Here is a 70,667-nt window from a genome sequence, read left to right as displayed (position 1 = left end):
TTAACTCTGGTATACAGGAGGTCGTGGGTTCCATCCCGACCCTGACGCCTGCTGCTGTATATGTGGAGTTTGCGGTGTCTCTCTATCATCATCATCACGGTGGCTACTAGATGTTAACTACCTCGCCTGATATGCAGGAGGCTGTGGGTTCGATCCCGACCCTAACGCCTGCTGCTGTGTATGTGGAGTTTGCGGTGCCTCTCATCATCATCATCACGGTGGCTAGGAGATGTTAACTTTCTCGCCTGGTATACAAGAGGTCGTGGGTTCGATCCCGACCCTGACGCCTGCTGCTGTGTATGTGGAGTTTGCGTTCCTCTCACCATCATCATCACGGTGGCTAGGAGATGTTAACTCTCTCGCCTGGTATACAGGAGGTCGTGGGTTCAACCCTGACGCCTGCTGCTGTATATGTGGAGTTTGCGGTGTCTCTCTCTCATCATCATCACGGTGGCTAGGAGATGTTAACTCCCTCGCCTGGTATACAGGATGTCGTGGGATCGATCCCGACCCTGACGCCTGCTGTATATGTGGAGTTTGCGGTCTCTCTGCCCGTGGTCCCGTGGATTTTTATCCGAGTTGTCCGTTTTTTTCCCTCTACATTTATAAATACGCTAGGTCTAGGTCTCTAGAACACAATGGTGATGGCAGCAGGTGCAGCAAACGAAGAATTCGCAACGAACACTGGAGTCACTCCTAAATATTCCATTTGAAAGGATTTGATGAGCCGTGTTAGCTGATATTTAATTGTTCTTTAGGATTTTGGTAGTGTCACAGGGTTTGTGTAGTATGGACTTGAGGGTCATGGGGACAGCATTCAAGTGCTTTATTGTTTTGTTTCATATTGTTTATAAATGCCTATCGTTGGTAAATAAGACAGTTATATCACTTTCAAGGTAAGACCAATAACATAACGAGGTTTTTATTAATTAGAACACCATATTTGTAGAGGTCACTCAACAGCCACACCTAGTGTAAATATCACGAGCCGCCACTGATTTTGGTTGCTTTAAATTTTCACTTAAGCCACTCTGTTGAGCTATCATTTGTGGCCGGGTTGCTTCTGAAATGGGGCCATATAGCTCAATGGGCCTTACCTGGTGAAATAAAAAATGGTTTAGTTTAAACTGCTTGTTAACGTTCCCCATCGTCCCGTGTCTCAGGAGTTCTCTGAAGAAGAGGGAAGGGTACCTGGAGTGGCCTGAGTACTTCATGGCAGTTGCCTTCCTGTCAGCACAACGCAGCAAGGACCCCCACTCCCAGGCAAGATCGGTTAGCAAACAGTGGAATACTTATAGAGCGATAATATACACACTAATTTGCTTACTTTTGTCATTCCAAGGTCTCCCAGCACCAAGTCGGTTGCAGGCATTATTTTACCATACTATTTTAACACGTTGGTCATTGCGGCTTGGTGACGTGGCAGCCCAAGGACTTGTTCAGATATCACTGGGAATTGAACTCGGGTTAACAGGTTTGTAACACAGTGCGCTTACCCACTGCACCATCGCTGTGCCGCTAGTACTTGTAATTTGACAGAAATGCTCGCACGTCTTCAGCAACCCACACTGACCAGCACGGTCAAGTATGGTAAAATAATCTATGGTAACTGACACTGCATGGGGAGGCCCTCATCTATCCGTGAATTAACAATAGGGCTGTACATGTGCATTTGTAACTTCATTGTGTGTGCGCGCATGTGCAAGTTTTCACATAAACATATATGACCGTGAATGAAATCTCACTGGAGCCAGGCTGCATTACATGTCCGTGCGTTTGCACATGTGCAGGTGGGGGCGTGCATCGTAAGTCCAGAAAACAAGATTGTTGGCATCGGCTATAACGGGATGCCCAATGGCTGTAGCGACGACTGCCTGCCCTGGGTTCGCACTGCACCTGACTGGATCGACACCAAGTACCCATACGGTGTGTGACTGCCTGCCAAGCCACGCACGAAGACATACACCCAGTCACTCAGGGAAGACCCATGTAGTTGCTGTCCAGGCTTCCACAGTGACAAAGTAGATACATACCCAACCTTTCAACAGACACCAACTCAGTTACTCCCAAGACTCTGTCACTCGGACATCCACCCATAAACTAAGTCCCTTTTCAGACGCCTGCCCACTCGCTAATCACATGCTCAGCCAGACACTTTGTGGTTTGTGCTGTGGTAATCCTCCACTAAAAACAAAACTGAAATCTACGTTGTTCACTAGCGATACAAAACCGTGTCGCCAATCTCAGTCCCTTTGGTTGCCAGTATACTGTGTCCCATACGTGTATATCCCACATGTGTGGCCTCTGCCATCCTGTGTTCACATGTGCCGTGCTTGTCGTGTTCCGTGTGCGTCTGTGCTCATGTATGCGTGTCCCGTCCGCGTCTCTTGCATACCATCGCACGCGTGTGTGGGAGCAGTCTGCCACGCGGAGCTCAACGCCATCTTGAACAAGAACAGTTCAGACGTGCGAGGCTGCATTATATACGTGGCGCTCTTCCCCTGCAACGAGTGCGCCAAGCTCATCATCCAGAGTGGTCAGGCACACACGCCCACGCGTATGCATGTGTGGACACTTACTACGCATGCACGTACGTACATGAACACATATACCCATATGAAGACACACCCGCACAGATGTATGTGCAGACACGCATAAGGCAAATATCTCCCTTATAGTGTAAATAGACTGTTAGGGCAAGTTCTGTTACCGAACACCTATTAAGGCCGGCATTGTACATGAGGGGGGGTGTGGCCAGGACCATGCCCGACCACCTTTGTCTCCCCAGTGGAGATGTTTACACACCGCACCAGGTACTAATTTAAGGCCAAGTCGATCAAGGGGAGGCTCACTCTCAACTGTGATATAGCTGTGACCGAGAATAGAATTTGGGTAGCCTGAGTTCGATTGAGGGGAGGTCTAGGACTGATTTAAATTATCGTCACTGGTGTTGGACTTGAGTAAGAATCGAACTAAGGTCGCCGGGTTTGTAGCACAGCGCACCAACCACTCCCCACATGTATCAGCAGAAACACATAATACATGCGTGCACTGGCACACATACATACATACATTTCTTTTTGTATCTTTCAGACCTTTTGTGGTGAGTTTTGTTGATCCGCAACACAGAAAGATGATTGTGGTGATTAAAGGCATGTTGGGAGGACCCAATCCAATGGGCTAAATCGTGCGTTTTGCTGTGTAATAGGCACTTTTTATGACTTTCATTTGTTCAAAGGCTATATCCAACTTTGTGTGAGTTTTTCCATAATGTACAGATAATTTAAGAATTGGTTACTGAATATCCCCTGAAAAGGCAGATGTTCACACTGTTTGGGAAAGTGCTGTTGAGTATCTGTTAAGGCCAGCAAGGCACATGATGTAGTGGTGTGGCCAACCTTTGTTTCCCCAGTGCTGATGTTTACACATGGCACCTGGCACTCATTTAAAGCCGAGGCGACCTAGGGGAGTCCCAGGACCAGTTCAGATATCGCTCATAACTGGTTTGAGCTTGAGCTGAGAATTAAGCTTGGCTCGCCAGGTTAGTTGGTAGCACAAGGTGCTAACATCAATGCAAGCCATCATCATCCTCATCCCTCTGTTTTTGGCACATGGAGCATTGTTATAAAATGGTGCACATTGAATAATCACAATTTTATTTGTGAAACATTTTTTTGCGTCCTTTCTACATTTGTGTTTGCTCCATTTTATGTATTTGCATAAATCACGTAATCTGTTCTCATGGGACGATTTATTTAACGTATCTTGAGTGTAAGAATCAATAACCGATGCATTACGACATCTGTTTACTTGGGTTATTGTGTGACTGTGCAGGTATCCGTGAGGTCGTGTACCTATCGGACAAGTACCACGACCGTCCAGAGATGAAGGCATCGCGAACGCTGCTCAGCATGGCTGGGGTTAATTACAAGTGAGGACCTCTCTTCACGTTTATCCCCACTGTTCACCTCCAACGTTTTCGAAACTAAACTAAATTTTATTTTACCAGGTAATGCCCACTGAGCTATATAGTTCTTCAAAAGCGACCTGTCCACAAATTATAGCTCAACGAAGTGGCTTAGATCGCGTAAATATATAAATGTGTCGTTAAAACTTGCCACCACCCGACACAGCCAACTAGTAAGGGTTGTCACGTAAACAGAACATGCCAATTCGTCACTAGTACAGCACACCGGTATCAATGATTTAATGCCCTGTTGATTTGTGCATCAATAATGCACTTAAATATTTTATTTCTGGGACACTATTTTTTCCAGGGGTGTACTTAACTCTGTAACTGGGGTATCAAACAATCCTAAATCAGTGCTACTCCGTGATGTTGAAATGCAGCAAGGACGATTGTGCTGAAACCCTGAACGCTCGTACGCACCGTAGTGGTGCATCGTGTACAGCTCGTCGAGATGAGTCGATTGCCGCATCGCCGACCATCAACAGACTAAAAATGACTGCATCACGGACATTATACGAGAGCCGGGGTACTATGGTCCCCTGGGGTACCGCCATCAGGTTCACATTCAGATCAAGGATGGAGATCAATGCAGGCCTTAATCATCTCCATGCCTCATTGTTTCATGAACATCAGTATCACCAATGTGTGGGAAATCAGTATGAATCGTCTCCTTGTTAAATTGTCCCCGGCATAGGAATGAGGGATTCTCAAAAATAACACAGCCCCATTTTCATTTAAACATGGAAAATTTAATTTTGTATTGTAAAATACAGAAGGGTCATGTTTCGGACAAGCCCTGCCTGCGATAAGAAAATTACTTGGAATACACCCCCATCTCATCATATCTTGGAATATAAGCAAGGATGAGCCTAGAGAATGCTTTTATTGGTGACCTCCATGCGGGTGTTTTAGGATGCTGTGGGGCTACGTTGTCAGCGGAGGGTAGTACTGCAATATCCTTTGTTGTACTGCACTATGCGCCAATGTCCATGCTCCACACCTTCACCAGCTCGCACTGACCACCATGGTGAAATATGATCAGGCCTATATAAGACTTTGTTTCAGTAGCTTTCTCTCTCTCACCTGAAGATGGTCCCTTGTGTTGCGATCGAAACGTCATGATCTATTAATAATTTTATATCTACGTGACTTTACCGAAAGAACCAAAGAGTATGGATTCCTGCAATCACTAATGCTTCAAGTCAAGATTGAAATATGATCAAATAACCCCAATGATCCATGTGGCTTAAAAAAAACCCTCATCCTTCAAATGAGCAGTGTGTCGCGCATAAATGTTCTCACACAAACCCATGTCTCCCTCGCAGGCAGCTGTCCCCCAAGATGAAGAAAATCGAGATTGACTTTGACGTGATCAACTCCCCTGGGGGGATTAACAACATCTCGTAGCAACGGTCACCCCCATGATTTGTAGAGAGCAAGGCGAGAGTGGCATCATCCACTGTTCCTGTGCATGCAGCCGTGTATTTGCGAGTTTAGATATGAGCACCTTATGTGGATGTGGTGTTGCTGTTAATCGCCTGGATTTGGGGTGGGGGACAAAGATGGACATGTGTGGTGCTGGACTTCCTGCTGCCATGCACGCACTGTCCCGGCCTCAACTGGCGCTTGCAATATGCTGTGTAATCAGATGTAGTGACAAGGGATTGCTTTAGTGGCAGTCTTGTTTTAAGCTGCACATTTATTTATTGTGGTAGAGTCAGGTCACTATTTGCTGCTTCTGGGATATTAAGACTTTTAACATGCTGTTTTAGGAATAAACATGTCATTTGTGTAGGAATGCTTCACAGAGTCACAAGACGTTTTCAGGGGGTTCTCCATGGAGATGTTTTGCCATTTTTTGGGTGGGAACAAACGCATGCGAGATAAATTCCTACGCCTAAGGAGGTAATGCTCCTAATTCTGTAATGCCGTTAACCTGTTTTATCGTTCTCTGCTCGGTGGGATGTCACATTTTAAGAATTTACGAACCTTTGCTTCCAACTTACTGGTTTGCAATTCCGTGCACTGTTTTAGCTGACGCAAGTCTGAGGTGCGTTAAAACAAGACACTTGTATACGTTAGGGGTGGGAAACATTGTCTTGTACGAGGCCCATTTAGTATTTTAAAATACCTTTGGCAGGCCACACATTAACACAAACCTGTCACTTGTCATTGCAAGAGGCCTGAGTATAATTCAAGTGGAAATACTTTAGTACCAAAATAGTGTGGCTAATATGCAGTGCTCTGGTAGGCCTCATGTGGCCATGTACAATAGCCACTCTTACACAAGTACAATGACTTAAACCTGCTTAGCTTCGAGATCAGGCATTTCTGGTGGTTTGTTGACATTTATTTAACATGAAAGAGTAGACATTAAAAACGCGTGCTTTTCATGTGAAACAAATACATCACTGCCCCCGTGGCACGTTTGAGACTCCAACTTTGAACCTGAAACCATTCCAAGGTACTCCAGTCTAATAAATGCATGAAGGAATTTATCATCTTCCAGTGTTTCAACTGATCCTCATGGTCCACCTTTTCACGACTCCCACTTTTGAAACCAATTCACTGCACACTAAAGTTTGATGGTTGGGAATCGCACTTACATCGAGGTGGGGGGTAAGATCTGTTTTGAAACACTTATCTCATCCGTATGTAAAAAAGTATGAAATATTTTAGCTCCACAATGAAGCCGCTTGCATTTGTTGCAATAATTTGCTTCAGTGGCAGACAAACTTTGCAAGGCAATTCTTGTGGTGACATCTTTACACATGGTTACGCCGCTTCATCTCTCCATTAACTCCAGTTTAATACACTTCGGTTTTTGCTTACATTAGAAGCTCTGAATCGAACTACGGCATGGTGGGGCGCAGAACGGAGAGATCACAAGAAAAGCTTTGGTCAAGCAAGATGCACATGTGTACAACACTTTTAATGGCATCTGCACACGTGAAAACAAATTGATCTGTGAGCATAGGTATGGGTGGATGTGTGCTCTTGTGGAGATGTGTACACTTGTGTACGTACTAGTGGGTGTGCACAATTGGATGTTTTCGCTTCCCCACAATGACTCCTACAGCAGGCCCAGCTGCTTCTCCATCATCACATGCGGCTCCCCCATTGCCTCCGCATATTCTGGGTCTGCATGTACACAAGTACAAACATCATCATAAGCGCACAAGCACAGTTAAACCACCATCACAATATAATTCAACTATATATATAGCATCTAAATGCAACTACATCTTGATGAATAACAGGAACAATGAGAATAATATTTTTGATAAAGGCAATCGCACCTCCGATTAGCACGGTTGCCTATGTACGGTGTGAAAGAAGTGAAACGTAGGTACAGATTTTAAACAGGTTTTAAGCCTGGAATTCTGCAGGCAGTCAACAGTACAGATAGCAGGAGTAAGGAATTTCCAGATGGGACGGCTAAGGAAAATTAAGCTGACTTGGAACTTAAATTGAATGCCTTCCTTAGTTGCTGAGTGGGCAGTGTGGAGGGAAGGGGTCAGGTATTCAGATGGAGAATCTCAATAAGATGAGCGCTATTGTTAAGGATTGCATTATTTGTGATATTCGATCTTTGGGTGCGGGTGAAAAGTCCGGCATCACATACAGCACCATGCGCATATATTTTTTTCCCACATACACATGATAGCTAACATAAAAAAAATCGAAATTACTGCACAAATCAGACGTACACATTTGAGTTTAGGTACAAAGGAGAAACCAAACACAATTTAGTACCAAGTAGACACTCAGGTTTCCTGCATGCAATAATTGTGTTTGCACACACTGCAGCATGGGTTAATATACGTACCATTCAGAACATGCTCAAAGCCCAAATAGTCATCGAAACCCCTGATGGTGTCCAAGGCAACCCGAGAGCTCTGCAGGCAGGGCAATCTTTGCACCTGCATTCACACAAGTTAAATTCATTTTTAAAGCGCTATTATACAAATACCGAGTGTCCATGTGCCAGCCCATGTAACTCAAGTTGGTCATCCCATTAAAAATAGTTAAGTCATCATACCACTGAACTGTACAACTGAGTGACTGATTAAAAATATCACTAACCAGATTACCTGGTAACAAAGCATATGCATGGGCTACTCCACTCAGAACAAAGCAAGTTTCCTCCCTGTCAATGCATCCCATCTGATTTTGCAACTCGACCACCAACATCTGACACAGGCACACACTTCTTCCATTCCATCACCCCATGCTCATATATTTACACGTCTTGTAATTCATGCAGGAAAATGCCAATGGGTTAAGACTTTCTGGAAGGGTACTGTATTGAGATGTTTGAGCAATGTTGCGTGATTTTGCATTCATAAGAAAACCACGTATAGATAAGTGGAGCACACTAAAATGCTATACTGTATATATACTCTTCGGTTCTTTCGGTAAAGTTAATTTCCGCATCCCCAGCGTTCCCAGCCTCCCACTTCCAGCCCCACCCACTCCCCCACCCCCAGCCCCCCCCCCCAGCTTCACGTCCTCTCTCCCCCTAGCGCTCACGCAGAGTCCCCCTACCCCACACCTCTCCCCCCTTGCTCCGCCCCCCTTTCTTACCTATCTAACCTCTTGCCACGGCAGCTCTCTCGCCCACTGCATTGACATTGTTGCTGCATTGGCACTCGTGCACTGCCCATGCTCCTGGTGCTGTTGATACACTTGGGCTACGCCCATCCCCAAACCTTTATAAACGGTTTGCCTTTAGAGGCTGACTCCTTTGCCTGATGACGACCGCTTGTGTTGCGATCGAAACGTGATTTATTTTATTTCTAAGTGACTTTACCGAAAGAACCAAAGAGTATGGATTCCTGCAGTCACGAAAGCTTCAAATCAAGACTATATAATCTTCCCAAACATACTTGCTGTACTGCCACCTTAAGGAAACACTGCATTGCCCTTCTAGTAGGCAGGGTCATGTGTGCATCATCCACAAACTCCACCTCTAGATTGGAATGGAGGCGTCATTGCCAAGACGTCCCTCTCTTCTGTTCGTCACGTAGCTTTTCTCGCCCATAACCCACCTGTGAGGTAGCTCTCATTTCCATTTGCAGACGCAGTGGTGCATGCAGACCCTGAATCCGTCGTAGCGTCTGCAGTGACAGCTGCTGCTGTTGCAAGTCATACTGGGGTGAGAGGACAGGGGTCATGGGGGTATTTAGGGGCATTGACACAAGCGCTGCGATTGGCGAAAAAAAATAACTAAATCTTGACATCCCCCTTGTCCTCCAAAATCAATCTTCACATTCAATTGAGACCTTATAGAAATCCGCAGCGAATTTTACAAATTAGTTGCAAGAGCAAGTGGCATTGATTTCCAGAGTACTTGTTATTTAATGTATTTCAAATGCATTCTTATAAGCATTATTTCACTTTAAGAGAAATTGATTATTTTGAGTGATCACTACTTACGTTAAAATGTGTTCTTGTCAAGTCAATAAAAATGAAACAAGTTTGCATTACAATAAGCACTAAACTTGTAGCTGCATTCCGGGATACTGTGGTTCGTGAATCTTTAGCTCGTTAAAAAAACCCCACTGCTTATGTTGAGCTTTCTTCGTACCGTATTTAGCCAACCGTGCTAATCGGACGTGGGCAGTCAGTGTGGTTGTCATTGGCCCTGGTGCAAGAAATTGTGGCACCTAATATTTACCCCCTCTGTTGGCTGGTGCCTCGGCCCTTCCAGCTTATGGGGTTCAGTTAAATTGCATTGCCCGCTCACTCGATAGCTACGCCGCCAAGGCAGGGTGAGTAGGAGGGTTACGTACTTGCTTTTCGGAGGCTTCTAAGGGATGCGCAGCAGTAATGTTGTTTCGCACGCTCGTAAATCTGAACGAACAAAAGCATAGCCACTATATCAACAATGACACAGCTGCTATTCAAGTATATAGGTTAGCAATTATATAATCGTGTGGCCACCACTCAATCTCGCTTCCAACAGGTAGTTAACACAACCAAGGCATACCATTCGATCAAACCACGACCCACCCAATGAAAGCCACTGCTGTTATTAAACACTCGTAATCACAGCCAGTAAACAGGTGTACGAAACTTCACACGCTACAGCCACTGCACAAGCAATACATCCATAACCCACACCGGCACCACACTATTGCATTTGTATACAATGGTAGATATGTGATTGTGCGACAGGCAGTACGGTTGCGTGCACGGTGATAGTTCTGCAACACTCGTGGCATTGGTTTTGCATTCGGTCAATTTGGGAAATGTGTATTCAATAACGGTGCAAACAAAGTTTCCACCAATAAACTTGTATATCTTTCAGTATCAGGGGCCAAGGCAACGTTATATTGGAAACCAGCAGATGTCCCGTGTCATACTTAAAAGTCTGAATATGTATTTGCCACTCAAGTGATTTAAGCAATGCTACAGCCCACGACGCCCTCGTACCTCGTGAGACGTTCATCACTTCCCACCGTCAACCATCATCACCATCATCCCCACTGTTCTCATGACAGCCCCCCCCCACCCCCCGTGGCGCTGGAAACGTACCCCTGGCGCAGGGTGTCGTGGGCACCGTAGATCCCCGCCTCCACGTGCGCCTCCAACGCCTCAGTATCCCGGGACAAAGCACGAAGGCCCGCGACGTTCTGTTGGGCGACACCACCACCACCCTCATCATCACTCGGCTGAAACCAACACCACTTGTATTGCCAATGCGCTCCAACGTTCACAACGCGTCGTCGTGAGTGACACAATTACGAAGACGTTTCACTGCAACAATCAACATCGGTACCACCATATTAACATCACCACTACTGTCATCGCCACCTCAAGTCACAGCCATCACAATCGCCTCCACGACGACCAACAATAACAACACCGCCACCAGCGCAGCAACGACCACGCCATCTGCGGCCTGCTCCCGCAGGCTCTCGACTGAGCGCCAATGAATCGGCGCTTCTTTCCATCTTATGCCTCCCCTACTATTATCGACCCCTCTGTCATCGCGCCCTTTCCTTCGCCTCCCCGAAAGAAAGCTCACCATTGCTCGCAGGTGACAAACAAGCAACAACAACAAATTTATGAAAGAAGGAAAAACGAAGCGAGTCCAGGTGGCGGAGCGCAGTCCAGTCTGAAGGTGGGAGGGGGAGGATAAACGGGCGGTGATGTCATCACGCACGCGACGACGTCGTCACGCACGCGGTAACGTCATCACGCACGCGGTTACGTCATCACGCACGCGGGAACGTCATCACGCACGGGGCGACATCCCTGTCTTCATGCGTGGTTACGTAATCGCGTGATGACGCAGAATCGACATCCCCGAAACAATTCTGAGCCCAATTTTAGTTTGCAAGCCATCTGTGTTTATTATAAGTTCAGAATCAGACTCGGCGCATGTATTCATACTGGGGGAATCCGATGAGCTATAAAGCAATTGTTTTGTCACCGATGTCCAGTAAGAGCGGGTAAGAACGTTACAACAAATTACAAAAATATGATAGGAGTGCAAAGTACAGGATAGGTCAACAAATCACCCAAACAAATACAAAATAAAACGAAACCATCCCCATCTCGTGTTTCCTGCAGTCCCCATTCCCACTGGGCGTAAAAAAGAATGTGAAATTCTGAAATGTGTTTTTTGTCCTGTGTACAAACAAACGAGTGCACGCGTCAAATACAATGGGCGTATATCGATCGCCAATAAACGGATCATCGGGATGCAAATCGCTTCAATGAAGAAACGACTGAACGAGTGAGTTCGTGATCGATCTCGAAGTTCTTTAATCGATTCTCCCGGTGGGTTGGAGGCCGCCCCAAGAGCGCCCCCTGACGTCCGTCAAAGCGTGGCCCTCCTCCCCCCCCTCCACACATCGACATCGCCACCCTCCTACTCCTCGTCCGCAGCAGCAGCAGCTCTCGGAGAGAAACTCCGAGGAGGCCGGTGAGATTCTTCTCTCTCCGTCGGTGCCGTTCGTGTCCGACGTTTCGAGCCCCTTCCCAGTGGGCGACTTCAATGCGGCGGTGGCAGTGGCCCCATGAGGCCCTCGTGGGCCCTCTGACGCCTAGCCACCACGAGACGAACATACAAACACTGCGAGATTACATTTTGATTTAAAGCTTTCGTGACTGCATTTATCTTCTTGGTTCTTTCGGTAAAGTCACGTAGAAGGGAAGTAATAAAATAATAAAAATATAAACCAATGAAAATATCTATTTTATTATTTCCCTTTTACGTGACTTTGCCGAAATAACCAAGAACACTGCATGGTTATTTAAGCTGTGTAGCGTTGCTTTGTGCGTGCGAGAGATTTATTTGGTCGGTAATCGCCTCCGTCTGGTGAGAGAGAGTTTGTTTTATTAATAATAATTGTGATTGTGTGGTTTGAAGTGAGGGTTTGCAAGTTGCTCGGTCATCCTTCCCCACGGCCACCCCCGTCCACTCGGCCCGAGGCCTGCGGCAGGCCTCCGGTTGCGGTTTCTAGGAAAGACCCCCCCCCCCCCCGTCTCTCTCTGTGTTGGCTTATAAACAAAACATCGTTACAGACACCGCAGAATGGGTTTATATGTAATTCGCATAGTCGCGTGGTTTCTGTTTTGGATGTGTTTAATTGCCAGTGCTGGCTGGTGATGCGATGTTTTTCTTTTTTGGGGCTTTATCCTTTTGAAATCCATTGAATGTGAAGGCCTCGGGAGAACCAGAGCCCACGTCGGGGATTTAAATATCCAGACGGAGCCATGCACAGATGAAGGGACATTACCCGAAACGTCGTCTGTTATACTTTTCTTTTTTTAGGCAGTATTATTGACATGTAGAGGTCTATGGATGCGGTCAATCGCAATGATTTTCGTGTCAAATTGAGACGGTTTACAGCCCTGAGCCGTCGTGAAAGTTCCAGATTGCTATGGCCGGGGCGAGTTTTTATCCTTTAATAGGACAACCACTGCTTACTTACCGAAAACAGTGTTACTCATTTATCGACCCCGGGAGAGATGATGGACTGAGCCATCCTCCAGCCAGGATTTGAACTTTTCAGCCTTGCGATGATTGCGAGCCGCTCACTCGAGATCAAGCCATCTGGTCGGTCATGTATAGATCTCTCATCTTTAATATTGTGAAAGCTATGGTTCTGTGACTTAACAGAAGACTGTAAAAAAAAATTATGCACGTTTAATTCAATGTTACACCCACAACCTTTTTTGTTGTGGATTGGGGCCGCTGGACAGTGCGGGTTGAAGGCAGGAAGCATAGAAATTGGGGCTAAGTACAGTGAAACAATTGAGTATTCTGCACTGCCATCTGCTTCCCACCACTAAACCCTGCAGCCTATTGTCTCAGCTCAACCCTTCTGATCTGAGATATGACGCGGTGTGGTAAATTTGGTTTAACGCCTGTGTGCGGTAGTGTTGTGGTTAGTGCACTGCACTGCAAACTTGCCAGCTGAGTTTGATTCCCGGCCACGACCATCATCAGTGGTGATGATCTGAACTCGTCCTAGACCTCCCAAAGGTCAACTCGGCCTTTAATGCCTAGTACGGTGTGCTCACGAACAACGCTTGCCCCAAGGTTGCATGCAGAATATTTGTCTTCGTGAGTGTGTTGTGTGTGCAGGTGAGCGGTTGAGTAGCGCGCTGCGCTCCAAACCCAGCGAACCAACACCCAGTGACGATTATCTGAACCGGTCCTGGGCCTCCCCTAGGTCGACTCAACCTCAAATAATACCTGGTAGCGGTGTGTAGTAAACATCGCCACTGGGGAGACGAAGGTGGCCGGCGTAGTGCTGGCCACCCACCGCCTCGTGTTCCGTGCCGGCCTTCATAGGTGCTCGCAACAGCACTTGCCCAAACAGTCTGTTAAGGCTATACGGGGGTGGGGGGGGGTTTTGTCTTTTGTGTGCAGGTGAACCAAATTAACATGGCGGAGACAGAAGACACCAGGAACGCCGGGGGCGATCACACCGAGGGCCCTCCTGGTGGAGCAGGAGCAGGTGGAGGAGGAGCAGAAGCAGGTGGAGGAGGAGGAGCAGCAGCAGCGGCACCAACCGTGGCTGTGAGTGTCTCCCCCTCCACGTGTCTATGTCATCCACACGGCGATGGACAACTAGGGGGTAATGGATAATGATTTGTATTTATAGGGATATCATTTGTGGCTAGGTTGCTTCTAGAAAAATAAGTTAATTGCTCAGTGGGCTTTACCTGGTTAGATTTTTAAAAAATTGTTGTTTTATTTGTATACTTTTTTGTGAATTGTTTACTTTACCTATACTTTGCACTCGTATCGTGTTTTTGTATTGTTTGCTGTTGTAACGTTCTGACATGCCCCTACTGGCCTATTGGACATCCGTGAAATAGCTATTTATAGCTCATCAGATTCCTCCAGTATAAATACATATTCTGATTATGATTCTTAAATGCTCAGGACCTCAAAGCATCTTTCATCACATTGAAACTCAACTATTACATTACCCGACAACAGTCAAGCCTAGGGGACCCCAATGTCAACCATCCCTACTCAGCAGTACAGGGTGTATGCAGGACTGTCTTGGTTCCCAGTTGCAGGCATTGATGGGCTATGTGCCAAGATCTATATGCAATGACACTTACACGCATCACACTTACCATGGTAATTACTAGGACCTTCCTTAATAATAATGCCTCACTTGCAATACACCGTTCCACAATGCTGGTGCTTGTTAGGACAATGTTGGTACTGATATTGGTATTGATTCTGGTGATAATGATCGCAATACAATTCAAAATGATGCTACTGATGTAAGTGGTTGCAGTGGTAGTGATGATTGCGGTAACGATGACGGTGGTGGTGATGATGGCAATGTAACTCATGGTGTTCCTGATGGCAGTGCTTGCATTTTAAATATTGGTAATGGTGGTGTTGATGATGATAGTGGTGTGTAATTGAGATTGTAATTAAATGATCGTCCTCTCCTATTTGTCTATGTTCCTCCCTGCCCATCTCTGCCTTCCCAGCAATTCCTACTGGCAAACAAGGTAGAGTCAGCCATGTGGGTATCCAGGTTGTCCACCGTCGTGTCGTCCATCCTCTTCTTCATCCCTCTGCTAGGGTGAGTATGGGAAGCCTGTAAACTTGTAGTTTGGGGGAAGTGTACTCGTATATATATTCAGGTTTGTGTATTCACATTTGGCATATCTTCGTGTTTACTCAAATATGTACTTGCCTCTGAATTTCCATGTTTTCCAGTATGTCTACTCACATGTGCATACCGTTAGGGGAACTCATAAATGCACACCAGTGTGTGTACCCACAAGTGTACCCGAGTGTGCGAGCCCATGTGTCCAGTATGTCTATGTTCAACAACATCGACAAATTAAATGTTCATAGCTTCTAAATGAAATTGCATCTCAAGACGCTTTACGTCAGTAAAAAATTTGATACATTAGGTAGATAGGGAGCTCACAACATAGAAACTTAACAGCTAGAAGAGATTAACACCCCACGGCACAGCCTCGGAAGAAGCATCAGGGGCACAGCAGCAATAAAAAAAAAACCTTAGGACAGCCGTGAAAGCCAGAGCAGAGCCAACGAATCTCAACCATCCCCGGGTGGCTGGGACCGGTTTAGGCATCCACATGTGCATACTCGTGTGTGAACTCAAATGTTCATATCTGTGCGTGTACCGACATGTGTCAATGCATCCATGTACTTGCCTATGTTTCCTTATTGTGTACTCACGTGTGCGTACCTGAATGCGTGCGTTCTCTAGGACGGGCCAGGCGAGTGCATGGTTCCAGCGAGCGCTGCTCTTCTCGGCGCTCACAAGCGCACTGCGCCTACATCAGCGGCTGCCACACCCGTCACTGAGCCGCGTCTTTCTAAGCCAGGCGCTGCTTGAGGATTCGTGCCACTACCTGCTATACTCGCTCATCTTTGTCAACGCCCAGCCCATCACCAGTATCCTTGAGCCAGTCATAGTGCCTAATCTCAATCGTAACCCGAACACTAACATGGCCCATGACAAGTATCCTTGACCTAGTCCCAAATATCTAATCCTAACAGTAACCCGAACATGACCACTAACTCAACCTATCGCCAGTATTCTCAACCCATCGCTGGCCCCAACTCTTAACGCTACCCCCAATGATAACACGACCTCTTAAACTGATGATATGTTTTTCATATAGCGCCCTATAAGCCGCGCCCTATAGGGCACTATATCATATCCTTATGTGAATATTATTGTGTCGCATCACAAATATCCTGAAGCCAAGTCTTGACTCATTAACACTCACTTTAACATCAACATCCACCAAAATCTATTAAAGGTTTTCACGAATCGGCCATACTCCATACCCTGATGCCAACACATAGGCAAACCTTAACACTGACATGGTCTACCTTAGCACTCTAACACTGCACCTATCAACCCACAATCTTTTCCTTGACCTTGCACAAACCATAACCTCAGCTTCACCCTTACAATAAATCTAGTCCAACCCTAGGTCTAGCGGTGGCCATGCATACACTGAAGGGATGTCGGCATGTGGTGCTGGTGATGTTGGCGATGGTGATAGACCTGGTGGTAGTAATTGTGGCTATCTTGACAATGTTGCTGATAATGTTGGTCGTGTTGTTGACGATATTCCTTGACGGCGCTGCAGTGAGTTTGCTTCCCGTATTCCTGTTTTCGCTGCTGCACGCAACGGCGCACAGCTTTAAAGTGCTTAACGTGAGCATTCGCCTAAACCTGGACACGGATGCACATGCCTGTGCACACACCACACGCACCTACGCACACGCATGAATACCTACACACATGCACACACCTGAACACTCGTACACACACACACCTACAAACATCCACATATGTCTAAACTGGTGAATATGTGTATACGCCTCTACATGCACCTGAATCTGATCACACCTTTATGATAACACATCTCCTCCCCCGTGTGTTTGTGTCCTTGTCTCCATTTCCCTGTGTTCCGGTGTTTTGTCATCCCTTGAGTCTGTGATTGACCGTAAATCCTGTGTGTCCCACCTGTATGTCCACACATATCCTTGCATACGTGTCCTCTAATGACCTCGCTTATTCCCGTGTGTCCGCGGGTCCCCACGTGTCTTTCTGTGTCCCCTCACAGATCCTGGGCCCTGGCTCGATGCCGCTTGTTCGCTCCTTCCTGACACGGGTGTCTGCGCAGCAGCAGAACATCCTGAAGCTGGTGGCGTGCAATGAAATCTTCCTCATGCCTGCCACGCTGCTTATGCTCTTCAGGTAGTGGGGAGGGGGGCTGCGGTTATTATTGTAAAAGAGCATCGAACAATGAGAATAGGTTTTCCCCTTTGTTCTGGCAACAAACAGGTGTTAAAACACCAAACTGAAACCTTTTACAAGGAATCATGTCTGCATTAACCACAATACTTGTGGTTAGAATGCAAACATTCTGACCACACCTTTCTTGATATGGGAGAATGCAAACATTCTGACAAGTATTGTGGTTAATGCAGACATACTCTTTGGTTCTTTCGGTAAAGTCACGTAGGTATAAAATAAAATCAATCACGACGTTTCGGGCGCAACATAAGAGTATGGATTCCTGCAGTCACGAAAGCTTCAAATTAAGATTAATGCAAACATGATTCCTTGTAAAAGGTTTCAGTTTGGTGTTTTAACATCTTAACACCTGTTTGTTGCCAGAAAAAAGAGGGAAACCTATTCTCATATTTTGATACTGGCAAAGGAGGTCCCATGATGAAGTATCGAACAATTCACTGCTCTTCCCGCCCCTGCAATTTGATGAATTATGATTTGGGGGTCACGATTTTATTCAATTGTTTTTACCATTGCAGTCCGTTTAGGTTTCTTAGTAGGTGCAGTGTCTTCATGAACAAATTAAATGTAACATATGGGCAGTTCCACAAATTGGGCAAATTCATATTCCAAAATTTCAGAATCATCCTAATTATACATATGGTGATGTAATTCTTCAGGTAGTTATCTATAGTTTTAGAAAATATGGATTATTTGTGGAGTAAAGTAGTGGTTTGACCAAAACACAAAACTGAATGCACCATTACCATTCCATCATGAATGAAAAAGTCAGTTCATCGGAGTACATCTGACAATGCGGTACTTTATAACAATTTCTCCAATATCAAGAAAGGTGGAAAAATTATTTGTGTATGAATTATTGTTGTAATTAGTTGACAAATCCTGCCCAATAATAATCCACTGTGATTATACTAATGTACAATTAAATTTATGTCCGAAATGTTGGTAATGTCCATATGTGAATCCAAATCTTCACGATTTGTTGCATGTATTGTAAGCGTAGGAATCGATTTTAATTAATCAAATGAATTGATACATCATTACATTCCTAAGTAAAAAATATTCACTCTTGAAAATATAGTGTGCTTGGACGGGATATGTCTCTAGAAGGAACAGTGGCTGTTAGTCAAGGCTAATGAGAGAGTGGCAGCGGAAATGGAATGGCGAGATCAGCTCATGCACAAGAGCGAGATGAATAATGGAATCACAAGGTCATGAGGGAATGGGCCATAAATCCATCATTTGCTAGATCATGGCTGATGATGAATTAATGCGTGTTACCCCTCCAGCACTCATGGCACTACATTCACGATCTAAAAATATAAATTATTGAATTTAATTGTGACTCGAAATCATAACACTACATAAAACTGCTGTGGGGGCCTAATACCGGTGCCCTGGCGTGCTATGCTGGGTGATTTTCTGCAGAGTTTGGTGGTATTATTTAAAGCTGAAATATCGTTCAGAAAAACGACTCGTAAAACCATTTGTGCTCCTTATTGAAATAACTCAGATTGACGTCATAAAAGACGACTTAGAAGTTCGCTCAGCCTCATCGTCGGCCACCACGTAATGACTGACAAGAGAATTTAGAGAGAGGTTCTGAGGAATGTGGGTGGTGATTTTCGGCTGACCTGTGTGCATACCTTTTGGCACTTTACCAACATAAAAAAACATCTAGGCAGCTCTGCCGGCGCTGTGTGCTTTATAATGGTGCTGCGCACATTCTAATGGAGCCACATCTTTGTGTTTCCGGGTGCAGCGGCCACTGCAGCCTGTTCCTGCCCTTCTTCTACTACCGCTTCCTGACCCTGCGATACGCTTCCCGGCGCAACCCGTACTGCCGGTATGAGAGGGGGAACGCGAGAGAAAGTGTGACTGTGTGGGGGGAGGGCGGCAGCAGCAGTGAAGAGAGAGGGGTTGTGTGTGTGCAGAGTATGAAGTTACATTGTGCATTGTTTTGCAGTGTGCGTGGTTGTTTGCCCCAGGCCTTGTGCCCCAAGTTACGTGCGTTATGCAGTGTGTGTTGTTGTGTATTGTCTTGTGTGATGCATTACCACGTGCGTAATGGTGTTGTTTTTATTTTGTGTTTGATTATTGTGCATAATGGTTTTTATCACTTGATCAAATATTTGGTGTTAACATGGATGTTGTTGTTTTTTACATGTAGCAATGTGTTTTGTTATTTTGTGTTGTCTCATCATATGGTACTGTGTCATGCTGTGGGGCCACTGGTGTCAACATCTGGTGGCACAGTGGTTAGTGCGCTGCGCAATGAGCCCGTCGATCTTATTTTACTTTCTGGCCACGGCTAACGTCAAAAGGCGAATGAAATATCAATCAGTCTTGGAACCCTTCACATGTATTGTGTTACCGCATGTATTGTATTTCGTGTGTATTGTGTGCTTACCCAGCGTGCAGCGTTACTAAGTGTATCGTGTTACCATGCGTGTGTACCCAACGCCGTGGCGTGACTGTGTTTGCCATGTTTCCGCGCGTGTGTGTGTGTGTATGCAGCGTGTTGTTTTCTGAGCTGCGGATGGCGGTGGAGTCTGCAACAGCGAACCCGTCGTGCCCGGCGGTGCTACGCTCGGCATCTCAGAGAATCATCGGCTTCGTCAGCCGCCTCGCTCCGCCCGTGCAGCCCTAGAACAGCCCCCGCTCTGCACACAAACACACACACACGATATACACACACATACACTTTATACACACACATGCATACACCATATACGTGCAACATATACACACACACACCATATCCACATACATGATACACACGTAACACAGACAATATACACACATACATACAAAGACATACAAAGACAAAGATCCCCTGTGTAACCTTAACAGCACCTATGAAGGCCAGCACAGTACACGAGGGGGTGCGTGGCTAACACCACGCCTGACCGCTTTTGTCTCCCCAGTGGCAATGTTTTTACACACCGCACCAGGTACTCATTTGAGTGATCCACCTAGGGGAGGCCCAGGACCTGTTCAGATCATCATCACTGGTGTTGGCCACGAGCGGGAATCGAACTCGTAGCGCAGTGCGCTAATCACTACACTACCGCTCTCCACATGCATACAAATATCGATTCATGCATTAATACACATACATATACAAACATATCCACACACACTTTATGTACATATGCTGTAGATAGTCCATACCTGTCAACCCCTTATGAGTACCTGCCTTATTTCAGACCAATTCAGACTTGATTGATCACCCCTTGCCCTTATAAGTATCAATGTTCATTCTACAAAGTCTCATCACAAGGGAGAAACACAAACTAATAGACAAAAACATGTTTGCCCATATTGAAACGGCTGCACGCCATATGGGCCTGAAAACGCCCCCTGTACAAGAATTCGGGTAAACCGTATGGGTTGACACGTATGAGATACACATATGCACATACACCAAATTCACACGTTCACACACAGATGTACACGTAGATAAATCATGTACACACCATATAATATAATTACATAAATAGACACTGTATACACGTAGATACACAACAGACAGACGCCATATACAAAGATACATCCTCCAGTAATTCATAATTGTCACGATTCGGGGTGGGATTCGATTCAAGAATCGATTCTATGTTATTTTTACCATCTTATTTTCATTTTTTCTCATTTATTCCATCTTGTCTGTACAGTCTTGCACACTCCATTAGCCTAGCACATAATTTGTCCAAATCGTAAATAATAGATTCTTATATGCACGGTTCGATACATGCAGCGTGAGTTTAAAAATCTTAATATATGAATCATTGCATTTTCAAAATGCCTAACTATATCCATATCCTGCGCGCAGATAAATGCACAAATGCATACACACATGCACCATGAAACTATTCACATTGTTACATCATACTACGTATGTGTGTATTTGTACTATACATGAAAGCCGATGTAGATGCGGAATTAGATAAATTATACAGCGTGCTATGTGCTACAGAAGCATGAACTGCTGGTCTCGGTTGTGCTTATCTATCTTCTTGGTTTTTTCGGTAAAGTCACGTAGAAGGGAAGTAATAAAATAATAAAAATAAAACATAATAAAATGAAACAATTCTCACGACGTTTCGGCCACAACGCAAGCAGCCGTCTTCACCTGAGGACGGCTGCTTGCGTTGTGGCCGAAACGTCGTGAGAATTGTTTCATTTTATTATGTTTTATTTTTATTATTTTATTACTTCCCTTCTACGTGACTTTACCGAAAAAACCAAGAAGATGAATCCCTGCAGTCACGAAAGCTTTAAATCGAAATGTGCTTATCTAGTTTTGCCAGTGGGTTGTAACACCTTACTACACGATACTACCTTCATCAGTCGGAATAAGCAAGTTCAAGGCTCGGCATTGTCTGCTTCTGTATAGCATCCAGAAGTACACGATCAAAATTTCATATTGACATACATATATACAGATATATGCACAAACCACATTCACATGTACCATGTAAGAATTCGGTGCACAAACATGGACACATCATATACACTAGTATACCGCACAGACCATACACCGCTGCACAAACTATATACCAGAGGTTCACCTGGGGGGGGGGAGGGGTGCAAAAGGCAGTTGCCTCGCCTGCTCCCCCCACTGTTCCTTACACATACACATGCATTTACACACTATATATATACACACACATCGCTACACGTATAAACCCATACACATTCATGCACACATGGATACACATACAACCCATATACACACTCGTAAACCCAGAGCCTCACATACCATGCGCCATGACACTTAAAACCATATACCCAGAGACATGCAAAGACTGTACCAGTATAAGCACACTCACACAACACATAGCTAGATGTACATAGATGCTCCACACCACAGTCAATATCCCTACATCCCCCCCATACACTACGTACACCCAAATGCCTAAACCCACACATCGCTCACAAAAGGCCCCTTGGCCGCAGCAACACACCTTGCAGCAGCAGCTCTCTATTGCTCACACCTTGCACATAGACACCAAGATGCTCATCCCGCACAGAAGTCCAGTCATCACCCCCTGCATCCCTTGAACCTCATGCACCCTAGCTCCAGACCCTGCCTTCTGATTAATCACCCAGGACCAAACCCCATTCCCAGCTATTTAAGTCACTGCTACGAACACACTAAGCTATTGTGTGTGTGTGTGTGCATGCTGCACACACTTGTATGTGCACGTGCGATCCGTCAGTGTTCCTGCACATGTACCCCAAGATGTGTACGTGTGTCTGTACTTGTGTGTTCACAAACGCATGTGTCTTTGTGCTTATTAGTTCACTAATGCACGTTCGTTTGTGTTCGTGCATTCACAAATGCACGTGTGTGTCTTTCCAGCGTGCACATTCACAGACGCTCGTGTATTCGTGCCCATGCTTTTCTGCAGCAGCCCGCTGAATCACTGCCGGTGTAGCCATCGAGGTTAAAGTTTTACGTGGGCTGGACCCTTCCCTTGATATTGCTGTACACAGGCCCACGTGTGTGTCCATCACTTTCAAAGTGTGGCCTCTAAAATGCCGAAGCCTATTTTCCTTGACATTAAAATCATACAGAGGTATCCCCAGGCCCATGTGTTCCCACAATCTGGCAGACGGAAGGAAGTAATGGTAAGGTGTGGTGGTGTGGTGGCATCACCGGCATTGTCCATGCATTCTTTATCGAGGCCTAATAGCTGTGATAAGCGTGCGCCTTTGGACCACTCTCTTAAGACAGGGTTGGTGAGGGGAAGCGGATTTTAAAGGCTGCTTGCGCAATGTTACAGATGATGGGCGGTTGGGTAACTCAGGGGTTCTCAGTTTGACGGTTTATGGACCGCTGTGGGAGAACATGCATCCGGGGATCTGTAAAGAGGGTTATGGGTTTGTGAAATGCTAAGGGTTTCATGAAGAAAAAACAAGCTCTGTGCCTGATTCATGTGTTCCCCCTCTACAATTTAATTCATTGGTGTTAGTCTTAAATACGTTTTGTTTTTGCTATACAGTACTGTATGACTATACAAACTTGCTCACTACAATGCAGTTCTGATTGTGGCTGTTTGATCGCGTGACCGAGCGACACCTCAAAACCCAAAGGTAGCGAATTCCCTTCCGTGGTTAATTGGACCCATATATTAACACCTCTGTAGGGTGGAAACAATTAGTGAGTTGCTCTTGAATTGAAGTCGGCTCTGGTTTCCCTATGCAGATACTGGTCCCTGTCAGAGGAATGTGGAATTTCCACCAGCTGGCTCGAGGCTGTCAATGGCGATGAGCATAGGCCAACACTGATTTGAGCAGGAAGACAATTTTAATCTTTGTAAAGTCTCCTCGGTTTGGTTGAGGAGGTTGAAAAACCTATGGTAGCGAGCATTTAATGCAATTCTGTCCGACCAGGACCGTGGTAGGAATTTAACTTAAAACAAGCTTCACGAAATTAGCATGCAGTTGTGTTTTGAGTTTTCTTACTCTTACACTGGAAGAATTGATTTTTGGTGATTATTGTAAGGATTGATGGTAAGAATAAAATGTTGACATTTAAAATTAATGTATGTGTAATAAATGTTCATGGTTTTTTTCAAAGGTATAGAAGTAGAAAGACTCCCATCATTCGGAAAAGTTGGCTTCAATTAAATCTGGTAAAATAACACAGCGTTTACCGAAAAAAAAAACCGCACACTGACGCCTATCTGAATGCAGTCACACCATCGCCCCGCACAGGAATCATTTCATCAAGATGATCATCGTGCTACGAAAGTGTCAGATGGTGATAGTCTGAGAAGTGAAATTAAACATGTTAAAGAAGCGCTGCAATTGAACGGTTGCAATGATACACAAATCAACAGGGCATTTAATGCCGAAGCCAAATCAAATGACACGAGTGTTGAAACTGACCAAGTAATTCAAACTATTAAAATACCATACATTGGGGGAGTAACTGATAAACTAGCCCGATTTTTGGAAAAACAAAACATCCGAGTCAGATTTGGCACAGTACATAAAATAGAGAAACAAATACCTGGTATTCTTTGGGTCTTTCGGTAAAGTTACTTAGAACTATTTTTTTTTACAAAAAACTACGACGTAATTTTTTTTTGTTCTGCGTGACTTTACCGAAATAACTACTAAAGAATATGAACTCCTGCAGTCACGAAAGCTTTGAGTCAAGATTTTATATCTGGTACGAAAGATGTATTACCGAAGCTATCAATAGGTGTGTACCAGATTAATTGCATTTGTGGCAAATGCTATGTTGGGCAGACAGGACGAATGATCAGTATGAGACTAAAGGAACACCAAATGAATATTAAATACTCCCGAATACTGTTGGCAGTGGCAGAACACGCGTGATTTTGATAATATTGAAGTTCTGTGCAAACTACTGGCCAAGAATAATTAGAGATTCTATTGAAATTGAGATAAATAAATTTTGTTTAACCTTTCGGATAGCTACAGGCTTAGTGCTTCTTGTAAGCGAATAATCAAATAAAACATTGTTTAAATGCATGCCTATACGTCAATGGTAGGAGGTCCAAGAACAATGTGCATGCATAATGTGCAATCCAAACGGTAATTTATACGCAGTCATTAATTCCCCCTTTTTGCACGTGAAAGCCTCTCAAGTGTCGTTATCACATCTATCCCTCTAAGGAACGAAGCAGGAGAATTTCTCCACAAAATGCCTGCCCGCCTGATGATTCTAGTTGGAATTACTAGTGAAACGTCGTACTCAGAATGTAAATGTTGTGGATTTTCTCTCCAACAGTGGTGTGCTGTACTAGTGACAAATAAAATTTAGACTGGAAATTTTCGTGACTGCAGGAATTCATATTCTTGGTTCTTTCGGTAAAGTCACGTATATAGAAAACAAAAAAGAAAATATAATACAATACAATTTTTAAATAATAGAAATATAAATTGGAAATTATATAAGCAAAAAACCCACAAGAACAATTTTAACATTTTAAAATAGTAAAATAACATTTACAAAATAAATTTGATTTGATTTATTCTTTAAAATTTAGATTCGAAGCTTTCGTGACTGCAGGAATTAATAATAGAATACGACGTTTCGAATGCAACACAAGCAACCACCATCAGGCACGAATTAATGAAAAAAACATAGTAAATTCAGAAATACAATGCAACACAACCAGACAGTCGGCCAACACAACAGCCAACACCCCACCTGGTTGATCACGTTCTTTCAAAGATTGCTAAATTTGAGAGGACAAAACACAGACACACAAGCAGAGAGAGAACACACACAGAGACATAATCATGCTAATCAACAACTATTGTCCCATGAACTAAAAATCATTCTGGCTCCATTGATATCATATGTGTCAGTATTTGCAATTTTTTTTGAAAAATACCACAAAAAAAGTTTCATAACTAGAAATATTGTTCTTTTCTATTGCCACCATGTGGTGGCACAATGATCCATCTTATTGGAGATGGGGTTGGTGGAATATGATGACTCATTTAATACAGGTCCCCAGCTTGCATAGTTGGGAAATATGTACAGAACAGTGAATGGCAGTACAAACAGCATTAGGAGTGCAGTGAGAGTCACGCCTTCGACTGCAGAGGGGATCGCTACAATGTTGAAGGCAGTGTTTGACGAGATGTGTCAAGGAGGCGGCACCGACCTCTAAAGTTATCATGTGTCTATAACAAGCCCGCCTTAACAGGAAACCTCTCAACAAAGTTTGTTCTCTCAAACATTGCCAATCGCCATAGCGCAATCCTCAAACATTGCACAGAGCAAACAACGTGACCACCCACCCACTTACCTTTTCAAAACGTTGCACTCCATTCGTTTGTTTGGTATTGTTTCCTGTTGTAACTTTCTGACCCGCTCCGACTGGAAATCTGTGAAAAAGAGCTTCATAGCTCATCGGATTTCTGCAGGATGAATAAAGATTATGATTCACCAATCCCGAACCCAGCGTGAACACTGGTGAGGGCGACTTGTTTCCATAAAAATACCAAGTCGCATCACCATTGATTACTGCCATAACGTGAATTGTATGAAACCCATAAATATACAATACCCAGAATATATAATGGAGACCTGTATAATTATTATGTCAGTAACATACCTTAAATTACCCAAACACCATCTTAAAGCCCTGACGATCACACCCCTTGCAGCCAGGGCTGCCAGAGGTTCCTAGAGGCTCAGTGGCACAATTACCCTGTTTTCTCCCCATAAGGACATCTTTGCTTATCTTGGTTCTTTCGGTAAAGTCACGTAGAAGGGAAATAATAAAAGAATAAAAATAAAACATAATAAAATAAAGAATATTTATTTTTCTTATTTTATTATTTCCCTTCTACGTGACTTTACCGAAAGAACCAAGAAGATGAATCCCTGCAGTCACGAAAGCTTTAAATCGAGACATCCTTGCTGCCACTTCATTTGCACAAATACGTTAACATGTGTGTGTGTGACCGTGTGTGTGTGTGACCGTGTGTGAATGGCACTGACGTGTGCTAAAGATCGTATTCCTGAGATAAGAGGATCTCGTGACAGCAGTTACGCCCTGTGGTGACTGCATCTAAGTACAAAGACAAAACATTAAGTGCCACTATCGATTGTGCAAGCGGTGGAACTGCACAGTGGCCCTTGGGACCCAAGCGCCGGGCTACGAACAGGACAGGGTCTCATTTCATTCCCTTCACCCACAGGGATCATGCCAACTTCGCTATGCCATTGTATGAGACGGTTAAATGTCTTTGGGCGGAGGCATTAATTAACATTGTCCAAACCACACCTTCCCTTTTGATACGTCCAAAAACTGTTGCGCAGTCAATCCTGGCTTTAAAACTATTATGTTTTATTTTTTATCTGGTGAGGCCCACTGAGATATATATCTTTTTCAGAAACGGCAGGGCCACAAATAATAGCTCAACGAAGTGGCTGATCATGTGGAAGGCAGAACCGGAGGAACGGAGAAAAATCCAGAGAGAGACACTCAAACTCCAAAATTACATGAGTCAGGGTCTGGACCAAAACCAAATATTATCTTAAAGCCCAGCGAAGGTAGTTAACATCTCGCCACAGCGGTATGAATTTACGCACATATTGCTTCTCAATTTATACACGACATATGATAGAGGACGAATTAAATGGACGGTTTGTGGGTACTGCAGTTTAATTTTCACAAATAAAAATATTCGCTGCGAGCAGGGCTCGAACCTGCGCGGGGAGACCCCATTGGATTTCAAGTCCAACGCCTTAACCACTCGGCCATCGCAGCTACACGGATATCCCCGTGCGCCGAGGTGCTTATAAACACAACGACCCATCATCTCCCTCTGCTCTCTCAGCCCGTTCGGTATCCCAACTGCGAGGCATTCAATCGCGGGCTGAGAAGCGATGCACGAGGAGGAGGAGACGGCGGAGAGAATCGCAGCGTGTAAGGAGAAAGACGTCTGCCGGAAGATGCAGTGGTGATTTTTTTTTTAAACAACAAACACGTTTGCCGGTAGGGGAAGATGTGTTGTAAGTTTCTATTACTGCAGTGATATTTGTGCACATATGACGGTGGGTGTTTGATGAGGCTTATTTTTTTTTGCATTCTTAATCCTTTGTAAGAAGCATCTTCTGCGTGTTTTGTGAGTCGCTCAGCTCTTCGAGCGAGCAATCGTCTCTGCTCTTCCGGAAGAGGAAGACGCTACCAACAAAAACCCACTCGTCCCTTCCAGAAGAAGTCCTCTTCCGGAAGCGGAAGACGCTACCAACAAAACGGAGTCGCCCTTCCAGAAAAAGGCCTCTTCCGGAAGAGGAAGACGAAGACTTGGGGCCACTTGAAGCGAAGGGTAAAGTGACGGAGAAAGTAGAAAGAAAATACATTAAATAATGGAGTACGACGTTTCGATTGCAACACAAGCAACCGTCATCAGGTACAACTCAATTTGAGAGAGAGACAAAACACAGACACGGAGACTCACACAGACAGACACACAAGCAGAGAGAGATTCACACAGACACAGAGAGATTCACACAGAGAGAGTCACACAACACAGACACAGAGAGAGACACAGAGAGACACAGAGAGAGATAAGACAGAGAGAGATAACACAAACACACACAGAGAGACACACAACGTAGACACACATAGAGACAACACAGACACAGAGAGAGACACACAGACAGACACACAAGCAGAGAGAGACACACACACAACAGAGATACAGAGATAGACACAACTCTGTAAACGTGGGCACGTCTCCTGGATCAACCTCGACCAATCATCTTCCGGAAGTGGCGCGCGAGCTGTCAACAACAACAACAAAGTCGGTGGGGGGTGGGGGCTGTTGTTTGTTTGTTCGACTTCTACCGGAATCTTCTTCCGCTTCCGGAAGACATCAGCGCTGCTGGGGGGCGGGGCGGGGTGAGGTTGGGGGGTTGAGCCCGGGGGGACGGGGGGGTTGGGTGGAGGGATGCGGTGGGGGGGCGGGGGGGCCGGGGGGGGTTGGGTGGGGGATGCGGGGGGGCGGGGGAGGACGGGTTGGGTGGGGGGGCGGGGGGTTAGGTGGGGGATGCGGGGGGGCGGGTTGAGTGGGGGAGGCGGGGGGTTGGGTGGAGGGATGCGGGGGAGGGGGAAGGGTTGGGTGGGTGGGGGGATGCGGGGGGAAACGGGTTGGGTGGGGAGATGCGGGGGGGGGGGAAGGGTTGGGGGGGGGTTGGGTGGGGGAATGGTTGGGGGGGGGGTTGGGTGGGGGGGGGATTGGGGGGGGTTGGGTGGGGGGGGATTTGGGGGGGCGTAGCTCCGTCATGAGTGCGGTGACGTCACGCCCAGGTGGGGCCACAGGCCACGTGTATTTTGCTCGCAGTGATCTTGTTTGTTGATCATTCCGTGGTTGTCCAAGGCTCGCGTCGGATTCCGCGTTCCGTGCCGTGGTGTGGATAGGTCGTGCATTTGCTTCGGTTTACATATTTATTTTTTTGGTGTCGTGAAAACTGCTCCGATTAATTTTCGTCAAAGAGTTTTGGTTCAGATATAATTTCGTTTGTTTGGTAATTTTGCTGCTGTGCCCGAGTTGGGATGGATGAGACATGCGGAGCGGCGACTTTGGTGTGCGGCACAGGTGAGATTGTGAGTGAGTGTTTGCTGAGTTTGTAGGTGAGCAGGTTGGTGTGTGAGTGTATAATAGTGTGTGGTTGAGCTGGTACAATGAGTTTGTATGGGGCGTGTGAGTTTGTCTTGGTGTAGGATGTGCGTTAAGCTGTCCCGTTCCTTCCTAGGTGCTCGCTAACAGCACTTGCCCCAAGAGTATGTTAAAGGTCACAGGATGGGATAACGTATAACGTTTGCGGCAGTAAGGTATATGCGAGTTAATGTGTACACTGATATTGTGTGTGTAAGTGTAAATCTACGTGTGTGTAAGTGTAAATCTACGTGTGTGTAAGTGTAAATCTACGTGTGTGTAAGTGTGCGAGTGTATGACGGGTGTGTGAACAGGCGCGTTTCCTAGGTGAGGGCATAATGTATAAGGTAGCTTTATGTACTGTGTGTGTGTGATTAGTGTGTAGGCAGAGATTGCGTGTTTAATTCTAGATTTGAAGTTTTCGTAACTGCAATGATTCATACTCTTTGGTTTTTTCGGTGAAGTCACGTTGGTAAAACATTTCAAATTAAGGACGCTTGTGTTGCGCCCGAAACGTCGTGAATTAATTTATTTTATTTTTTTACCTACGTGACTTTACCAAAAAAAACAGAGTATTGTGTGTTTATTGATGGTATGGATGAGCGGTATTTTATTATTATTTATTTTCATTTTTATTATTATTTATTATTATTATTATTATTTATTTTTCATTTTTACCTACGTGACTTTACCGAAATAACCTAAGAGTATGAATCATTGCAGTCACGAAAGCTTCAAATCTAGAATGGATGAGCGGTGTATTTAGGGGAGGCCCTATAATGAGTGTGCGAGTTACAAACGGACGTGTGTGTGTATATACAAGTAAGGTAATAGAAACGTCCATATTTATACAGGTGTGTTTGTAATTGTCCTGGCGTAGGAGAGCACAGCTGTATCTTAGTAATATTGTGTCGGTGTGTATATAGGTGGGTGTTTTAATTCATTGGCGTGTGTGTAACGAGGTGTATCTTGGTATATAATTACTTATTGTATAGCTATATATGTGTATTGATAAATCGTTGTATGCAGGTGTGTCTTGGTAATGCAGTATTGTATCGGTGTGTCTTCGTGATATTGTATAGGGATGTATATAGATAGTGTTTGTATGTAGGCGTATCGGTTAAAGTTAATAATTACGTAAGTTTGTCTACATGTGCTAAGGTATAGGTGTGCGTGTGTTCGCCTGTTGTGCAACAATATACATACATGTACAGTGGCAAGTATACGTGCTTTATTATATCGTGTTTGAGTGTCGGTGAGAGCAAAGTTCTGAGATAGATGTGACTGTGTGAATGTAGGTGAGTGCTAGCATAGGCGTTTGTGTATTGGTGTGTGCACATGAGTGTTTAAGTTTATCGGCCTAGATGAGTGTTAATACGTATTTGCATGAATGTAGATGAGTGTAATTCCTGTAAATCTGAGTGTAGGTGTGCGTATGAGAGTGTGCATGATTGTAGACAAAGACACGTGGGGAGCGGTGGCGCAGTGGTTAGCACGCTGCACGACGAATTGGGTGACCCGAGTTCGATTCCCACTCACGGCCAACACTAGTGACGATTATCGGAACCAGTCCTGGGCCTCCCCTAAGTTGAATCAAATGAATACCTGGTGTGATGTGTAAACGGGGATACAAAGGTGGCTGGGCGTGGTGCGACTCACCCTCTCCCTGCTGTGCCTAGCCGACCTTCATAGGTGCTCGCTTACATCACTTGCTCTTACAGTCTGTGAAGGCTATCCGTGGGTCTTTGTCGCGTGGCATTCTTTGTGCTTAGGGTTGCACAATAGTAAATAATTGAATCGCCCCCGTTGCCAGCTAAACAAACTGTGTTTGGGTGATAATACTGCCCCTTGACACATGCACACACACCCACGCCCTCATTTAGTTAGTCACTTGCCAAGCTCGGAAAATTGGTGGAAGTATCTAAATATAGAGTGGTTGGTATTTGGGTAGACTTGTGCCACCAAAGGAATATGGAATGTCCACCACCAGTGGTTCAGCGTCACCAAGACAGATGTGTGGTCACCAACATAACATCAATTGAGCTTGGAGATACTTTGACCTTTCTAAAATATTCTTTATATTAATATCGAACTCTCGCAGAATTCTCAGACTGTCAGATTGGTCCTACTTTGGATACTTGTTCAGTTATTTGTTCAACTTTTTGTGTGCCAGAAAAAAAAACTGCACAACTTAAATCTGTACTTGTGGTTAATTTGTGTGCTTGCTGTAGAACTATCCCAAACTAACCACTTTGGCAGTCGTTGAAGGTGGGAGTCTCACAGCCTCAAGATGAGCTTGACACAAACCCCACCTCCTGTGCACTAGATTACCGGCGTGGGACTACGACCACCATCATCACCATTACCACCATCATCACTACCACCACCTATCATCACAAGCATTACTGTCACAACCACAATCATCCAAGCTGATAGAAGCCAAATTTCAGCCACCAGGTAGCTGGAATTTGTCAGCTTTAGCATTGTACTTCACTGTGGAGGCAAATTACAGTACAGTACTTGGTTCTCAGATGTTGGGGATTATGTATTTCAAAGTATTTACCATGGGACTTGAGTGAACCTGATCCGGCCCTATGAGTGAAACCAATCAACCCTCTGGATGGCATTTTTGGGGGTCCAATAATGTATATGTTAATCCATTGCTGGATGAGGGCCTCCCCATTAGCTGTGGGTCATGGGAGTTATATCACCATACTTCTTCACACTGGTCAGCGCGAGATGGCGATAGTGAAAGCGGGGAGCATAGAAGTACACATAACATATTTAGCTTCACCGCCTTATGCTGTCGGCAACATCTCCTCGCAGACTATAAGAACCTGTTTAATACACGGTCACCCATCCAATCACTTTCCAGGCTTAAATTCTGCTTAGCTTCCTTGATATGATGAGATCAGGTGCATTCTGCTTGATTTTGGTGGTCCGATTTATTTTTATCTTTTTATTATTGTCTGTATGTAAGATGAAGAGTGGCAGTGTAGTGGTTAGCGCACCTCGCTACGAGCTAGTGGGCCTCCCCTAGGTCGCCTCAGCCTTAAATGAGTTACCTCGTGCAGTGTGTAAACATCGGCACTGGGGAGACAAAGGTGGCCGGGCATGGGGCCAGCCACCCCCCTCATGTGCCGTGCCAGCCTTCATAGGTGCTCGCGAACAACACTTGCCCAAACAGTCTGTTAAGGGTATACAGAGGAGCTTTGTCTTTGTAAGACTATATATTGCTGCAGAAATGAGCCAGTATTGATAAGTGTAGTGTTATTGGAGCTTAAATGCCCTAAAAACGGACAGAGGACGGTGACCTAAGTTTATGGGCCTTGAGTGCAGCTCATTTTTGTTGGCCCTGAAATGTTGGTGGAAATTTCACATTCTTACGTAGGACATTGGCTCGGTTGACAAGTTTAATCCTCATACAACGTTGTTTTTGAGGGCTGTTGACCATACTTCACCACTCTGGTCAGTGCGAGTTTGTCATGGCAGGGGGCCTGAACTTGTTAAGATATCACTCGCCACTGATGAGAGCAGTTGGCGTCGAGAACATGCTGATTGGAAGCCATATTTTTTTGTATTCATATCAATTTCATAATTGGCGTTTGTCTATGAAGCTGGTAACCCTGAGCTGTATTCCTGGCCATGGCGAACATTGGTGAGCGAAATCTGAATAGTATCTGCATCCCCCAACCGCCACCTTCATCAACCCTTCCTGACCAGCACGGTGAAGTGTGGCCACAATACCCCACGATCAAAAGGCGTGGAAAGATTTCCATTCAGCAGTGGATTGGTAAAGGGCTAATTTGGTTGTCAGATTCAAGGTTTGGCTATGTGTGGGGGGCGATGGTTCACTGGTTAGCGTGCTGTCCTGCACCCGGCAACCCGAGTTCGATTCCCGCACACGACCAACACCAGTGACTGTTAACTCAACCAGTTCTGGGCATCCCCCAGGTCGACTCAGCCTCAAATTACTACCTGGTGCGGTGTACAGACATCGCCACTCGGGAGACAAAGACGACCGGACGTGGTGCTGGCCACCCATCCGCTCCCTTATGTGCCGTGGCCAGCCTTAATAGGTGCTCGCTAACAGCACTTGCCCCAACAGTCTGTTAAAGGCTATATGTAGGATTTTTGTCTTTGTGGAAGTGGTGGTGCAGTGATTAGTCCACTGCACTACAAACGACCTGAGTTTGACCCGCAGACACAGCTAACGTCAGTGACATGTGATATAAACCAGTCCTGGCACTCCCCTCAGTCGACTCAACCTTAATGAGTAATGAGTGCGATGTGGAAACATCAGACAATGGGGAGAGAATTGTGGTCAGGCGGGGTGCTGACGACACCACGCTCTCGCGTACCATGCCGACCGTAATGGGTGTTCATTAGCAGCGCTTGCTCCAACCATCTATCTCATCTCGTCATACTGTGTGTATGTGTGCCTAAATGTGTGAAAGTCGGTGATCAATCTGAGTCTGTATGAATGTTATACGAGTACAATCCTGTGTGTGCCTATACGTGTGAGTGTAAGTGTGAATGTGTGCACATAAGTGATCGTCTGATTGACTGTGTAAGTGTAGATCAGGGGTGGGGAACGTCCGGCCTGTGGGCCGTATGAGGCCCGTGAAATCATTTGGGTCTGGACCTGCCAAGGCAACCGCAGGCGGGACTCGAAATTCGAGGAGCAAACCTGGAAAAGCAGTTGCGAGTAGCAACATCATCAATACCAGCTAACATCACCACGCCTCACCAATGAGAAGCAGTTCCAGCCATCGCATTAGTGGCGAGTTAATTAAATGTTTGACCAAATATAACAGGCGAATTTTTAAGTTGATAATTTTGTATGGCCCGCGAATGATGTTATGAATATCCAAATGGCCCTTGGCAGAAAAAAGGTTCCCCACCCCTGGTGGAGATTATAGGAGTGTATTAGGATTGTGTATCAACCCACATGTGTGTTCTGTACATACATGTGCGTGCTTTTGTGGCCGCATGCGTGGCAGTAGCGTGTGTGCAAGTGCGAGCCTGTGCATGCGTAGATAAGATTGCGTGCAAGTGTGTGCGTGTCAAGCCGGTCCGGTGGCTCAGCCGTAATAATTAGAACTGCTTTTTGTGTTTCGTTTGTTTTCCTTCCCCCGCACCTCCGATTAGCACCATTGGCTAGCACTGTGCGAAATATGTTCAACATACATACAATAACATAATTGGAAAGTAATAATTAATTAACGTGTTCTTGATAATAATGCTCAGTTAAGTAATAATGTACCTGTTTAGCCAGGAGAGGCACACTGGGTTATTATTTTAAGATGTTTTCAGCCAATTAATGTGTGTTTATACGTGTCGAAGAAAACCCACGCTGTGCGAGGGGGCAACACCCAATCCCCGTACAGATGTAAACAGATGGCGACTTGTCCACTTGCTGTACTGCCTTCTCCTGGCGAGCCAGAATAAGGGAGTTTCACAACAATTGTGTGACCCACCAACCCTCGCCTCCACAATTCTAGGTTACAGGCGTCCATAGCCACCACCTCTTTGTACCGTAAATGGTCGACCAAGTCGCTTACAATCGGAAAGTTGCAAGTTCAAATCCTGGTTGCTGGTTGACTCAGCCGATGATCCTTCTGGGGACTAAACACACGAGTGCCACTTTGTGGAGAAGTCGGCAGTGGCTGTCCTAGGGATAGACTGCCATCATAACCCAGCGAGCCGAATTCGATACCCGCTCACGGCAGACACCAGTGACGATTTTCTGAACCAGTCCTGGGCTTCCCCAAGGTCGACTCAACCTTAAATGAGTACCTGGTGTGGTGTGTAAACATCAGCACTGGGGAGACCAAGGTGGCCGGGCGTGGTGCTGGCCACACCACCCGTTCGTGTGCGGTGCCGGCCTTCATAGGTGCTCGCTAACGTCACTTGTCTCTAACGTCTGCTAAGGCTATATGGGGGATGTTGGTGTGAATGTGCGGTGCGTTTGAGTTGATGTCGGTAGTGTGCCTTTGTGCCCTTTCTCTATTTGTGCAATTTATGTGTTTGTTAACACGCGCACTAAATCCCTTTAAACATCTGTGTATATCACAACACTTGCCTGAACGTATACACAGTACAGTATATTGACATGCGTAGGATGCATTTTTGGTGTTATCTACTCACACGTGTCATTGTTTTGTTCCTGGGTACTCAGGTTTCTTTCTACACAGGACACTCATAATCATAGAATTTGCCAAACATCCAAGGCAGCACCTCCTAAAAATGTCTCTGCGGTCTTGACTCATTGAGACGTTGCGAGTGATCTGTGCTGGTGTGTAGTGCGTATTTACTGCACTTCTATCATCCCAGCCACTTAACCTGGCCTGGGCCATAACAAAGGTTAACACAGCCTAAATTGAGTCCCTCTTAAGATTTTGTGGTGGGATATGGCGGCGAGTGTGGTGGGATCGGTAACGTGTGTGTGTGTGGTTCTATAGTGATTGTGTTGAATGGTCAGAATCTTTATTTTTATTCAGACTGATGGAATCCAATGAACTATGGCGCTCTTTTTCTCAGGTGTCCAATCGGGTGGTGTCCATTGCGATTGCCGTGTGCGTGCGCCGTGTTCTTGTGAGAGTGGTAATGTGGTGTGTGGGATTCGGAGTTGCGATAAGTTTGGCTCGATGTGGTGCATGGCCTTGTAGTGATGACTACAGCGATTCCCCATGAGCATATCGCCCAGAATGCACCCGATCTTGTCAGATCTCAATCGCTAAGCAGAACAGAATTGAGCCTGGACAGTGCATGACAAATTATTTGGTGGTGCTGCGTTGGCAGTTGTGTACAAGCACAATGAACAAAGAAACTCATCACAGTCAGAAATAACACGGTCCCAAAAGAAAATGTGCAGTTTTATGTTAACATGCATGATAGGTGTTTTATAGGCTGATGGGGCATGTTGTGGTGGGGTATGTACTGGGCAGCAGAAGGTAGCGAAGGAAGATCCATTGTTGTATCGTACATTTAAGCGGTCACATCTACGTTCCCCGCTCTCACCAACCTGCACTGACCAGAACGGTGAAGTATAGTTGGAAACATCCCATGACCCCACGCTGCGTGTGGGGGCCCTTACCTAGCATTCGATTGACACAGAGCTGCACAGTACACATTGCGGATGAGTTTGGTGACTCAGGTGAGCGTGGTGTGACAAAGTGACGTCGGGCAGGTGTTGGGAAGAGCGGGGGGGGGGGCGTACTTTGGTATTTGCATTTAGCCCATGTGATATCTCTGGGAGGCACGGAGTCCAAGGTCCTTTGTCACGTCATAATGTCACGTGTAAATGTGTGTGTGTGTCTTTGTCTTTGTGCGCTTGTGTATGTTATTGTGCGTGTTGTTCTTTCTGGGGAGCGATAGTGTAGCGCGCTATAAACCCGGCGGAACGGGTTCGATTCCCGCTCACGGCCAACACCAGTGACGATTATTTGTACCGGTTCCGGGCCTCCCCTAGGTTGACTCAGCCTAAAATGAGTACTTGGTGCGGTGTGTAAACATCGCCACTGGGGAGACAAAGGCGGTCGGGCGTGGTGCTGGCCACCCACCCCCTTGTGTACCATTCCGGCCTTCATAGGTGCTTGCTAACAGCACTTTCCCCTACAGTCTGTTAAGGCTATATGGGGGATATTTATCTTTGTCTTTGTTTTTCTTTGTTATTCTTTGTGTGTGTTTGTTATGGTAGGGTACGTGTTAGTGGGTGTCAAGTGTATATCAAGTATGTAATTGTGTGTGTATATTAATGTGTTGCGTGTGTGTCGGTGTATGTCATTCTGTGTATGAGTTTCATTTTGTGTACATGTGGGGCCCGTCTTTGCGTCATTGCCTGTGTATCAATGTATTGTCACGTTGGCTTTCTTCATGTCTCATTGAATGTGTTTATTTGTCAGTGTTCAAACGATGTGCTCTGTTTTATGAGGCTTACAACCTGGGTTGCCTGTATACACACGATATCTGAACCGTAAACAAAAAGGCTGCCGACATAATTTGGAGGAAAATGTCGGAGGGTAATCTTTTTCTAATCTTCTTCCTTACATTGGCTTTTATGCTCATTCCAGTTTCCTCCCACACGCAGAATCAACGTAATAAGCGGCTGCTCTACACGTCTTGTGTATATATGTGTCTAGAAAACCCCTCGATGCAGGGCTGTCCATCGTGGGGGTGCGGGGACCCGGGGCAAATCGCACTGCTGTGGGGGCCCCCCTCCAAAGCGCGGAGTCCGGGGCGGTCGCCCAGATTTGCCGTACACTCAGGAAGGCTCTGCCTCGGTGGCTGAACACATTTAAATGCTATACAATGGATGGGCATGTGCCCTTTGGTAGGGGTGTGCAGGAGTGGAGGAAGCTGGCGGGGGTGGGTTGATGGAGCCTGGCTATCCATTACCGTTGAATCCAGCTTTCCACTGCCGCTTAATTGGTCAAACATCCCACAAGGTCTTCAGATGCTTTCCTGGGTAAATGTCGTTTTAACTGACCGGCTTCCGTTCCTCCCATGAAATCCATCTCTTCTCCCTCGCGCATCGTACAAATTGCTTGATTGAGAATGTTCCACACCCCCCCCCCCCCCCCAGCTATGACCAGGCCTACCCCGAACCCCTCCTTAACCACTCCCACCTGTCCTACTAACTGTCATCATAACTACACCACCACTTTTAAACAGGACCCTGCGGGGTGGGCTGGTAGGAACGAATAACCAAAGAATATAAACATAATGTATTATTACACTTGTTAAGCCAGGAAAGCCCCACTGAGTCAAAAGGTTTTTGTAGGGTCCTGCCAAGTGTTTGCAGTAGGGGTCGATGTTGATACACGGACGGACGGACGGACGGACGGACGATATAATCTATTGGTGGTCTGGTCCACTTCGTTCCTACCAGTATAACCCCACTCTTTAATTCAACCACTGTCATCTTACGTACAATTTTATCATTGTTGTTAAGCATTTTGTAATAGGGTGCTATATAAATGTCATTTTAGATAAGGTGTGTCGTTGCAATTCTCTGTGCGCTTTTTGAATGCTATCGCTTCTCCCAGTGACCCTGTGCTCGACTGCGATGTGCCTCGCTGTGTTGGAGCAGCCAGAGCAGGACCGACGAGTCACAAGGCATCCACCTCAATACAACATAATACAATCTGCTTTCTAATCCAACGACATCTCAAAAATGCCGCACAGAAATTGGTGGGCGTATTTATTTTATCGAAGCGGCTCGGTGAGTCACAGGCAGAAGACAATAAAGGAGGGTCTTGAGCCTGGACTTGAACAGGGGCAGGGGGGTTGATGGTACCGGGTGGCTGGGGGAAGGGAGTTCTAGATCTTTCGGGCAGCAGAGGAGAATGAGTGACCTCTCACTAAGCGAAGGTTGGCTGAGACCTTAAAAAGAAGGCCTTGGTTGCTGGGAGTAGTGTGAAATGAGACGGAGAGGTAAGAGAGCATGCGAAGAGGTGTTGGTGAGAAGAAGATTGGAGCGGTGGGAGATTGCTTGTCGGGGTGTGTAGAGTGAGATGATAAGGAAAAGGTAGAAAAGTGTATGTGCTTGCCTATGCTCGGCTAATGTATTCCCATGTGTATCTCATTTGTATCTTAATTTCCCCCCCACCCCCCATCCTCACCATGTGTCTCTAGGGCCTCCTTTGGCTGTACTATGCTCGTCATCAGGTCTCCAGTTCATCTGCTCCGCCAACAATGGAACCGGCAACTGGAGCTCAACCGCTATCCCTACCATGGCCATGACCCCCGGCCACATGAGGCCCCACAACTCCGCGTTCTTGGGCTTGGGCCTGGCACTCGCCTCCACCATCTTCATCGGTGTCAGCTTCATCCTCAAGAAGAAAGGCCTCATGCGATTGGCTCGTGCTGGCTCTACACGCGCCGGTCAGTAAGGCACTTTGCCATTGGCTGCCACGTGAGATATTGTCAGACTGTGACGTGGTTGTGAATGTCGGACAGTGCTCTCCATTTTTATCAAGGTTACTGTCCTCTCATTTTCCCTTCCTCTCTTACGTTCCTTGTTCTCTTGCCTATTTGTTTTAACTTGTATTCAAAATTTTTTTTATATAGTTTTGTATTTTATTCTTTTCCGAATGTTTTGTCTCTTTACAACTTTTTTTTCCCGATTGCTGTATTGGCGTTGTGTCATAAATTGACAAATCCATCTGGAACTGTCAGAGCTGTGAGACTCTTTGTGTTATTTATTGGCCCCCAGAAGCAGATGTAGCAGAGCTATCTCAGAGATCCTTCCAATTGACACCAGTCCACTCACATGAGTGGGCAGCACTCCACCACCTGACTTGGCACATCGACTAATATTCAATACATCACAGCCAAACTGATATTTTACGATTCTCAGAGATGAATTTAGCCAAATTTAATGTGATCATTATTGTTTGTAGTCATTGGTGGCTGGGCTGAGACTAATCGACTCATGACACTTCACTGTAATAATAATAATTTAAATATATAAAGTGCACTTAAACAATCGTTCTCAGGGTGCTATGCATGAAAAGGCAGAAATAGTTAACATCAACCCAGGAAAGAAGATGCAAGAAAGACTTTGAAAACAACTAAAGAAAAAAAGCCATTTTAAACAGATCTGTTTTTAGTCGAGATTTGCAGTGTCTTGGAAGTCCTGACCTCGAAGGGCAACGAGTTCCAGAGTTTTGGTGCCGCAATTACAAAAGGCACCGCCACCCCCAAGTGTGAAGCCGAGACGTGGGACAGTGAGCAATGGACAATCCGGTGATCTTAATAATCTTGATGGAATATATGGCTGAAGGAGGTCATGAATGTAGGGAGGAGAAAGTCCATTTAACGCCTTGAATACCAGTAAGAGAATCTTAAAATCAATACTGGTACGGACAGGCAGCCAGTGAAGGGACAGGAGCACAGATGTGATGTGCTCCCTCAAGGGTGTATCAGTTGGCACCCTGGTGGCCGCATTTTGAACATACTGCAGCCTGTTTAGGAGCTTTCTTGTGGTTCCAAAAAGCAGGGCATTACAGTCAAAGCGGGAAAAACAAATGCGTGGATCTGTCTTTCAGTGTCCGCGGTGTTTAGGATGTGACGGAGCCAGGATATGATTCTCAGGTGGAAAATAGAGGTTCTCACAGTTCGTTTGACATGGGACTTAAGGGTAAAGTTTGATGTACAAGTACACCAAGATTGTTGGCCCTCATGTGTTTGATAGACGTTCACAGCTCTGTTTAATCAGTGGCAGCTGCCCATGTTCAAACACAGGTGCCGGCTCAACACTCTGACCCTTGAGCCACCTGGCCACTTGGGCATATTGCTCTTCTTTTCATTCCTATTCATCTTATGTGTAACTTACGGCATCTTCCTCATCGCAGGGCTTCCTAAACTCCAGTCCTCGCGATGGGCCATTCTTTCCGTGTTTACCAATCTCTCTGTTGGCATGAAAATTAAGTCGTTAAACACGCTGCACACGTGTCATGGTCGGTAGACGTGTTCCATGGGATATACAACGCACAGAATTGATTTAAGATAGAGATCTTGAGTTTTTGTGTGTGTTGCAATTGACGCATTCTGTCTCCTAGGTGACGGAGGTCATGCCTACCTAAAGGAGTGGCTCTGGTGGGCAGGGCTTATAACAAGTGAGGCCACATCTCAATAAGAATGTGCATTTTCCACCCACTAATAGGAATAAAATCTGCAAATAATAATAACACAAATATGAAGTCGCCGGCTAGTGTTGGTGTTTACACGAACAAGCGTGTACATGCGTGCGTGTGTGTGTCTCTGTGCCTCTGTACTTTATAATGTCTGTGTGCCTGTATGTATCTCTGGATACATCCATGTGTGTGTGTGTCTGCCTCCATGTACCCATGTTTTGATGCATGTGTTTTGTGTGTCTCGTGTGTATCATTGCAATATCACGCGTGTCCGATCTTGGGCCTCTGTCCACGTTCATCTCCTGTGGATGTCTTTGTGTTTCTATCTTTAGCATCGTGTGTGTTCTCGCGTATTCTGTGTGCATCGTTTGTGTGTATGTGAGAGTTCTGATGTGTGTAGTCCGTGCTTGTCTCTTGAGTATGGTATATGTGTTTGTGTTTTCTGGTTTATATATGCGTGGTGTGTTCAGGTGTACGTGTGTTTAGCTGTGTGAGCGTCTAGCGGTTCTCTCTTGTATGTCGCATGTGTGCCTGTGTCTCCGTGAACGTCCCATGTGTAGTTTTGTGTGTGTTCCTAAGCGCATCTCCCCGCATGTCTCTTTGACCCTACATGTGTTTCCGTATCTCCGTGCCCTCGCGTATCCTTGTATTTATCTCTATGGGTGTCCCCGGGTGCCCCTGCATGTTGGGGGAGCGATGGCGCAGTGGTTGATGAGCTGCGCCACGATCCCCGTCCCCCGAATTCGATTCCCAACCAAGGCCGACATCGGTGACGAAATATCTGAACCACTCCTGGGCCCTCCCCTAAGTCGACTCGGCCTTAAATTAGTACATGGTGTGGGTTAAATATTAGCGTTGGGGACACGAAGGCGGTGGGGCATGTTTTTACCGGGCAGACCACCCACCCCATTGTGCGTCATGCTGGCCTTAGAAGCCACTCGCTAGCCGCACTTTCCCCAGCGGAGTGTAACGGCCGCACGTCCTGTGTCTGGCTGCAGTGGCGGTGGGTGAGGCGGCCAACTTCGCCGCCTACGCGTTTGCACCGGCCTCGCTCGTCACTCCGCTGGGCGCCCTGAGCATCCTCGTCACGTGAGAAGCACACCTCGTCACCTCCCGGCACACCTGCCTGCCACCTCATCCAATTCCTCATTTCTATTCGTCTCAACCTTCCACTACCTCATCCACTTGTATGTATGTAGAACTTCTTTCGCACCGTACGTATCCAACAGTGTTAATCGGAGGTGCGAGGCAACACACACACACATCCCTCCATTTCTTCCACTTTGTCCGCTTCTCCTCAACCTCCAACACATCCTCCCATATCTTCACCCACTCCTCCCTACACTACTTGATCTAGCAACTCTCTCCACCACCCCCCCCCTTGCATTCCTCCTCCATGAGGTGGTGTGGTGGTGTCGTGGCAGGTGTGCTGCAGTATGGAGTCTAGTGCTGGTGTGTTGTGCTCTTACATATAATGGTGGCGATTATGGTGGTGGCATGGAGTGGCGTGCAGGGAGATGATTGTTTGATGTGTGCTGGTGTTAGGTTGTTGTTTGTATGGCGGTCTGGCAGAAATGGTGTGGCATGCAGGGCGGTGCTAGTGTCGTGTGTGCTGGCGTTAGGTTGTATGTATGTTGAACTTCTTTTGCAGCTGTTGGTTGTATAGCGGTGTGGCTGTAATGGTGTAATATACAGGGCGTTGCTGGTGTGTTGTGTGCTACTGTTAAGTAGTTGGTTGTATAGCGGTGTAGCTGAAATGGGGTAATATACAGGGCGTTGCTGGTGTGTTGTGTGCTACTATTAAGTAGTTGGTTGTATAGCGTTGTGGCTGAAATGGTGTGGCATGCAGGGTGGTGCTGGTGTGTTGTGTGCTACTGTTAAGTAGTTGGTTGTATAGCAGTGTGGCTGAAATGGTGTAATATACAGGGCGTTGCTGGTGTGTTGTGTGCTACTGTTAAGCGGTTGGTTGTATAGTGGTGTGGCTGAAATAGTGTGGCATGCAGGGCGGTGCTAGTGTCGTGTGTGCTGGCGTTAGGTTGTATTATGTTGAACTTCTTTCGCAGCTGTTGGTTGTATAGTGGTGTGGCTGAAATGGTGTGGCATGCAGGGCGGTGCTGGCTTGGTGTGTGCTGGGGGAGAGGCTGGAGCACCTGGGTCGGCTGGGCTGCCTGCTGAGTGTGCTCGGGGCGGTGGTGATGGTCGTCCACGCGCCACAGGACGTCGAGGTGGCCTCGCTCAATGAGATGTTGATTCACTTGCAGGACCCAGGTACCCGGCTCCCACATTAACACCATCGTTATGATGCTTTCATTTACCCAGGGAAGCTTCACCGAGGGTCCTGCCAAGTTTTCACGATAGGGGGCGATGGTGTGCGTTGTTGCTGTTGCCAGTGATGATTTAGGTCGGTGTTCCCCACAAATATTGTGGAGGGGCCACCACATCAGAAACTGGATTTTATCGGACCACATATAGCTACCCCATCCATTTTTTTTTTAAACGTACCCTTAGTAATTAGAGCTTCGGAAACATCCGTACCAAGAGCCTTACATCGCCTTGTAGCTGTTGAGTCCGATAGTTGCAAGGGACTGATATTTTTTTGTGATCACACGTCTTTTCGGTCTTGTGTAGGTTGAAGGCCTGCGGTCTGCCTCAAACTGCCTTATGAAAGCATTGGAGACTCACTTATATGTTGGCAGGGATCAATCTCGATAACTTCAGTTGAAGGGTGTGCATCCTCCTCAGTTTGAACTATTGTTGGGTTTTTTTACGAATTAAGAAACGTTCCATGTAAAAATGTTTAAGCAGTCTCCTGCTTAATCAGAACTGCAGTCGTTCCAATTAAGAAATAGTAATTCCTCATTTAATGTGGTAGATGCGTTCCTGAAAAGTACTGCATTAAGCGAAAACAGTTTCCCCATAAATGATGAAACGATAAAGTTTGGTGAGATATGATGTACGCACACAGCATAATGGCGGAACAAATCACTGAGTTTATGTCACCGCATACTGTATCATTCCGCGTACTGTACCATATTGCTCAGCCGTGCAGCTCAAGCAAGTGGTTTGTCGTTAACTGCTCAGAAACCGCGCGTCCCGCGTTATAACAGGGTGCGTCCCGCGTTATAACAAGCGTGTTCCACGTTATGACAGTGTGCGTCCCGCGTTATAACAGTGTGCATTCCACGTTATGACAGTGTGCGTCCCGCGTTATAACAAGCGCATTCTGTATTGTGCTAAAAGTGTTCCGAATGAAAGAATGTGTTGTGTGAACATCACGCCTTAAGGACTTGCTGTACTGCATAAACGCTCGACAGCGTCATCTGGGTTGTGACGTACTTCTTATTTGTAAGCACTTCTGCTTACCAATAAGAAGAGTAGGGTTGTAGTTTAGTTTCATTTGATCGGTTGCATTAAGTACAAAAAAATTGCCGACAATAACCACTTGAAGTTGACAGTTGAGCTCGTGAAAAGAGGAATATAAAAAGGGATACTGTATAAATGTTAAATAAATACGAAAGGCATGGTGTATGTGCGAGGCAGCCACTCCTTGGGTCTCCGAGGGACACTTTAAGCCTGCGGTACATGTAACGAGGAACACCGATTTCGATGCTGTTGATATTAATGATGATGCTGTGGTTGATGCTGCGGTGATTAGCGTTCATCACGTACGCGGTGCTGGTGGTGTGCGTCGCCGTGGCCCTCGCCGTCATCGCCGTGCCCCGCTTCGGCAACAGCAGCGTCCTGGTCTACGTCCTCATCTGTTCCACCGTGGGCTCGCTGTCCGTCGCCTCCGTCAAGGGGCTCTCGCTTGTGCTCAAGGGTGAGGGCGGCACCACAAGTGTAGCGCACCAACGTAGCGTTGTAATACACAGACACAGCGTAGTGCAATAACACAGTCGTATATATAATAGGGGCATAAAACTATATATTTGTTTGAACTATTAAACTATTTTTACTAAACCAGCTAAGGGCCCACTAGCTCTTTTTCAAAAGCGACCTGGCCACAAATGATAGTTTAACGAACTGGCTTATGTGGAAATTTATAGCAGGCAATTACTCTAAACGCATGTTTCTGAATGTGGAGGGAAAAACCGGAAGATCCGGAAAAATATCAATGCGACCATGGGGAGAACATGCAAACAGATGTTCTGGTCGGAATCGAACCCACAACTTCCTATATTACTTGGCGAGGTAGTTCACATCTTGCCACCGTGGCGCCCACATTAGAAAAAACATACAGCTGCAGAGTTGTGTAATCACATAGTGGTATGACACGTTGGTAGAACACACAGACACTGCGTAGTAGTGAAGTAACATTGGGTTATGTACAGCGGTATAATAAACGGCCCTTTTGTCAATCCGCTGCTAGGTTAAGGCCTACCCACACCTTGTCGGTTTGGTGAGACGGGGGGTGGGTGGGGTGGGGTGGGGTGGGTGGGGTGGGGTGGGTGGGGTGGGTGGGGGGGGGCATCCGGGACTGGTGCATATATCACCCGTGAATAAAACCTTGAGTCTTTGGGTTAATACCGCAAGGCACTAACCATTGTCCCACTGCTCCACCCCGTTATTATATATATGTGTGTCTGTGTGTAATGTGTGTATGTATGATTGTGTATGGGCATGTGCTGCTGTCTATAGAGCTCTTCATGGGGAAGTCCGTGTTCACACAGCCCCTCACGTGGTGCCTCCTCATCTCTCTGATCGCCTGCATCACCACCCAGATCAACTACCTCAACAAGGTGACAGCACCACCACGATCATCGCTGCCATTACCACCATCACCACAATCCCAACCATCACTGCACCCAGATCGACAATGGTTTTGCTTTTGGTAAAGAGATGATGTTTATGGTGGCGGCGATGGTATTGGTGACGGTGTAGGTGCTAGGTGCTGGACATATTTAATTAGCACATATGTTGGAGTGATCTTTTAATTTAAATTAATTTAATGTTGGTAATGATGGTGATGAAGATGCAGATGTTTGTGCAGGTACTGCATGCATGTTATGATGGTGTTGACGTAGAGATGATGATGATGTTGATTATGGTAATGCTAATGCAGATAATTGTAATGTTGGTGTGAATCAATGGTTCCCGATCTTTCTGGGCCCACAACTACATGTAGTAAAAAGGTATTTTGCGAAAGAAATCTCACTTGCAACAGTTTGGCGAATGACTTCCCACAGTCTTGCAGTGATCCCCACTGGTCCACCAACCAGAGTTTGGAAGCACTATTGTAGATGATATTAAGTTGATAGATAATGCTGTTCATGTTGTTTATGTTGGTGTGCAGGCGCTGGACACATTCAGCACGCATGTCGTGACCCCCGTCTACTATGTCGCCTTCACCTCCTGTGTCGTCATCTGCTCCGCCATCCTCTTCCAGGGTGCGACACCCGGGCACATGTGCCGTGTGTGTGGTGTGTGTGCCACGGGGTGGTGTGTGTACCACGCATATATCGTGTATGCCGTGCGGCACGTGTACCGTGTGTATATATTGCGGTGCACCGTGAGTGTGCCACGTGTGTGCCGTATGAATGACTGCCTGCCACGTGTGCGGCACCTAATTCACGCGTGCCCCACACGTACCGCGTGAATGACGCCCGCATCACATCTCCCGCACGAGTCTCGTGCAATGTGAGCGTGCAACTCCTGTACCTTGCATGGTACCACACGTGCGACACTGCCTGTACCGCGTGCGTCTCGCACATTTGTGACGCGCATGTGTGACACGCATGTCGTATGCAGAGTGGCGCGGCGTTGGGGCCGTGGACGTGCTGGCCATGCTGAGCGGTTTCGGCACGGTCGTCATCGGGATCTTCCTGCTAAATGTGAACAGCGATGCCAGTGGCGGCGGTGGTGGTGCGACGAACCTGGACCTGTCGCAGCACAGCACATCTCGCCACGCACTTCTGAACAACGAGGAGGATGACGAGGATGACGACGTAGAAGCACGGAGCACGCGGGACCCGGTCAGCCCGGGCCGCATGACGCTCGACAGAAATCCCAAGTTTACGAAGAAAGCGCCGTGACCGGCGGCGCTGTTAAGGATGCGTTTGTGACCATCTCCTTTGTGTGTGTGTGTGTGACTGGCTTTGTGTTACTCTGTCTGTCCGTCTACCAGGACATGCGTCTGTCTGCCTGTCCCCACCCCCGTGTGTGCGTCTTACTGTCTGGCCAGGTGTGGTCTTGGCCACACAACTCTCATGTTGGCCTTGCTAGGTGCTTGCTATAACAGCACTTGCCCGTACAGTCTATAATAAGACTGTACGGGATATATTTGTTTATGATGTGAGGGAGCACATGTCTGCATATGTGTGCATGTATACGCACATGTCTCTTAGCTATCTGAACATTTCTCTTACGTGTATGTCTGCCTCTCCCACAGCACTTCGTACTTGTCCATTTACACTGTGCAGTACACACATCTGAGCAATATATTAATCGGGACACAGCCTCAATACAGGCAGCACCTGTAGACAGTGTTTCAGAGCCTGTGGCCAGGTCAGGCGGTGGTAAATACCTATAGTGTGAGCTGGAAGTTAATGCCTCAAGGTCTGTACCAAGCTGGGACTGGTACGGGGATCAGGACTGAGTCCCTGTGGGGTGACTTGGGTGAGGGATCGGGACTGTGGGGTCCCAGGAGTGTTTGGCTTTAAACTTGGGAAGTACTGAGTTCTTGGAAGTTTGAGTAACCAGAGTATGAGCGTCAGGAAACCTGCAAAAAGGGATCTGAACAAAAGGCATCTTTTGAGAAAGAGAGGGTCTGGGTAAACGATCTAGGGTGTGTTCTAATTGAAGGGAGGATGTGGGTCAGGGATCATGGCTATATCGCAGGAGCTGGTTGCATTGAACACTTTGTACATTCATAACCCTTATGTGCTGGATAAGGGCCTCTCCATACCGGGCAGGTTGTGGAGATTATTTGACCATACTTAACAACACTGGTCAGTACAAATTGGTAAAGATGAGGAGCATAGATACACGAGTTTGTCAGTGCAGTGCAACAATGGATGTTGCTGCATTCCCCCTCGTAGCCTGACAAGCCCCGTGACAACACCGTGTGCACATCACAGTGACTCATCCAAGCGCCATCTTCACTGAAGCCTGCTTAGCTTCTGTGACCTTGTGGGACCGGATGATTGGGTCATAGGCAAAGGGTAAGGACCCCTCAAGCAGAATTATCTCTTAACGGTTTGCCACTTTTAAAGTGGTGCAAGGGGCAAAAGTTCACACGGGAATCCCGAGTGTGTGTGAGTGACGCAACGACGATCCCCGAAGGTGTCCGCATGGAGACGGAACCCGTGCTCCCTCCGTCTCGACGCCTTGGGCACACACCTGATCTCGTCTCGCCAGGAAGCCTAATTTGTGTAAAGAAAAAAACCGACTTGTGAAGACGTTTATTTTTACACCGATGAAGGCGAAAGTAATTTATAGTCTTATATTTTTATTTTATAATTATCCGGTCCCTATGGCCAGGATTTTAATGCTGCATTTTTATTTTTGTATTGAGGCTGCGCGAAGCGTGAGCCAAATTGTTGCAAACGATCATGGGAGTCGGGGTAATTGCTGCTAAACCAAACTTTACAATCCTCTCTTCTGGTGGACTATACAATGAGCACTACTTTTTTTGGAAGTCAACGGTGGAAGACTTGTCCACCATCATGGGAATGTGGAATTTCCACCAGTGTGTCGAATCAGATGATCACCGTTCCTATTTGCTTATTTGAGCAGGGAAACGTGGAGAAGTGTTTTACTAACCTAATGGATAATCAAAGGAATTGGGTTTTCTTACAAATTATGGTCACATTAAGCTTGTAAAAAAAAAAAACCCACGTTTACAGTGACCCACTATGGTGTTGAGTCAGAGCATTAACCATCTTCCATCGTCGGCACACAACTACCGTATACGGCTTCTCCTCGCCGTCGGAGCTCACGCCGCAACTAGACGGGACTTGCGAGATGTCTCTCTCTCTCTCCATGGACCGTGTCGCTGTTGACTGCTGTGGGGGGGGGGCTCTGGGTAAAATCACGATGTCCCCATCGGTAATCGTACCGGTGCAATGATGTCACCGCGCTGGCGTGTCTTACCCCATCGCACCATTGTTACCCCACCCCGCTGAGCTTTGCTATGCCAGGGTAGACTTGCACATGTGCTCACGTTACTTCGTTTGCAAGGAATGGCATTGTGGGATTCCCTGCCCCCCCCCCCCCAATAATGCCACAGGGCTAAGATGTAACTTGCGACATGATTGGCTTAGCCTGCACTTGTTATTTATTTTGTTTGCTGCTGATGGGCATTGTTATTCACCTGAAGGTTGTCAGTTGGATTTATTTCAAGTCTTAAAAGAGTCTGTGCCATTCTCTGTGTATAGGCCACTCGGGAACAAAGGGTGTCTGCCTAACAGCCAAAATAAGCCTCATGGATATAGGATAGCAGAGCTGCACTGCACTGATGAGCCATAGTGAGAGAAATATAGCAAAACATTTGCGATGTGTTTAGCGTAAGGGCTCTACTTTTAGAAATGATTCAGAATAATTGTGAAACTTACTGAGCAGTTGTCTTCAAATATTCATAGTACTACATCGCAGAGTATCAGAGTTGTATTAATCACTGATGATCTCTTAATAACGTTACACTTTTGAATAGTTGCCATGAGTATAAACATTATACTGTCATTCATATCCAATAATGGTGACAACGCTGAACAGGTGCAAAATATGAGTTACATTAATCGCTGATCTCTAAAAATAATCTAAACGGCTGCCATATTGAGTATGAGAACTATAACCACCACTGAAGGTCCCTATTAATGATCAAAGCTCTAAATAATTGCCATGGAGAATAGCTGAGCTACCTTACTCAATGAGCTCTAATGAGGGGACTAGCCATGCAGTTGGTGGCGTAGAAAACTGGCTGCCTTATCGTGTGCAGCTGTTATGCGCGCGCATGTGTGTGTGTGGACTCAACAGGGTCGTGTTATGGGGTGGGTTTGTTCAGTGGCTTCAGTCTATACACAATGACAAAGCACACATTTGGTAAAACAAAAGGGGAGGGTCGGCGGGAGAAAAGTTAATGTTTTTTAATTAAAAGTAAAAAATCAGTCTGCGATAATTGGACGTTTATACTGTGTGTCACAAATGGTAAATGTAAAATCAGACATTGATCATGTAATTATTAGTTAAGGATTTTTGTAACGAACCACATATATAAGCGTTTGGTGCGCGTGTGTGTATTCTCAGGTGTATGTCTGTTGACGCATTAAGGTGTGTTTGCGTTCAGATATAGCTGTGTGTGACCTATGATCAAACGCACGTGCAATGCGCTCTGTCTTGTCAGATCTCGGACGCTTAGTAGGATTGAACCTGGATAGTGGTTGGATGAGCGATCGCCAAGCATCAGAGACAGGTGCTGTCGGGTGCTGCAGGGTTATGTCAGCAGCCGGAAGTGCAGCAAAATCCATTGTTCTGCACTACGCTTTAACGTATATACTCCTCGCAGTAATATATTTGTAAATATTTAGTTGAGATTCATTAAAACAACGTAGAATTTTAGGCTGACCCTGGCCGATGAGTTCGTGCAGTGAACTTCCACGTATTTTGGCTTCATATTTATATATCTATAAGCATAGACTTGATTATGTGTGCCAAATTGTAGCTTTCTAGCCCCTATGGAACATCACTCGAATTAAAATCCGTATAATTTGCAAGTTGGATACAGCATGTGACCTGTCAGCAAGACGTCACCGCTGCACCAATAGAGACGAGTCTTGTAACAGATTAATTGATGTTTTCGCGTCATTTTCTAGATTGCTGTGTGAGCATTGTTGGTGTGTGTGTCAGCATGTGTTCTGGACTGGTTTGTACCGGTTTGTGCACTGACGTTTGTGTGTATGTGCGTGCGCCTGTATATGCCAGAGTGGAATGTGCATGGATGGATGTGTGTGAGCGTTGGTGTGTACAGCTGCCAGGCTACATACTTCAAAGTGCACGTAGCCTGGCACAAGCGCTGTTGCAACATCACCATTATATAGTGGTGAATAGTGGCCGTTGTGACCGCTGTGTTGTATGCGTGAGCATGTGTGTGTGTGCTTTGTGTATAACGGTGCGTGCGTGCGCCTAGCGGATTTTGCTTTGAATCCAAGTCACGTAGCGCGACACACGTGTGTACACCCCGGGCTTGTACTGTTGGGCACACCCCTCGCCGAAGCTCACCACGCCGTGCAGCACGTGAATGGGGGGCGCCCCCTCGGCACCCCCAGGGCGCGCACATACCAGTGGGCCCCCCGAATCGCCCTGCACGCACGCCACGAGTCCACACATCGCACCATAGGTTAATCACTCGTACGTCTCACACCACTGCATTTAGTGTTTAGGTTGTTGTCCTTCCCCCCCCCCACCCCCCAATTAGAACGTTTGGCTACGTACGGTGCGAAAAAGCTCAACATACATATACCGCACATTGCATGCACAGCATGTTTCATATGTTCCACATGCACTACGGGTTGCTACATCGCATGCACATCAATGCGTTGCATTGCTTACCTCCCGCCACACACCACTGCGGGTTCATCCATCGAACTCATCGCGTGTTACGCATCTCACACCAACGCAATGCACCCCACGGGTTCGCACGTCGCACGCATCACGCACCGCACGCCACCCGTCGGCTCACCTGGCACGTGTCAACCCCGCCCCGCTCGAAGTTGCCGGCGCACAGCATGTTGGCGGTGATGCCGCCGTTGTAGGCCTGGCGCGTGTTACAGCGCGGGGTGGCGATCACCTTCACCTGCGCCTCCAGCAGCTCCTGCGAGCCCGCTACATACGAAAACCAACAAAAAATGCGCCAAGGCTAGCCAGGTGCACGTTGGGGCCACGCGAAGCGTCGAAGGCCCGCTGGGCCCAGAGCTGGCCACGTTTGCGTTTGTTCCCGTCGTGCGCACGCACCTCCCTTGAAGCTCGTGGCCCCCCAGCCCGAGATGTCGCAGTTGTAGTCGGCGGGCAGCGCCTCCCCCTGTTGAGGGAGGCACGCGGTGCGCACGTAGCGCGACTCCTGCGCGCAGTGACTCCCGACCTTTCGTAGCTTCATCAGCGCTGGCGACACGGGGAGTGGGGGGGAGACGGTACAGGGGTGTGGAGAAACTCAGGTGGATATGAGGAGACGGGGGGGGGGGTGCACAGGAAGATTCGAGAGGGGATATGGGGAGAGGGGGGGGGGGCAAAGAAAGATGTATTACAAATTACAATGCAGTGGGACGTGAGAAGATGCATGATGCTGATGGACTTGGTGATGGTGGAAATACTTATGGAGTGGCTGATGGAGGTAGCGATGTTGATGAATGTGATGGTCATGGAGGTGGTATTTATGTATGTATGTTGAACTTCTTTCGCACTGTACGTAGCAAACCGTGCTTATCAGAGGTGCTGTTAATACAGAAGTTGATGGAGGTTGAATGCATCCATAGCTATCTTGATATAATTCACTATGTTGCTAAACGTGGCAATCGTGTTGCAGTATTCTTGTGGTGATGATGGTGACAGCAGGTTTCGGGATGGGTGTATGATGGTGATTTTATGGTGGTGGTTATGGTGATATAATAATGGTAATGTGGTGATGGGATGATGGTCATGGTGATGTGATAATAATGACGAAAAGATGATGTGATGGTCATAGACATTACCCAAGTCGTTGTCATGCTCGTACTGTCCCTTCCCCCACCCTTCGTGCACAATGATTTGCTCCACATCGAAGCCCTGCTCGGAGCCAGCCGCTTCGCGATCCAAGCGCCCCACACCCAGCTTCACCCGGAAATTCTCTGTCTTGCTGCTCCACCACCACCACAGCATAAATACGAGCACAACAACAACACCACCACCACCATCGTCAACACGATACATTTGTGGATCCCGTGCGTGTGTGCTCGTGGATCTGTGCTTCGCGAGTTACGCACGTGGTGCCGATGCAGTGGGCGGCGGTGGCCACCCAGCACGGTGCGACGAGCGTGCCCCCGCACATGTGCACGGTGGAGACGGCGTTGCTCAGGAAGAATCGCTGCCGTATCTGCAGCGACGCCTGCCAGGGGTGCGAGCCGAGCCGCGCGTTTTGCCCCCCCACGATCCGGCCCATGAACGACTGTTGGGGGTTTGAGTTGATGGGGGGGGGGGGCAGCGTGGTGAAACGTGTGCAGTGGAACGCCGCTCGTCCGACCTGTCGCGTAGCTGCCCTGACCCATTAACCATCACGTCCAGCAGTTTTGGTGCACAATCATTGGTGTAACTGGGATTGTATATTGAAAATAAGCAGTTTTCTAGAGAGGAATTCGCGCAAGGCTTCAGCGCTTTACGTTAAAGCTGGAGTTGTGGAGAAAGCCTGTGAAAACAGTTGAGTTTTAAGAAGTTATTTAAAAGGTGTAATAGACTCAGATTCCATAATGGACCGAATAAGGGAATTCCACAATCGCGGAGCCTGTCTGCAAAAATCTCTTGTCTCCCATAGAACAAAATCTGGTCTTTGGAATAATGAGGACACCAGACTCGGCAGATTAACCGACATCATCACACATCTGCCCATACCTCGGTCCCCAACGAGTCTGATACGTGATCGTGTACTGGACTCGTGCCTCTGGGTACACTTGGTACATGTGTACTTGTTGAGGTGGTTGGACGCCCCAGGAGTAAGGATGCTGAGCTGCCATGGCTTAGATGCTTGGTTTTGACACTCATGCGGTGAACATTACTGTGGTCGAGAAGGTGAGAAAGTGCCGCTCTTTAATAACCTCTCTCTGGCCTATGTGCTATGAAGAAGGGGCATTGCCCAAAACGTCGCCAATTGTATATATATATTTTAGGGCAGTGTTATTTACAAATGTGTCGAGTTTTGTTACGTGTGGATGGGGTTAAGCACAGTTATTTCGGAGGTAACTCTGTGATATGTGCTTCTGCTTGCGATTATCGAAAACAAACAGTTGCACTGCTCCGCCATAGAGATCCGAATGGACATTACATCTTGTGACAAACGCCGATAGCACCATCGGGATGGATTTGAGGATAAAAACACAATTTTTTTTTTTAAACGTACCCTCGTGTTTCTGGGTGCACGATCAATGTCCACACCTGAACTTCAGGCAGTCCACATGTGCTGAACTCTGTTCCAGGCTGAGGCTGTGGTTGAGGTGGTTGTGGTTGTGGTTGTGGTGGTTGAGGCTGTGGTTTAGGCCTGGGTCTCTGTTGCTGTGGCTTTTCCTGGACTGGAAGGAGAGAGCGGCAATATACAGGGAGAGCCGCTACAAACGTGAGTGGCTCACGGCTCGCACGAGCCCAATCCACCCCTCTTCATCAAGCTCTGCCGTAGCCCCCCCCCCCCCCCCATTTTTTTTGTGATCAGTGCTGTGTCCCAGGCCCGCATTGAGTTGGAGTAAAAACATTTTTAAAAACTGCACCGACAATCCCCCATGTGGTGGGTGGGACCGTCGTCATGTGAGACTGGAAAAGAAGAAACGATCCGAACGATCGAAGCATTTGAGATGTGGCCGTTTAGGACATTGAGAATGCTATGGTTGGGGTCGTGTTCACACCTTTATCAGCACACACAGGCAGCTGACAGTATTCCCAGGCCTTGACTCCACGGTCATTGAAGGTGTAGCACCAAGGCTTCGTGTCTCCATCTGGGTTCCTGCACAATCACCACCATTTTAAAACAATGCCAACATCACTCCCGACGTCACTGTCATCCTGACTCATCACTGCCAACGTCACTTTAAATGTCGCAATTGTCAGCAGGCGTTATTATCATCATCACTACCAACATCTATATATCAGCTCAAGCCCCAAAAAATCATGTGATTTGTGTGGCCACCCCATCTCTGAAATCCCTGCCCTCTCCCCAACCCCTGTGGAAGCCCACACTGCATTGTGCAACTGCATTTTATTTTCTGCTCCTCTCTGTCCCTCTCCTTACTTTACCTCCCCTCCCTGACATCTTGAACTGGTCATTCTTCCTCTCCTTCCAATTCCTGTCCACCGGTGCTCCTCCCGGCTGCTCGTCTTTGTCCACCTTGGCGACTTCCGTCCCGGCATCACTTTCTTTTCCCATTCCTTTTTCTTTCCCCATACATTTATTTACTTGACTCTACACCCATTTTTGTGATGGTGGTGGCTGTGGTGTGCCACAGGGACATAGTTTTGTCACTACCAACGATTCGTATAATCAAGTCTAGGTTTTTTTTGGATTAGATCGCGTAAATATTAAAATATTGTTAAACCCGCCGCCACCCGACAGCCAATTAGTAAGGTTTGTCATTCAAACAGAACATGCCAATTCGTTACGAGTAGTGTATTTGCCTCACCGACAGCGGATGTGCATGTGATGGTGCGGTTGTAGAGCGGTTGTAATCGTAGAAGGTGGTGTGATAGTGGTCGCGTTCATGCACCGGCAGTGGTTGTGTAGGTGGTAGTGGTTAGTGCGCTGTGCTCGGAACCCAGTGACCCGAGTTCGATTCCTGCTCACTATTGTCTGAACCAGTCCAGGGCCTCCCCTAGGTCAACTCAGTCTCAAATTAGTACCTGGTGCGATGTGTAAACATCGTCACTTGGGAGACAAAGGCGGCCGAGCGTGGTATTGACCACCCGCTCGGCCCCAAAAGTCCGCTCGGTCTCTCCGCGTGGGACTTGTCCGCATCGCGTGTTAAGTTGGGAAGTGCGCGCGCGGGTTCGTCGCCGCGGTTTTGCGACACCTGCAGTAGTTGTGCTCGCCGACCCCCCACTGCTCGGCCTCTGGGCGGTGGGCACTATACGGCTCCTTGAGCAGCTCCGCCGTGTCCCAGCGCAGGCAGCGGCGGCCGGACAAGGTGAGCGACGCGGGGCCCCGGTAAGACGCGCCGGCTCCCTCCACGCAGTCCCTGTCATCTGCCCCCACAACACGTGGGGAGTTACCGCTCCTTCCACACACACACACTCGCGCGCTCGTCTGTGGCGGGACAGAAGAGTTTCGAGGTGAATTGTTGCAGGCGAGGGTTGTGTTGTGGTTCTGAGCGTATACGTGGGCGAGTGCTGGGGAGTGAGTGGCGTGAGTGAGTGTTGGGCTAAGCGAGTGTTGTGTTTTGGGTGCGAACGAATTTTTTATGTTGGGGTGACTGGACAGGTGAGTTGTGGTGAGTGGTCGTGGCGAGTCGGCGTTTGGGGTGAGCGTACTGATCTGGCACCAGGGTCCGGTGAACCCTGGGGGGCAGCTGCAGGTGAACTTCTGGTCGCTGTCCACCTCTGCCGAGCACTGCCCCCCGTTCTCGCACGGGTTCACGGCGCACACTGGCCCCACTGTCGAACGTGGCATATTAATTAGTATATAATATACATTCAGTATTTCGGTTGCTGAACGAATACATTATAAAGTCACATTCATTACATCACAAAGTGCTTGCCACAAATGAACCACAATACCTTGCTGATCTCGTCAAGGAGCATAAACCATTACGCAAACTCCGGTCATCCTCACAGCAGCGGCTTTTGGCTAGCGATCGAACAAAGACGGTCACTGCATCGCTGCGTGCTTTCAGATGCGCTTCTGCGGCCGTCTGGAACACCCTTCCGATATTAGGAAGGCACTGGGGCTATGCACTGAATCTAGATTGAAAACGAATTTCTTTCCTGCTTTGTGTTTAGTTTGTTGTCCTTCCCTCGCACCTCCGATGAGCACGATTGGCTACGTACGGTGCGAAAGTTCAATATACATAAAAAGCATTGGCTGCTTCAAATCTAGATTTGACGACTCCTGGGTGAGGAAAACAGGGCGACCATTTACCTTAAAAGTTATACTGGTAGGAACGAAGTGGACCAGACACCAATAGATGAATGTGTCCGTCCGTCCGCGTTTGTCCGTCCGTCCGCGTTTGTCCGTCCGTGTATCAACATCGCCCCCTACTGCAAACACTTGGCATAACCCTGTCCGACAAGATGGCCGCCCGCTCCCCCTGCGATCTGTGAATTAAACAAGATGGCCGTCGCTTCCGGCGCATCACGGCAAAACTTTAAACTTCGCTTCAAAATTACTTTACTGAAACGCAGCACGTTTATTTAAAAAATTACTTTACTGAAACGCAGCACGTTTTTTTAACACAGACAAGAAACATTTATTAACACAGAGACGAGATACATTTAATCGCCTTATTTGTGCACGAAAAGCACGGCGCAAGGCCTAGTGCGGCAGGCTTTGCGAGGCCTAGTGCGGCAGGCTTATTAACACAGAGATGAAACGCAGCACGTTTATTTAAAAAAATTTTACTTTACTGAAACGCAGCACGTTTTTATAACACAGAGACAAGAAACATTTATTAACACAGAGACGAGATACATTTAATCGCCTTATTTGTGCACGAAAAGCACGGCGCGAGGCCTAGTGCGGCAGGCTTCGCGAAGCCTAGTGCGGCATGCTTATTAACACAAGAGATGAAACGCAGCACGTTTATTTAAAAAAAAATTACTTTACTGAAACGCAGCACTTTTTTTAACACAGAGACAAGAAACATTTATTAACACAGAGACGAGATACATTTAATCGCCTTATTTGTGCACGAAAAGCACGGCGCGAGGCCTAGTGCGGCAGGCTTCGCGAGGCCTAGTGCGGGAGGCTTATTAACACAGAGATGAAACGCAGCACGTTTATTGTTGTTGTTGTGCATATTGGCAGTGGTGCCTGACTCAGCTGAATCTGCAGCCCGGCAGCAGCAGAGCAGAGGCAGCGAGAGGCTCGTCGCTGCTGCTATTCACTCGCTTATAGTTCTACCGTGTTCACTACATCTCTGTCGTGTTCACTACATCTGCTGTGTTCACTACATCTCTGCCGTGTTCACTATCATCTCTACATCTCTGTCGTGTTCACTATCATCTCTACATCTCTGTCGTGTTCACTACATCTCTGTCGTGTTCACTATCATCTCTACATCTCTGTCGTGTTCACTATATCTCTGTCGTGTTCACTATCATCTCTACATCTCTGTCGTGTTCACTACATCTCTGCCGTGTTCACCACATCTCTGTCGTGTTCACCACATCTCTGCCGTGTTCACTACATCTCTGCCGTGTTCACTACATCTGCTGTGTTCACTACATCTCTGCCGTGTTCACTATCATCTCTACATCTCTGTCGTGTTCACTATATCTCTGTCGTGTTCACTATCATCTCTACATCTCTGTCGTGTTCACTACATCTCTGCCGTGTTCACCACATCTCTGCCGTGTTCACCACATCTCTGCCGTGTTCACCACATCTCTGCCGTGTTCACTACATCTCTGTCGTGTTCACTACATCGTATTCACACGCAAGTATTTCTACTTGTGCTGCAATCTTTGATTATTTAGCTGCTGGCTGCATGTTTGGTGGCGATGCTACCGTTATAGCAGCACCAACTGCGGTTGGTTCTGGGTCCATGGAAACGACGCTTTTCACTGCGAGTTTGTAAAGGGTTCCAGCAGCAAATGCGGTCTCTGTTTCAGCAAGCATCTTTTCAACGTGGGCGTCCAGACAACCATTGGGGTCTTCAAAGTCATGGTTGTTTTCGGTATCCATGTCGTGCACGCGAATAAAAACTCGAAGTGCCAAACAAACACTGCTCAATGTAGTACTGTTATATGAATATGCCAAACGCCCGTTTATTCAACTCTATGTAGACGACATAAAATGCACCAAGGTGCCGTTTATTCCCTCTATTTTATTTCACCTTTATACTAGTAAATGCATTCGAGTTTCCCCATCTAAGGTCAATTAATCTCAGATGTGATCGTTTGGAAATGAAAGACTACGAGTCTTTAAATCTCACAGCGTTTCTTGTCAAAACAAACACTTTTAATTAACGTTACACTAGAATACAGTAATTTTTTCTTTAACTCCTCTATACCCGGTCGATATCCCTGTACCGGTACTAAGTATTATTCCTACCAGCCCACCCCGCAGGGTCCTGTTATCGTCCGTCCGTTTGTCCGTTGTCCGTCTGTCCGTCCGTGTAGCAACATCGCCCCCTACTGCAAACACTTGGCATGACCCTACAAAAACCTTTAGACTCAGTGACGCTATCCTGGCTAAACAAGTGTAACATTCCCTTATAATTCCCTCAGATAGCTTTTAATTAAAACATTTAAATTAATGAGGCTTTCCTGGCTAAACACGTGTAACATTCCCTTATAATTCCCTGAGATAGCTTTTAATTAAAACTTTGAAATTAAATAAAAAAAAACTCACAGCGCCCGAAAGCCTACAGCTAGGTCTAGGCCTGAAACTCTCCCTTCGTATCGTACCCCCGCGTGTGTGAAAGGGAGTTAATGTTTCACAATGTTACATTCCCTGATTTTTTAAAATAGAAACATTTAAATTTAAAGCTTTTACATTAATAATTATAACATTTAAATTATACATTAATAATTAAAACATTTAAATTAAAAATTAACTCACAGCGACCTAAAGCCTACAGCTAGGCCTAAAGCATAGAACTAGGCCACAAACTCTCCCTTCGTATCGTACCCCCGCGTGTGTGAAAGGGAGTTAATGTTTCACAATGTTACATTCCCTGATTTTTTTAAATAGAAATATTTAAATTTCAAGCTTTTACATTAATAATTAAAACATTTAAATTCAATATTAACTCACAGCGACCTAAAGCCTACAGCTAGGCCTAAAGCCTAGAAATAGGCCTCAAAGTCTCCCTTCGTATCGTCCGATTAGGTGTAGCAACATCGGCCCCTACTGCAAACACTTGGCAGGACCCTACAAAAACCTACAATGGGGCTTTCCTGGCTAAACAAGTGTAATAATACATTATGTTTATATTCTTTGGTTATTCGTTCCTACTAGCCCACCCCGCAGGGTCCTGTTTCCGCTCGTTTATCGTTTAGCCAGGAAATTCCTCATCGAGTCTCAATGCCCTTTTCAGGAGGGTCCTGCTATGTGTTTGCAGTCGGGGGCGATGTTGCTACGTGTAATCCCAATTGAGCAATTTCTCAGGTAATTAAGTCGGCATTGGGATGTTTGCCAAAATACCAGTTGTATTGATAGCTATGCGAGAAACCGGAGGAAACCCATGCAGAACAGGGTGAGAACACAGTCCACACAGAAAGGCATCCGAGTTGTGCGTCGAACTCGAGGCCCTCTTTGCTGCGAGGCACGAGTGTTACCACTGCGCGACCCTGCCGCCCCACGATGGGGGAAAGTCGTCACAGAAGCAAGTTTCACTTCCCGTGGCATCGCAGTTTTGGATTAATCCAAGAAATCTGTCTGAAATTTTCGTAGCTATGCCAGTTTTCACATTTTGTAAGATTCACCTAAAAATGGGTGCCATCCCTAGAAAGACAAAGACCCCCCCTTCCATTTAGCTTTATCAGACTTCGGATAAGTACTGTTAGAGAGCACCTACAAAGGCCGGCACGGTACACGATTGGGTGGGTGGCCATCACCCACATCCGACCACGCCAGGTACTCATTTGACCAGTTCAGATAACCGTCACCGGTGTTTTGGTCGTGAGCAGGAATTGAACTCGGGTCATCGGGTTTCGTAGCGCAGCGCGCTAACCGCTACACCCCCCCGCCCCAACCACATCTCTGACGCACACGTGCGCGCACGCCTCGTCGATGCCACGTGTCACCCTCACCTGTCTCACAGCGACGCCCGGAGAAGGGGTGGATGCAGTCGCAGGTGAAGGTGTTCAGGGACGAGGGAGACACGAGACACACTCCACCATTCCGGCACCGTACGTTACGGCAAGGGTCCCAAACTGAGAGGCACGCGGGAGAAACGCAGGGAGGGCAGGGGCATGGGAGGCTCCTTTACTGCCAGAGCGTGTTCCAGGCGTAGGACATGCACCGACAAACACGTGGGACCCGCGGCCTTGTCTCTTGTATCACCGTGTTGTGATTGAACTCGGCTTACATGCGCAGAGGAGTCAAGTACGATGCGTACGTTCACCGTGGCCTGATTTATTCGCCAACGCAGAAGACACATGCAGTCGTAGGGAGCTTGCACTGAGGCACCCATCCCTCGTATCCCCTTCAGGGTCCTCCTCGACCCTTCCTAACCGTTCCCACGTTAACCACCAATTCTATCCCGGTGACCCGAACCGCCCTCGGAACGACACCACTTTTCCCTCTTTTGAGTTTTGGCGGTCCTTTCACTCAAAATCCTCTCCGCCAATTGCCCTGAAGACCACCACCCTTTGTCCCCCCCCCCCCCCTGTGTTTCCCCAATCAGGCGCACGTGCCGCGGCCAGCCAGTCGGTGAGTGAACGGTGGGAGCCCGAGCTCCGGCAGCATTTGCAGCGTGTGTCGATTGGCGCGCGCTTTTTTCTATCCGTATTGCATTTTCATACAACTGTCAACCCCTTGTCAGTTGTCCTCTACCTTATTACAGACCAGTTGAGGCCTTATCGGTCATCCTGTGCCGTTGTAAATCTCAACGTTCATCCTACAAAGTCCCATCACAAGGGAGAAACACAGACACTTTTTTTTTTACCCGTATTAAAACGGTTGTACTGCCGTATGGACCTGAAAACTCAATTTCCCTGTACAAGAATGCAGGTAAACCGTATGGTTTGACCGGTATGCATTTCAAACAATACAGCCGTCAAAGCCGCTTGTTTGGCTGTGGCGTAATTAATAAAATATGATATGCCTTTCAGCGATTGTACACGTGTTAGAAGCACCAGTCTTGACTGGCCTCAGCCTAGGCCCTAGAGGATCCGGTCTCTTTTACCCTTTCCCGTTCCGAGAACGAATCGCATTAATTTGATTTAGAGAGGCGTGGCGCTGCTGTTTTTAAAGACGTTGTTCTGTACTCGCCGCAGATAACTGTAGGGACATAACCGCACTGATATCTGGCGCTAAACTATGCTACACGCCCTCCCACGTGGCCTTTTATGTTCTGATTCCGTTCGGAAATCAGAACGGGAAAGGGTTTTTCTGCCCTTTACGCCTCGGCCAAAAAGTCTCCTCTTGGCTTTTTTGTGGATTGGTGTGGAGTGCGCTTTGTGTGTTACAGATGTGTACGCGTGTGTGTTATGGTCGTGTGAGTGTAAGTTGTGTGGTGTGTTTTGTGTTATGCTATGTGGGTGTGTTGTGGTGCGTGGCCTGGGCATGTTAGGGTGCTGTGTGGGGCGGTGTGTGCGTGTTACGCTGTTGCGGCGTTTTTGTGGATGTGTCGCGGTGTGTGGGGTGGTGTGTTAGGGTTGTTGTGCTGCGCTATGTGGTAGTGTCGTGGTGTGCAGTGCGCTCTGTGGGTGTGCGTGTCACCTTTCTCGCAAAAAGTCCCATGGAACGGTGGGTGACATTTGCACGTGAACCGAGAGCCCACGGCATTGCACTTGGCACCGTTTTGGCATGGGTTCATGTTGCATGGGTCTGCACACACACATACACGGAACATGGAATGTCCACTCACATTATTTCGAGGGCACACATTTCCTTTACATTGGTAGTTGGGCGATGGTGGCGTACGCCCATAATGCAATGCTGTGGAGGCGAGGGTTGGTCAATCATACATATGTTGCGTCGAAGTGCCATACCCTGGCTTGCCACGAGCATATAGTACAGCAAAAATGTGGACTCCACCTGTTATCCTCTGTATGGGATATAGTGTTTCCCCATCGCACACATGGATATTTCTTAGGCGCTCTGGATTTTTTCCACATGTAAACACTAATTAATTGACCGATAACACTGTTGGTGCTTATCTGTGGTTACTCGCACCTCTTAGTCTTTATCTGTGTGTGCATTACAAGTTGAAATTATTACGTTTTAATAGGAGTGTAACCCTATGTGATCTTGTTTTCCCATGACCCATCGTCCTGTGACCCTTTTCCTCGTGATCCCCTGGCCCTATGACCTCACCGATTCGGTCATTGATGTTCCAGTAGTCGTAGTTTTGCTCGGAGTTGGCATCGGATTCATTGGACACAGGCTCCTCTTCATCCAAATTGTACTCGATCACTGCTTGCAACAAAAACACAATAACAACAATCCTCTACAACTACACGACAAAAAAATGACAGACCTCTACACAACCACAGTGACTCATCCATAACAACTCCACCACCAGAACGATCACAGGTCTTTATTCTTCTCTCGTATGGCCTATGAATAACAACCATTCGAGGTTGTAAGTGATGTAGCCAATCAATTGCTTTGTCTGAGAGTCAGTGAACCGCAGTTCCACCGCCTTCAACTTATATTTGGGGCAGTGCGAAGTTCTACAGTCCAGGTTTGCATTTTTAGTCACAGTTGCACACTGTAGACAGAGCCTTTGATTTCCACTTATCCATTAGGTATCCGCATTTTCTTTCGTAGTTTGTGCAGATCCGGTTAAGCGCTGGCCATTGCTTCTGCGGAAGACCGGCAGTTTGGCAGTGGGCGTGCGTTTGTTGGGCACGTTGCTCGAAGCCCACGAGTTGGTCCTCTATGACCACATCAACAACAATCATTACACTGTGACCACCGCTGCCACAACAAATACAGTCCTCCAGCACAGCGGTTTCTCAACCCTTTTTTTGGCGACTTTACCCCTCGTTGAATTTTGTTTCCACCGAGCACCCCCTTGCCTGGCCCAACGTGGTTCTGAGAAATGAATGTAGGAATAATGAACATCAATATTTGAACCAATTGTCCATAACTGCAAGCGAATTAAAACAAAATAAACGGACGCTCTGCATGCATGACGTCATTTGTTCGCACTGGCTGGATAATCTTGGAAACCACATTGTTTAAGATCAATGAGTTTAGGTATTTTACATCGTTTTAATTTACCATCCGGATTTACATTTTATTGGTAGATTCATACTCGATTATTCACCAATGACTCCTCTGCATGATATAATTTCACAATTTTATAAATAACCTCACGTACCCCCTGGGACATTGCCACATACCCACAGGGATCCGCGTACCCCCGGTTGCGGACCACTGCGCTAGCATTACACCAAAAATCACACCACGACACCTCAAAACAGTACCATCAATGAATTCCAGCAACAGGTGAAATTGTGTCGATTGGTTCATGTGGCCTGCATGGCCAGCCACCGAATGCCCAATCAGCTTCTGTTTGGCCAAATAGAGGAGGCTAAACAGGTTTATGACAGGCTAGATAAGAGATTGGCTGATGCACTGATCTATTCGGTGAGGATTTGCAGCTGAGTAGATCTATAATGATCGGTACCAGCAGTGTCAAGATCAGCATCTACGGAGGAGGCTTGTGATGGACGCTACTGGGCAGTTGAAGGTAGTCGCCCTTTAATAACAGTGGAGAGAGGGCAGAGGAGCGACGCTCACAACAATGAGCAGGGCGCTGGGAGGCTAAAACACAGCAAGGTGGCACAGTGGGTAGCATCGGTGGTGCATCTGCCAGTTCTCTCAGTCAGTTGACAAAACCTAGTCTGGCACGAGGGTTCCAGTAGCGTCATCGCCACATAGCAGCACATGGATTTTGTTGTACTTCCATACAACTGTGTTTGTGTGTGACCATGATGATGTTTCATTGTGTGCGTGATTGTGCGCGTGTGCGTTACATTCTTCTGTCGGGCAGTAACCCCATTTCCCATCTTTGTCCAGTTCATGTGTCGTTGCACACCTATACACGCACACGGAAAATGACAAATCCCGCATGTAGATCACACATAATGTTTAAGGCGAACGTTGTTAGCGAGCATCTATTAAAGCCGCTGTGAGCATGGGAGGGTGTGAGTGTGTCACGGAGTGTGTGAGTGAGCGTGTTGGGGTGTGCGTGCTTCGAGGTATGCGTGTGGAGTGTTTGTGAGTGCGTCTGTGTGCGTTAGTCATTTAGTGGCGAATGGCGGTTGTTGTTGTTAGCGAGCATCTATTAAAGTGTTAGCGAGCATCTATTAAAGCCGCTGTGAGCGTGGAAGGGTGTGAGTGTATCACAGAGTGTGTGAGCGTGTCGGGGTGTGAGTGTGTCGGGGTGTGCGTGTGTCCGGGGGTGCGTGTGGAGTGTTTGTGAGTGCGTCTGTGCGAGTTCACACCAGGTTTTTCCCTGCCCGTCTGGCACGCACTCCTGGTAATCGACTCCTTTGTGCGAGAATGGAAAGTGGCAACGAGCGCCATGGCGAGCCGTTCCACCCGACACGAACACTGCAGACGCACACGCCGGCACACTCGCTCACAGACTGACACAACAAGACAGAGATCCCCCGTATAGCCTTCACAGACTTGTGGGGAAAGAGAGGTTAGCGAGCACCCATGAAGCCTGGCACGGTCACATGAGGGGGTGGGAAGCCAGCACCACACCCACCCGCTTTTGTCTCCCAAGTGGTGATGTCTACACACCGCATCAGGTTCTCATTTGAGGCTGAGTCGACCTAGGGAAGGCCCAGGACAAATTTAGATAAGTCACTGTTGTTGGTGGCTGTGAATCGAACTCGGACCACCGGGTTCAAGAGTGCAGCGCACTCACTGCTGCACTACTGTTCCCCACACAGACTGGCACACGAAGACAAAGACACACCCTGACACACATGCACGCACTTACACGCACACACACTTGCACAATTACACACACATGTACACATACACACACTGACACATGCACACTACTTCTTCTGTTGTATGGCTGATGAAGATGCAGAAGCAACAGTAACTCTGACCCTAGGTGTCTGCAGGTGCTCAAATGAATCCAGTGACCCCAGAGTCTCACAGATGACCCCTGCCCCAATGACTTCATGACCCCATGGCACGGGTCTCACCCCTTTGTCTTTGCCGTCTCCTTCCTTCATTCTTGTTCTCCTTGTCCTGTTCACACACACACCCATCCCAGTTAGACTCCGGGTACTGGCTCGCTGCCGCAGTTGGCGAGCACCTATTGTGTTCATGATGCTTCTGCAATGATTATTTACAATTTGCAGTTTGAGTGAAGTTTAAAAATCACAAGTAGAAAAAGTATCATCATTATTACCACCAATCCGCATGATCAGCAACGGGGACTACACATGATGGCCAATGCCAAAACAGTATATAGCTCGGCTGGCCACTGGTACCAGAGGTGCATTACAAATGCGCGAACATGTTCCCGTTCGTTTTGGCTGAATTGATGATAGCACATCAAACCAACTCCATGATGAGACTCTATTATCTCCCAGCCTACTTATTTGTTTTTTTTATAATGATTTTGTTCATCTGGGCTCTTTTGTCAAACCATCACGCCCTGTCAGTCATGGTGGGCGTTTGACCATACTTCACCACGCCGCTCAGTGCGAGTTGCTGAAGTGAATGGACAAAGAACCGGTTTAGATATTGCTCGCGATCGATGCCAGCCATGGCCAGGAAGCGAACTCAGGTCGCTATGTTCATAGTACAATGCGCTAACCGCAGCGCCACCGCTCCACTCCCCACCACTCCACCAAGATATTATTTAAATGCTGACATCTCATAACAGTACTCTAATCAACTCAAGTATAGTATTAAATACGATCACATTTTAAACGGATTGGCTACGGCTACATGACTCGATCTCTAATGAGCGCGACATTGTCTGATTGTGAAAGCCAAACAGTATTGTGCCTGGTGAGTAATTTGATGGGTTACTACCACCAGGGTTTGCCAGGTGATGTCGGCATGGGGCTGGGATGTGGCCAGGTGGTTGGCAGTCCCGAGTACGCAACGTGGCGGGGTTTTCTCCACGTTTCCCCCCTTTTCCTCTCACATGAAGCTACGCACCACTTTATGAACGGAACAGGCCAAAATATCCGCCGATGCAGCAGCGCCATCCGGAAAAAAACAAGTCTCGGTGAAGCTTTCCTGGATAAATATTGCGATGACCATTGCGATGTTCCTGATGTTATTGACGGGGTGCTGCTACGGCCAATAATGGGTCATGCCACTGACGATGATGCCAGTGCTGCTGTTGCTTCTGAAACTCACGAAAAAAATTACGTTTCTGTCACTCATGATGCGATTTCTTCTGATTGATAATGGATATTCGAGATGATTATTGTTATGGATAGTCGAGATAATGATTATAGTTCTGACGATGCTGTTGATCGTAGTATTGCTTATGTCGCTGCTGATGATGGTGATGCCCTTCTGCGGGCCTCTAGAACGCTCTTCCTTCTGATATTCGGATGCCACTGGAGCTATGCACTTTTAAATCATTTAGATTGAAAACGCATTTCTTTAGAATTGCTTTTTGTGTGTTTAGTTTGTTGTCCTCCCCCCGCACCTCCGATTAGCACGGATGGCCACGTCCGGTGCGAAAGATGTTCAACAAAGTCCATACATCCATGTGCAGTGTGTTGATTGTGCTGACGTGTGCACGGTTACCTTCTTTTTTGCCTCGGCGCTATTCCCCAAGGCACACAAGAAAACAACGGCGACGACTGACCACCGCACCACGATGATTGACCACCTCATCACGACGACGGCGGCAGCAGCAGCGGCGGCGGAGACGAGGGCTTCGTTACGCACTCCGGCAGTCTCTCCCACGACCTGTTACACCTCCTCCTCCTCCCCCTACTAAACCTAAACCTCACAAATTCACTAACCAACTCACTCACTCTCTCCCACGACCTGTGACACCTCCCCCTACTAAACCTAAACCTCACAAATTCACTAACCAACTCACTCACTCTATCCCACGACCTGCTACACCTCCTCCCCCCCTACTAAATCTAAACCTCACAAATTCACTAACCGACTCACTCACTCTCTCCCCTGCAGTCTTTCACTCAAGGCAGACTCCGTAACCTTTCAACCCCCCCCCTCCCTTTACCTTCCTTATCTCTCGGTCTATCAATGTTTGTGGTAGTAATTGTGGTGGTTACTGTGGTTGCTTCCCAGTTTCTCCGCGGTGGAAGGGTGGAGTCCTTGGTCTTGTTTGTTCACGCGGCGGCTGGGGTGAGGAATCGTGGTGGTTGGTGAGTTTGCGGGCGGAGGGGTGGTGGATAGGGGAGTTTGAGGGTGGGTGTGGATGACGAGGGACAGGGTGGGTGGTTGTGGCACGGGGTTAGGGTAGGAGAGAGACGCAGACAGAGATAACGAAGGGACAGAGGTTGGCAACGGGGGCCGCGATTCACGTGCATGGCGGCTTTTTCAGAATCAATATTTATACTGTGCTGGAGGAATCCGATGAGCTATAAAGCTCATTTTCACAGGTATCCAATAGGGGCAGGTGAGAACGTTACAGCAACACAGAATACAGAAACACGACAGGGGTGCAAAGTATCGGAAAGGTAACCAAATCACGTAAATATTCAAGTAAAACTAAATTATTAGTTTTATCTTACGCGGTAAAACCCACGGAGCTATTAGCTTCTTTTTCAGAAGCGACCTGGCCACAAATGACAGCTCAACGAAGTGGCCTATCCTGTGGATATTCACATCAGCAAAGTAATCTAAATAATACTTTTTTTCCGTCTGAGGACGACCGCTTGTGTTGCGATCGAAACGTCGTGATATATTTAATTTAATTTAAATTTTCTACCTACGTGACTTTACCGAAAGAACCAAAGAGTATGGATTCCTGCGGTCACGAAAGCTTCAAATCAAGATTAATCTAAATAATCTAAACGCATGTTTCTGGCTGTACCGCCAGATTATTATCTCGCAATTGTCTGGCTCAACCACCTCAATGTGAAGTCAAAGTTGTTCCTCTGCATCACCACCGTCAGCCAGATTCCGCCCACTGTAGGCGGAGATCGCAACTCATGAGAACTCGCTCAGGAGGTGGGATGGACAACCGAGCGTTGTGAATGACCGCTCCACGTGGAGCCAGTGAACCCGAACCCTCCCCCTCCCGAACCACGAATCGAGAGGCCACTGACGGCAACTAATTACCATTTATTCCGCCCAAATCGCAGAGATCTAACGTATTATAGTGTACACCCACGGAGACATCCGAGAGAGAGTAGAGATATGGGAACTCCGGTCATCCTCATAGCAGCGGCTTTTGGCGAGCATTTGAACAAAGACGGTCGCTGACTGCATCGCGCGCTTTCAGTATCGCTTCTGCGGCCGTCTGGAACGCTCTTCCTTTCGATATTCGGAAGCCACTGAAGCTATACGCACTTTTAAATCTAGAGTGAAAACTCCTTTCTTTAGAACTTATTTGTGTTTAGTTTGTTGTCCTTCCCCCGCACCTCCGATTAACACGGTTGGCTACTTACGGTGCGAAGGGAGTTAAACATACAGATAAGAGAACATTTTGGGGTATTGGCAAGGAGAGGAGATGGCAGGGAGATGAAATGGAAAAGGGGAAAATGAGACGAGAGACGAGAGAGATAGATGGCAAAATATATGAATGCGAGTTAAAAGAAAGGGAGATGGAGGAGGGCGCTGTAGATTGTGGGGGTCACAGAGATTAGCCATGTGTCAATGTTGATTCTTGTTTAGGTCAAAGGTTTGGCCGTGGAGCAGGCGGGCGGGGGGTGAAAGTTACAAATTAGACCACATTCCCTTGCGGCTCCGCCCCTCCCTGCACCCACAGCCCAACCCCCGCTGGGCTCTTTCCAGAGCTTGTCCACGTGAAAGCGCTGTTGCGTGCTCATTGGAATAATCACACATTGATCTCATCATCTTCATCAACCATGCTCCATTCACAGGTGGGTGAAGGCCTTCCCAAGGAAGCAAACATCCATCGCGGCCACGCAATGCAACCATCTCGCAACTGCACACGAGCCGACTTAATTTTGCACGATCTCCCGAGTGGACATCCTAGCGGCCTTGTTTTTTCTCCTTGGGTTGCCACTTCGTCGTTAGACTCAATCGCCGGCCACGTGTCCTGCCCAAGCCCACTGACTTTTCTTAACAGTCAACATTATTGGCTGACTCGAAGTTATATGTGATCTAAAATCCACGTGTTCCTGTGTTTGTCTCGTCATTTCCCAGCATCCACTCCTACATGCTCATTTGTGCACATTTTAGCTACTATTCCATTTTCTTTGCCAGTGTCCATGTTTCCCATCAATGTGTCATAAGCAGAAAAATATTGAGTACTACTTTGTGGGAAATTGAAAATACTTGTCCAATGGGATTACTGACCTCCCGGTGTGGGAATGTGGAATTCCCATCGCTGGCACTGGGGCTGACAACTGACATGAGCATGGAGACACTTTTATGTTCATACATTGTGTGGTCGAGTAACCCTAACGTGATTACCACGTGGAGTGTAGGCAGTGGCGATTATACTGGAAGGATCATTGCCCCCCAAATGAACAATAATGTATTATCTCCACCCCCTTCCCCCCCTTTACTCCCCATTCAGGGACAGTTCCTTGAGGTGGAAGCCCTCGGGATAACATCAGGCCTTTTACCAACTCCCTTTGAAACAGAGCTCGTACAGTAATCTAAAAGCAGCCCACGCAGTTATAACCTCTCCAAGCTGAACTCGGCGAGAAAGTGCTGGCATCATCACCAGTACAACCCGTGGAAGACTGGCACAATCGATTAACCCGTGCAATGTTATTCATTCAGATATTTAATATACAAACCATGAGACAGCGCAAGATCACCACGAGCAAAAGGGACACGGTGTTAGAACCGCTGCCCTGAGACGTGTCATACTACCCACCACGTAGTCTGCTCCTATCAATGTTGTGCGCTCTCATTTTTGAACATTGATT

The 70,667-nt window shown here is 47.0% G+C and overlaps 5 protein-coding genes and 1 non-coding gene across 7 annotated transcripts in view; 3 read left to right on the top strand and 3 right to left on the bottom strand.

Moving 5' to 3' along the window:
- The window catches only part of DCTD (dCMP deaminase), a 7,656-nt gene extending 1,092 nt beyond the window's left edge, over positions 1-6,564 (top strand). Inside the window, exons 2-6 of the mRNA XM_078856710.1 lie at positions 1,164-1,263; positions 1,791-1,926; positions 2,420-2,536; positions 3,835-3,931; positions 5,296-6,564. Of these exons, the coding sequence (XP_078712836.1) occupies positions 1,164-1,263; positions 1,791-1,926; positions 2,420-2,536; positions 3,835-3,931; positions 5,296-5,377 (532 nt within the window). The 3' untranslated portion in view covers positions 5,378-6,564. The remainder of the gene's footprint in view (positions 1-1,163; positions 1,264-1,790; positions 1,927-2,419; positions 2,537-3,834; positions 3,932-5,295) is intronic.
- Positions 6,565-6,876: 312 nt separating this feature from the next.
- Positions 6,877-11,146, bottom strand: POMP (proteasome maturation protein). Its single transcript, XM_078856711.1, has 6 exons — positions 11,004-11,146; positions 10,511-10,608; positions 9,766-9,826; positions 9,022-9,123; positions 7,800-7,893; positions 6,877-7,111 (listed from the first exon to the last, which is right to left on the bottom strand). Exons 1-6 carry the CDS (start codon positions 11,004-11,006, stop codon positions 7,044-7,046), a joined length of 426 nt encoding a protein of 141 aa, XP_078712837.1. The 5' UTR covers positions 11,007-11,146; the 3' UTR covers positions 6,877-7,043.
- Positions 11,147-11,795: 649 nt separating this feature from the next.
- Positions 11,796-21,336, top strand: TMEM33 (transmembrane protein 33). Its single transcript, XM_078856709.1, has 8 exons — positions 11,796-11,906; positions 13,863-14,012; positions 14,951-15,045; positions 15,706-15,893; positions 16,601-16,668; positions 17,081-17,214; positions 19,034-19,117; positions 19,789-21,336. The coding sequence occupies exons 2-8, from the start codon at positions 13,878-13,880 to the stop codon at positions 19,919-19,921; spliced, it is 837 nt and encodes a 278-aa protein (XP_078712835.1). The 5' UTR covers positions 11,796-11,906; positions 13,863-13,877; the 3' UTR covers positions 19,922-21,336.
- Positions 21,337-27,457: 6,121 nt separating this feature from the next.
- Positions 27,458-27,539, bottom strand: TRNAS-UGA (transfer RNA serine (anticodon UGA)). The gene has a single exon. It is a non-coding gene; the product is annotated as a tRNA-Ser (tRNA).
- Positions 27,540-28,060: 521 nt separating this feature from the next.
- Positions 28,061-51,536, top strand: LOC144932529 (magnesium transporter NIPA2-like). Of its 2 annotated transcripts, none has more exons than XM_078856707.1 (9): positions 28,061-28,185; positions 39,073-39,321; positions 41,001-41,057; positions 42,074-42,164; positions 43,183-43,343; positions 44,731-44,895; positions 45,714-45,814; positions 46,369-46,462; positions 46,824-51,536. In XM_078856707.1, exons 2-9 carry the CDS (start codon positions 39,171-39,173, stop codon positions 47,105-47,107), a joined length of 1,104 nt encoding a protein of 367 aa, XP_078712833.1. In that variant the 5' UTR covers positions 28,061-28,185; positions 39,073-39,170; the 3' UTR covers positions 47,108-51,536. The 2 variants fall into 2 exon arrangements, with proteins under 2 accessions (XP_078712833.1, XP_078712832.1); XM_078856706.1 differs by lacking the exon at positions 28,061-28,185 and adding an exon at positions 29,204-29,373.
- LOC144932531 (factor VII-activating protease-like) lies at positions 51,195-67,737 on the bottom strand. Its single transcript, XM_078856708.1, has 16 exons — positions 67,372-67,737; positions 65,799-65,844; positions 65,079-65,187; positions 64,608-64,669; positions 62,938-63,036; positions 62,341-62,448; positions 60,708-60,830; positions 56,265-56,387; positions 55,808-55,979; positions 54,650-54,747; positions 54,189-54,322; positions 53,027-53,208; positions 52,757-52,899; positions 52,023-52,169; positions 51,751-51,893; positions 51,195-51,371 (listed from the first exon to the last, which is right to left on the bottom strand). Exons 1-16 carry the CDS (start codon positions 67,459-67,461, stop codon positions 51,195-51,197), a joined length of 1,956 nt encoding a protein of 651 aa, XP_078712834.1. The 5' UTR covers positions 67,462-67,737.
- Between the last annotated feature and the right edge of the window lie 2,930 nt (positions 67,738-70,667).

This window comes from Lampetra fluviatilis, chromosome 5, assembly GCF_964198595.1.
Source record: "Lampetra fluviatilis chromosome 5, kcLamFluv1.1, whole genome shotgun sequence".
Lineage (NCBI taxonomy): Eukaryota > Metazoa > Chordata > Hyperoartia > Petromyzontiformes > Petromyzontidae > Lampetra > Lampetra fluviatilis.
Note: the sequence above shows the minus strand (reverse complement) of the source record. Positions and strands in the feature narration are given on the sequence as shown.

Excerpts from the sequence above, each read along its gene's own strand:
- POMP (XM_078856711.1), bottom strand. Across the intron at positions 9,124-9,765 it reads TAGAAGCCTCCGAAAAGCAA|TATGACTTGCAACAGCAGCA; the intron begins GTACGTAACCCT and ends CTCTCACCCCAG. Across the intron at positions 7,894-9,021 it reads AAATGAGAGCTACCTCACAG|GTGCAAAGATTGCCCTGCCT; the intron begins GTGGGTTATGGG and ends GTGTGAATGCAG.
- TMEM33 (XM_078856709.1), top strand. The coding sequence starts at position 13,878 with ATGGCGGAGACAGAAGACACCAGGAACGCCGGGGGCGATCACACCGAG. Across the intron at positions 14,013-14,950 it reads CAGCGGCACCAACCGTGGCT|CAATTCCTACTGGCAAACAA; the intron begins GTGAGTGTCTCC and ends CTGCCTTCCCAG. Across the intron at positions 19,118-19,788 it reads CGGCGCAACCCGTACTGCCG|CGTGTTGTTTTCTGAGCTGC; the intron begins GTATGAGAGGGG and ends GTGTGTATGCAG.
- LOC144932529 (XM_078856706.1), top strand. The coding sequence starts at position 29,331 with ATGGATGAGACATGCGGAGCGGCGACTTTGGTGTGCGGCACAG. Across the intron at positions 43,344-44,730 it reads GATTCACTTGCAGGACCCAG|CGTTCATCACGTACGCGGTG; the intron begins GTACCCGGCTCC and ends TGCGGTGATTAG. Across the intron at positions 44,896-45,713 it reads GCTCTCGCTTGTGCTCAAGG|AGCTCTTCATGGGGAAGTCC; the intron begins GTGAGGGCGGCA and ends TGCTGTCTATAG.
- LOC144932531 (XM_078856708.1), bottom strand. The coding sequence starts at position 67,461 with ATGAGGTGGTCAATCATCGTGGTGCGGTGGTCAGTCGTCGCCGTTGTT. Across the intron at positions 62,449-62,937 it reads GAACATCAATGACCGAATCG|ACCCATGCAACATGAACCCA; the intron begins GTGAGGTCATAG and ends GTGTGTGTGCAG. Across the intron at positions 54,323-54,649 it reads GCCTGTGTGTGCTGATAAAG|TCCAGGAAAAGCCACAGCAA; the intron begins GTGTGAACACGA and ends CTCTCCTTCCAG.